This window comes from Betta splendens, chromosome 14 (genome assembly GCF_900634795.4).
Source record: "Betta splendens chromosome 14, fBetSpl5.4, whole genome shotgun sequence".
Taxonomy (NCBI): Eukaryota; Metazoa; Chordata; class Actinopteri; order Anabantiformes; family Osphronemidae; genus Betta; species Betta splendens.
The window spans coordinates 7957623-8023357 of NC_040894.2; the positions used below are offsets into that span (position 1 = coordinate 7957623).

A 65735-nucleotide genomic window follows, 5' to 3' on the forward strand; every position below is an offset into this window, starting at 1 on the left:
ACCCACAGCATTTTGCTTATTGCAGTGAAACCTTTAGCTGCAGGAATGAAATGGAATTACCAACATGTGGATTGTGTAACCATCATTGGTCTTGAAGTAATTTGTCACTATAACAGATCATTTTTACATCTTTAGCCTCTATTTAGTCACTAAGGAGCAACATGACTGATTTCAACTCAAATACTTTTAAATACTTGTTCTAAGTAGTCACTTAACAGTTTGATGAGTCTGCTGAGGTGAATGCGTTTACACTGACTGAACAGCCTCTTGCACAATAGGATTTATGAAACCATAAATGAGTGTACTTGTATGAAGTACTAATCACCATCGCTTGGAAATTACTCACCGCTCAGTAACGGCCAAGATAAACTCATGTTGGGGCAAACTGGCCCCAGATCAGGCTGCAACAGCGTGACACGCAGCGGCCTCCAGTTGAGACACACTCGAGCCTGGATGAAGCAGGAAAAACACTGGTGGGGATTTTCTGTGAGGCCGAATCTGATACTGCGGGTACGTCAGCAAGACGAGCTCCGCTCAGTGGAGCCGAGGTCCAACGCACTGGAAAATAGTATGTCTGTGTCACATCGCTGCCATTTGGCACCGTCTCCTCATTATCATCAAATATACCGCTGGAAATGAGCAGAAAAGCTCCACAGACGCCGAGACCGAAGACCAGGTGTTGGAAACGGCAGCTTCATGCGACTCGAACGGGACGAGGTGTAAATACCGCAAAGGAGTCAACGGCTGGATACGAGAGGGGAGCGGTCCTCGCTGATGCTTTCCACCTGGGCTGGATGCGCATTCCACGTCAGACACAAACAATTGAGATCGTATGAAAGACTGGAGAGCGCGGAATCGAAAAGGGGGCGAAAGTTTCAAAGCGGGAGAAATACAGCTTCCACGTGTGTGTGAGTCATATGAAACTACACATAGAATACAGCTGTTTAATTTTGTTTTTATTTGTATATTTAATCTTTTATTTTCTACAAGGTCAATTTCCAGGCCTTTCCCTGCGTTTCCCTGCCGTCCACCTCCTTCCATCCTAACTGGGAAGACGTGCTGTTATTATGGCGAGAGCTGCTGCTGATTTGACTTAATGGAGGGACGCTCTGTGACGGGGATGCGTTCGCTGCGCCTGGGAACGACCAGCGCTCTAAGGACCGGGCCGGGCCTCGGCTCCGCCCGGCTCCACGCCGACCGCCTGCTCCATGGTTTTCCTGCGAAGCGCCTTGTACTTCGCCCGCATGTCCCTCAGCAGCGCCACAGCCTGGTTGTACTCCTGCTCGTTGGCACGCGGGCAGCGTATGACGCTACCTGAGGAGGAGAGACAGTGTTGAGGCCACTCTCCACCGTCTGTCATCAGCCTCAGTCACGTACTCAAGGCGACTTCTCTCTTGGCCGTGCTCCTTCTGATTTCCCTCATGGCGTCATGTGACCTCTCGGCCGGCTGCTTTCTTGGTTTCAGAGGCGGAAGGTCCTTAATCTGTCATGTTGAAAAACACAAATGACGAATGTGATGGAACGCGCTTTTCTTCAGCTTGCACAATTCATGCTTAATTTATTTACTGTAACGGACCCTTCGCTCCTTTTCTCTGTACGGAGTCTGGATGCTATCAAGATTTGGTCTCGAATCTCTGTAAACATTCAGATTTTTCAGCGTGTGTTCCAGCATCCGAACAGCTGTTTGAATTCCTGTTGAATGGAAGAAAAACATTCCCCTTCACTATGGGACCATTGTAAAGCCCAGCTCTTTGGGGCTTGGGGGAAAATGTAGAAAAACAAACAGCTACACATGAAAGTCCAGTCCTCACTCCTCACCAACGGCTTCCATCGCGTCAGGATTCAGCTTCACGTCCGACATCATTTTACAGGAGCTGAATCTTTCGCTGTTGACTGCAGTCCGTTCTTCATCGCACTCAGCAACATCTGCGACCTGAACATGAGGTCAAATTATTAGCGTGCTTCTTACCAAGTGACTAAAACAACATCTCAGACAGACCTGAGTCACAAAGAAGCGCTCCGTCTGCTCTTTTGAACCCTTCCTCTCTGCAGCCTGGACCTCCATCCGCGGCTTCAGTGACGCATGTGCGACATTATCTTCCACCTGCAAAACACAGAATGTGAAGGAGGAGTTTAGTTGGTGGTCAGTAAATGAAAACGATGGAGAGTCAGAGCTCATTTAACCTTCCACTGGGGATGTGACGGCGTCTTCAGTGGGAGCTTCACAGCATCTGGCTTCTTGCGCTGAATGGATATTCCCAGTCTCTTCTGGAGGTAGTGGGACAGTAATGGGGGGTCTCCTGAGCTCAAACAAGGCCAACAAGCAGATATCAGCATCCAACATTGAGACATAGTGTGTGAACTCCGTCCTTTATGGGGGAACGATACCACTTCTGTTGACGGTTAGAGGGTTGGAGTGAATGTCGATTTCACGGAGCTTTGGGAAAAGGGCAGCAGCCATCAGGGCTCCTTCCTCCGCGATCTGACGATGACAAGAGGCTGATGAGGCAGGAGGTCTTTGAGAGAAACCTTGTTTCTACATACGGCACAGCAGCAGACGCACCTTGTTTTCAGCTAAATTAAGGAACTGCAGCTCTGGTAGCGGCAAAGTGGCCCCGAAAACCAGGTGCTCCTCGCAGTTGTCCTCCTGTAAAAAGAGAGTTGTTACTGTATGAGTGCAGCTTGTAATGTAAGTGTGAGCCTGTACAGTAAATAGTTCTTCACCTCTGGGGTCCGCGTGATGCTTTCTGTGGTGATGGGCCTTGGTTCAGTGTGAGCTGGAGGCAGGGGATGAAGCCAGTATTTTTCAGAATATACAGAGATGTTGGTATGTTATTCACATTTTCCATCCAACATATTATGGGTGTTCACCAGTTTCCTTAGTTTGCTCATCTACAGAACTCGGTGCTGAACGATCCGTCAGCTGCAAATAGGGAACTTCTGAAATGTGGTTCCCCTGTAGGTTTAGGTACTTCAGCCTGGAATTGACAGGTAATAATTAGCAGCTTTTACACATACTGTACATTTCTATGAGTCAATGCTGCAACTCTAAATCTGTAGATCAACGTCTGTGATTCCACTCACTACCTCTTAAGGTTTGCGAGACTGCTGAAGACGCCGGAGGTCAGTTTGTTGTCGTCGAGAATCAGGACTTCAAGGGCTGCAAACTGTTTATTTTCTTGAGTTGGTCTAAATAAGACAAAGTTCAACAGCAACTAATGTCACATAGTAAAGACTGGCTGCAGTTTATAATAAGACTCAGTGTTAGAATAAAGAACTATACATGGAGGTGTCCAGTATTATACAGTGCTGCAGAGCAGGTGTACTAATATCTTTGTGCTCACTTTGCACCCCCTTGTGGTCAATGTGAAAAATGTCTCAAACGTGCTTTCACTGTGTCCTGTCTTTGAAACGAACTGTACAGATCCACAACACGTGAACAATCTGTGATTTAAATTCAGCAGCTAAAAGCCAAAATCAGCAGCTTCTTCCATTAACCACAGGGTGCTGTATTTACATTGGAGAGTTGTCACGGCTGGACGAGCCCAGATCAGGAGGGAGCTGATGGAGCTGATTTCCACTCAGATGAAGGACTTTCAGACGTGTGAGGCGACCGACAGAAACGATGTCATCGACTGACAGATAGTTGTAGGACAAGTTCAAAACCTGTAAGAAATTGAATATGTTTAACTAAAAATAACCACAACAATGACAAAAAAGAAAGAATAGATGTTACCAAGCATCTGTTAGTGTAATTAGGAATATTACTGATGCTTTTCTTTATTACTACCAATTGATAGCAATTCAAATACGCAATAATATACAATACCTCAAGACGTGGGAAACTAGTAGCATCAAAAGCCATGTTCCGAATCCCATTTACAGACAAATTGATTTCTCTTAATGACATAAAACAGCAGAAAGAACCTGAAGAGAAACAAATGATCCCCTGTAAGACGCACAACCTTATATTACAGGTTAATGTGACGTAAAGGAGCAATCACCTAAAGAGAGGGCGTTAATGGAAGCATCGACGTAGGCCACATTGTCAAACGTCCTCAGGTCTTCTAGTTTGACCTGTGCAAAACAAAAGAATTATATGTTTATAGCTTTTGCTGAGAGACGATGCACATGTTTGGCTCCAAAAGGACAAGTGGTTCTTACAGAGGTCAGGTTCTGCTCACTCACGTCCACAGAGCAGAGCTCCGACGGTCCGTCAACACAGTGTAAGCGCAGCTGCGGAGGAAACCACTACAGCATCAAAACGGCATCAGCTGTTGTGTGCGTCTATAGAGACGTGTCAGCGCCTCACCAGCAGGGCTCCGTCTAACGTAGTTCCAGCTGCGTCGGTGACTCTGCTGTTTTTATACGCCGCTTTAATTCTGCTTGTCTTGTATTCCTGCTCCTGAGCTTCCCTGAAGGCAACCAGCCAATGACCAACCCCTACAAGGAAAAGAAACAGTATCGAAGTTTAGAAAATTTTTAAAACTGCAATGTTTATTTATTATTACCTATTAAAACATGTGTGATTGTTTTTTTCTTTTATTTTATATTATTTTAATCATTCTCTCAATATTCTCAATATAATATACTCACCTACCTTCTCTGTTTCGGCTGAGTAGCGTCCGTGCTGGGAAACATTTAGTAGCGCAGCTCTGTCCGTCATCAAACTTCCAGGATGCAGCAGACATCATCGTGTTTTAATTTATCAGGGCACGGAGTTTGTGCTAAATACACACAGGGAACTGGCTGCTCTGCCTGTTACAACTCATTTGATACGGCGCTACACTGTGGCGCTTTGTATCCTAGCAACAGCTCCTAAGAGAAGTTGTTCTGCCTGTCCAGCAGGGGCGGTAGAGGGTGAAGCTCGGCGGAAGAGGCAGGTGAGCAAATCTGCCCAAAGATTAAATTCATAGACAAGATGCTTCACCACTTAACGTGGTGTGTTATGGGACATAAACGCTTAGTAAAGCTGTTATGCAGCAGGTTTCATATATGAATCGTAAATTGTATCCAGGTAAATCAAAACAGCTAGCAGCTAGGTAGTGCCTAATTAGAATTAACCTATAAGCGCATGCGTAATGCAGGCGTTTTGGCAGTTAGTGTAGTGCCAGGTCGATTTTGATGACGCCTCCTACTATATGACTGCTAGCTACCTTGTCTGTTGTGTTTTTGCAAACTAATGAGAATACGCATGATAGAGTCAATGGCGCTTCAAACGCGCTATTTAAACACAACGTCAAGATTAGCCAGGACGCGTCCACACGAACGCGGAAGTGACAGCGCGCGTTGCTCTCGCTTCAGCGTCGCCTTGTCTTCAGATGAACCCGTCTCGTCAGTGTCGTGAACATCAGAGGTCCCATGGCGTGAAATTAGACGATATAATGCAAAGATCAAGGGTGACGACCGTGAAGAGTGAAAAGTGAAGGTAAGGGCTTTGTTACGCAGCCACACGGGGACGTTAAAGCCTGCGCGCCCCCGCGTATTAGCTGCTGGAGAGTGAACTCCTGCGAGTCTGTGTCACACTATTACAATATTATAAGCCCAAAGATGAGACTTGTTCACTTACACCTGGGACGTTGTCTGTTCGCAGGAGCCCTCATCCACTATGGGGAACACACCATCAAAAAGTGGCAGCGGGGAGGAACCAGTGAAAACTGTTCTGTTTGAGAAGGAGCCAAGTGGGATAACGTACAGAATACCTGCTCTCATTTACCTGCGGCACAGTCGCACCTACCTGGCCTTCGCCGAGAAAAGATCCTCACCATGTGACCACGATGCCAAGATCCTTGTTATGAGAAGAGGAACGATGAAAGATGATGGATCTGTTCAGGTGCTCATTCATTGTCTAAGCCTTTAACCCCATTCACTTCTGACTACTGTATCGACGCCTGTGCTTATGCTTCTGGTGGTGTTTTCGCAGTGGTCGACCCGCGAGGAGCTGTCGACGGCCTGTCTGCCGAACCACCGCACCATGAACCCGTGCCCCGTGTTTGAGAAGAACAGCAAGGTGCTGTTCTTGTTCTTCATCTGCGTGTGGGGAAGCGCCAGCGAGCAGTGTCAGATCCTCACAGGCAAGAACAAGGCGCGTCTCTGCTGCGTCAGCAGCAGCGACGACGGGCGGACGTGGAGCCGAGCCAAAGACCTGACCGAGAGCGCGATCGGGGAAACCATCTATAGGTGGGCCACCTTCGCCGTGGGCCCCGGCCACGGCGTCCAGCTGGAGAACGGCCGGCTGATCATCCCGGCCTACGCCTATTACGTCCCCCACAGGTGCTGCTCCTTCCCCGTCCCCGGCACCGTGTACCCGCGGGCGCTGTCGCTCTACAGCGAGGACCTCGGCCACACCTGGCGCGTGGGCAAAATGCTCCGCAAGAAGTCGTGCGAGTGCGAGATGGCGGAGATCATAGACCACGAGGGCCGCAGCCACCTCTACTGCAACGCCCGCCGCGCCGGCGGCCACCGGTGCGAGGCCCTGAGCGAGAACAGCGGCGCGTGCTTCGACAAGCCGCGCACGGCGCCGGGGCTGGTGGAGCCGCGCTCCGGCTGCCAGGGCAGCGTCGTGGGCTTCCCCGCGCCCGAGTTCGTGCCCAACGACGACGCCGAGAGCAAGGCGTGCGGCACGTCGCTGCTGTCGCCCGACGCGCAGACCTGGCTGCTCTTCGTGCACCCGACCGACAAGTCCCGGCGGCGGGACATGGGCGTGTACCTGAACCGCTCGCCGCTGCACTCGTCGGGGTGGGACAGGCCGAAGATCATCCACGCCGGGCCCAGCGGCTACTCCGACGTGGCTTACAGCGAGGACAAGGACCAGTTCTCCTGCCTGATGGAGTGCGGCAAGGAAAGCGAACTGGAGCAGATTGCCTTCATGTCGTTCACCCTCAATGACGTCTTGCAGACGGGCAGCAGGAAGGAGAAGAAGATGCATTGAGGCGTGGGTGATTTCTTTCTACATTAAGCTCTAACATTCTCCTGCAAATGAAAAAAAAAAGAAGAAAAACAGCCACTAAATATGCTGTGCAGTAACATCTGTCTGTGTTTACTGTTGCTCTACACTCCGGAGATGATAATGCATGCATTAGTCGGGTGTTTCGATGTCTCCCTGTTTACATGGAAAAAGTACTTTAGGTCTTAATAGTGTTATATGCAAGCAGCTGTAGAAGGACGGGAAGCTTCGGGGCGGAGGACTTAACGCATGACGCAGACACAGGCCTGACTCTACGTGTTGCATGTTGGACCAGCGCCTCACGCCCATTTCCACCTTTTTATTAGTCGGTCCGTGTTTTCTGAGCAGCGGGGAGAATTTGCCTACCTCTCGTTATTTTCATACCAGGATCATAGCAGGCCTCCGCGAAGTTGAGTGTCGAGTTTTCCTCCGTGCTCAGTCTCTCCTTTATATTTAGCCTATTCTGATTCACATATGCCTTTTACACGCAGCCCGTCACCGCACAGTAGGTGCTAGAAAGCTGGTAACAGAAGCAGCAAACGTCCATTCGTTTATTTTGCTGAAGGTTCAATAAGGAAGATGCCGTTCCTCTGTGGATTCACGTTTTCTGCTCTCTGATCTCTTCCTCTGCATCACTTGTGCCTCCGGCCCTGATCTGACTCCTTGAACCTCTTCACTCATTGACATGTGTCTGTCTGTCCTACACTTCTAAACACACACAGCCTCCTCCTCATCACCACCACATCCTTCATGTTATTCAAGGACCCCTCATCCACTGTATGAACACTCTGTCCTGCTTTGTCTTTATATGTTCAATGTTTGACATTGATGAAGTCTAGAGGCCAAAACATCTTTGTGTTCTAATCAATGCATCTTTGCTCTCTCCTTATTGAACCAATCACAGAAGAGACCAGCCTGCATTGCATATTTCCAGCTGATCGGTTATCACCTAACTTTTAAATGTTTTTATATTATGTTTCAGTATTATGTCATTCATTGAGCCATTCGTCATGAGTGAGGACAGTAATGGCGGGTTTGACACGGTGGCTGGCTGTTGGTTATCAAGCATTTAGCAGAAGATGAAAACCTACTATTTATAAAGCCACTAGGAATTTGCACACACAAAACTGAGTGACTTTAAATTTCCACTTTGCCTATTGTCGTTGGGCAAAATGCCTCCAAGTGGATCTACACTAGTGTTACTGTATTTTTGTTGTTGAGAGTCATAAAAAACTGCATGAAAAATGTATTTTAATAGAAAATAAAAGTAACCTGTGATGACGTAACTGCCTTCCTTTTCTGTAAATACATACTTAAGATGATAAGCTGCTTCTTGCTTGAATTCTTGGAAACCCAGGTGCTTTTTTATTAAATATCAGCAGTCCCATAAAAACGCCAAGGCAGCAGCATCTTAGTTCACTTCTCATTCCTGCTGCAGATTTAGGTATTTCATAGTTGTGATAAATAGATGAATACATACTTTATTAAAGCCGCTGGGACCTGGAGTCGTACAGATCAGGATTTGGCAACACTATTAGCAGATAAACAATACGTCTTATCCCAGTTTCATGTGCCACCTCTGCAGAAAGAGACTTTAAATTGATTCAGGTTCTTATTGAAGCTCTACAAATCTCTCTGAATTACGTCTGTGGGGTCCTGGTATCTTCTGTACCCAGCAGCAGGGACATGCTGCCTCACCATTAACGCAATCACGACACTGATACAAAGGCAACCACTAGGCAAGGTATGAAGTGTACTTTATTAGATGAGGGGCTTGTAAATCTCAGATGTGCTCGTCATCCGACTGTGGCGTCCCCACATTTCTGTTTTTCATCACCTTGTCCAGACTGTCTCTTCACAGGAAGGATGAATCACGTAGCGAAAACCTGTTTTCCTCTGACAGTGTCGGCAGTGAGACGTCCAACGTCTTTCAGTCCATATGACGGTCCTCATCAGGGGACGGCTTGCTGTCACACACACATACGTTTCGTGCACTGCGCTGCTCTTGTGACGTTGAGGAGGACGAGGACGGTGGCGTCCATGAGTCCAGTGAGATGCTGTCGGGGGTATTTTTTAAAAGCAGCGAACGTATTGCATGTGGTGGTACAGTAGCTCATACCCTTTTTTTAACTAAATTATATTAAAAAAATCATTTTCATCCACCTTGATTGTTAATGTATTCGCTGTAAAGCGGCCATTTCCATCACATACAGTACAGTCTTATGCAGCGGATCAATGACAAGTCAAACCTCAGAATATATCCAACATGCTAAAGTGCAAATTTGGTAGGTTGTCCTAAATGCTGGGACTTCAGGTATGCCAGTGTTGACCGGTCCAGATGTAAGTTCACATAACCAGTAACCTGTTCCAGTTAAGATTATCAAATATGTTGCTAATGTCAGTGTGTTTGTGCTGTTGTTTGCATGACACCTTGTTTTTTTATGTAACTGACTAAACCCAGAAAGAAGCTTAAAAAATAAGTTATGCGCTTTGCCCCTTTAGGTTAGATATGTTTGAGCAGCACGCGGTACATTCAGTATGAGTTGTCTCTTCTCTCTTTTGGTTCTCTTTGTTGCAAGACAGTAAAGTATAAGGTATGCAGGCAAATGTACATTTCCAAGGTTTGAAGTGTCTATGTACACAGGAGGCTCCACTCACTCGGACTGTACGGGGTCAGAAAGCGAAGCTAAGCCTCAGCTGCTTCTTCAGAAATCCCATCAGGTCCAAGTCAACGCCCCCTGCCCTCGCCCCCAAAAACCCCGTCCCAGTACAGCATCACCTCCACCAGCAGAACCACGCCCCACCTGGACGTTAGTGCCGTTACCACGTAACAAACCCACCCCCCTCGCGTTACAAAGTACCGAAATCAATACAAAACTAAAGGGAGAAGACGTAAAACACACAGTAAAAAAATGAACCGTGCATGTGTGCAAGAATCAAGGGAACAAACGATAGATAGATAGATAGATAGATAGATAGATAGATAGATAGATAGATAGATAGATAGATAGATAGATAGATAGATAGATAGATAGATAGATAGATAGATGATCGCTCTAGCTCGACTCGATTAGCTCTCTCGATCGTCGGTCGATGGTAGGTCGGTCGGTTAGGTAGGTTGTCTCGGTCGGTCGGTCGGTCGGTCGGTCGGTCGGATCGCGCGCTCGCGCGCGCGCGAGAGCGCTCCCGAGACGCCTAGCTTCTTTCCTTCCCCCGACGTACATTTGCTAAATCAAGTGACCTGTGGCGAGACCGGTCTCACCTTTGATTGACTCATCTACGTCCTACCGCTACTAGTTCACCACAGTGTGTCCAGATCTGTGTGTGTGTGACGCCCCCTTGCTTTTGCACATAGTCCATCAGTGTCAAACCTCTGATTTTGCAACAGCGATGCTCTTCTCGGGTTTTGGCGCCGCAGCATCTTTTGGACGGAGCACGGTGGGTAAAATGTCAGATGGACGTCTGCAGACCGCAGGCAGTCTGTGAATCACGAGCAGTCTGTGAGGCACGGACCCTGGCCCCAACCGGCGGATCGTTCGGAAGGGAAAGAAAAAAGGCTTACAACGGCACTGCAAATCTACATAAGCCATAAAAGCCATGCCACATTTACAACCTGTTAGGGCTATTCTCTCTTAAAGGGACATGCGCACAGTTTACGAACAGGAGGCGAAAAGACCGCTGAGAAAGCAGCAGGGCTGGGAAAGCTCCTCTCCAACTCACGCCCGCTATTGATTCATGAAATATTCAATCGGAACAACAACGCAGCGAAATTCAAAAGGCAGCGTAGCAGGTACTGTTTGCACTGTCATCGTCTGCAGTGCATGCCCGTGTTAAAGCATGTGATCTGACCCTTTTTTTTTACATACTCGTCTGGATTATGTTTTTTTTAACAATCAAATCATTGTAATGACTCTACAAATAATTCTCTGTTCCCAACCCTGTAAAGCAGTGATTGTGGCAGACCAGTCACATGCACACTAAGGGAAATATTAGGCTAGACACATGAGCACTAACCTTTGGCTCTGTGGCTGCTGGATACTAAACATCGTACAGAATCACAGGCAGCTGCAGAGTCCAGTGAAAGCACCGTCCACTCAGTAAAGTAACGTTTTAGCACAGAGGTGTTTCTCCACTTACATTTGATTGAAGAGTCAAAGCTGCTTTGACGTCTTACAACCTTCCAGCTCTGTCCTCAATCAGTCTGTGTCAGCAATATATGAAGTGTTTTGTTTTGTTGTACCATGATTTGAGACTCTTTTTTTTCCATACATGATATAATGTAGTGCGCAAAAATGGATAATGCGCACATACTGGAAGCATAATGTTGCTGAGGACATGCAAGTTGTTGAGTATACAGCAGGGCAAGAAGCGATGCCTCCCAGTGTCTTTGTGTTCTTCACCTCCGCGGAACGTCGTCCAAGACTTCAAGCGCGGGACTCTTTCTTGGAGTGAGGCTTGTTTCCCAGCAGGGCGTCCATCTCGGTGACGGTCTGAGGGGTCATTTGGGATAAAATCTGCAAGCAGGAGAGGATGAGGGCGATCTATTAAAACGATGCGCGACGTACAACTGTGTCAAACAACTGTGTCATGTAACAGTTATGAAAGACTTCGCACCCGGAGGGCGCCGAGATTCTCCAGTAACTGGTCCGTATTAGAAACTCCCAGAAGCACTGAGCTGACTCCCTCACTGCGAAGACACCAGGCTGTAACAAAAGAGAAGGAGAGTCTGGAATATGGGTAGTCTGGAATATGGGTAGTCTGGAATATGGGTAGTCTGGAATATGGGTAGTCTGGAAAAGGGGTAGTCTGGAATATGGGTAGTCTGGAATATGGGTAGTCTGGAAAAGGGGTAGTCTGGAATATGGGTCGTCTGTAAAAGACTAACCCGCAAAACCAACACCCAGTGTTTTACCTATGGCCAACTGTGCAGCGGTGCAGCCCAGCCGGTCTGCCAGTAGATGGAGCTCCTTGATTTTAGCAAGCTGCCGGCGACCCTCCTCGCTGTTCACGCGCTCCTTCAGCCACTGGTACCCCTGCGGCCCAACGGAGAAAAGCATCGATGAGGCAAGATGCAGTACTTCTGAGCTGATCAGAGGGAGAATTACACCGGGGCTGATTTACAGCGGGACAAATCCCACAGGAGGCCGGGTCCTATTAGACTGACCTTCATTGATGCTCGGGAGCACTCTGGTACACCGTCGCTGTACTTCCCCGTGATTAATCCACAGGCGAGCGGAGACCAGGTCATTGCTCCAACACCTGAGTAAAAGAACAACAAATCAGCCTTCAATTTAAAAACCACGGGGCCGAAGGGGCGGAGGGGGGTGAGCGAGGACCGTGGGCGACCGACCGATCTTGTGGTAGAGCTCGGGAAGCTGCACCTCCACTTTGTCCCTCTGGAAGTAGTGATACTCGGCCTGCTCACACACGGGCGGGATCAGGTTGAACTGGCGCGCCACGGAGTAGGCCTCCTGGTGCCAAAACAGACAACATTTCATGCTTAGCCATCAGAACCGGAGCCCAGGGGTCAAAGCAGAGGATGCGGGACCAGCAACTACCATGATTTCCATGGCACTCCAGCGCGACGTCCCCCAGTACATGGCCATTCCCTGGTTTATTACGAAGGTCATGGCGCGTACGATCTCTGCAAAGCACAGCATGGAAGGTCGTCACGCGCCTGTAACTACAACAGGAATATCCACAAACGCTGAGGTCTGACCTTCCATCGGGCTGTTGACGTCGTTTCTGTTGGCGAAAACGATGTCGACGTAATCGAGCTGGAGTCTCGATAACGACCCTCTTAAACCTGTCGCCGACAGAAGTCGATGAGTGTAGCGTGCAGTCAGACAGAATATAAATGAACGCGTCCCAGCTTATTGGCTGTGTTCTACGCTACCTTCAATGATGTGCTTTCTGGAGAGCCCTCTCTCAGTCTCTGCTCTGTGGAGATATTAAAATACACATTCATAAATTATTGATGCTGTATTAAAATAGTCTTATAATCACTTATGGTTATACTTACTGGCCTCCCCAGTAGATTTTTGTAGTAATGACAAAACTTGAACGCCTGGACAAAAAAAAAGTTCCAGTGTTAATGATTTTCTGTCCCTTTAGATGGAGTCTAGTTAAGTAATGTTTATTCTCAAAGACAAGCTAAATTTACAGTAACATTAGACTATTATTCATTAATGTATAAACCCTATTTCCCACTCAACTGAGGGTTTGGTTGTTGAGCAGCTCAGCCACCAAATATTTCAAACTGGGAGTTTATTTTCACGCAGTATCATTTTTATCCTTTTATAGTGTTATCTAAAAAGTAGGAGTTTCCCCTGAGATGGTTTAACAGAGCGTCTGCTCCAGCAGCAATAAAAACATGTGGAAATGCAAACAATGATCAGGCATTCATCATTAACTAGTAGATAAGACGGTCGCACAGTGTTTTCTGGTGATCATTTAGCTTTTTGTTTGTTTTTTCATTAATGCGTGATGTATAAATCAGCATCACCTCCATCCTTTCTTCTTGATAATGTTCCCGAGAGTGATTTCCGCTCTGTGGAGAAACACATTTTATCACAACGTCATCCAAACATACAGGACTGAATCTGAGGATGTGAGGCTCGTCTGGGCTTTCTGATTAAAAACCCACTCAGCGAGGACGAACGCAATACATTTCACTGGTGACTGGAGGTGAAAGCGGAGTCTGACCTTCCCGAAGCGTAAACCTCCGCCGTGTCAAACAGGTTCACGCCATTCTCATAAGCTATGGTCATCAGGTTCTCAGCCATCTGAGGGAGAAGACGTTCAGAGTGAGAGAGGGAGACGATGGATTAATTCCAATTACCAGAGGCCGACTGTGAAGGGCAGCATGCGAGGAGGATGACGACAGAAGAACGGGGACTGTGTGCCGCAATCACTGCAGCGTCCGGGAGAATTAGGCTTCGTTAAGTGAAGGAGCGAAGGCGTCTGGAAATCGGATTCTCGTACAAAAAGAGACAATTAAGCTCTCACCTCGTCAGAGATCTGAGATCCAAACGTCACCCAGGTGCCTGAACGAGAGGGAGAGACAAAGATGTCTGTTTTGCTTGAGGATGAAAACCAATCTCTCGTCCTCGCCTTTAAACCAACTCACCTAACCCGAGGCAGGAAACCCGCAGGCCCGACTTCCCCAGGTTCCTGCAGAAAAATGAAGGAAGTGAGAAGAATCCTAAATGATTTACAAGGTGTGCTCATTTAGGTTATGCACATTATTGCATAGGTGAGTTCCCACTGGGGCGCGGGAGCAAAATAAAATGAAACCTAAACAACTCTGAACTAAAACCTCTTTCAGTCTAAAAAGCCCCCCCCCAGCCTGCTCTACCATGGAGTCCTTGGCTTCTCCATATAATTAGTTGTATTTTGTAAGGTTTAAGCCTTAATTTAGTGCCTCGAGATGACTTTGTGCTATATAAATAAGCTGAATTGAACAGAAATGAAACTTATTTCACGGTGTTCCTGCGGCTGAATACTTGCTCGTCTTACAGTTAAAATCTTTCTCGCCTGTGATTAAATTACTGGCTGTGTTCAATTATTTCTGAACAATTGACCTTTCATCCAGCCTTATGTTAACAGGGCAGTGTATTACACGGGGTCAGGGGAACAGCCGGAGGGAGCGGCGAGATTTCAGGCAAAAGCTTCTTTCTTTTACGATAAACGGGCCGAAGAGGAGTCCATTACCCGACGTGCCACATCCGCTCATCCGCTCATCCAGGCAGCTGAACGCTGCAGTCGGGACGAGCACGGCGGATTCCTGGCTGCAGGAGCGTGCACAGCTGAAAACGACGTGGGCTTGGTGCTCGCTCAGCTCCTCCTCGCGCGCTCTCCGCCATTCTAATTAGCCGGGGAGCCAGCTGGAGAGGCAGCGGAGCCGCAGCGCGAAGCTCGGCGGCCGTTTCATCTCCAGCGCCTCCTCCCCGTCTCCGCTCGTCTCGCGCGCCCGCGTCCGCCACAAATAGCCAAACGCAGCAAGACAGACTGTCAGAGCGTTTAGACTCAGCCGAACGACTCCCGCTTTTATTTTCCCCGGTCTATTTTTAAAGCCTGACCTTAAACTATTTTTGGCTCCCTGCGCGTGCAAGCGTTTGTGTCCCTCCGCGTGTTTGTGCGGCGGCGGCGGCGGCGTCGCGCGTGGGTGTGAAATGCCTATTGGCTCGTGTCATTCCTTTATGCGCCCGTCAAAATAGCGCACAGGTGGAAGGTCAGGAATGTGTTGGTGGGGTTTGATGCAGCTGATCCCTCGTATGGAAATCTGGCGCTCATTCGCCGTTTGTCAACCAGTGACAGCTCCGCCTGTTCTCCAACACTGACAGGCTCTTTGAACGCTGGGTGTAAATATAAATGAGGCACATGGGAGAAAACAGGCTTCACAGACTTCCTCTAAAGGTTTATTCTCTCAAAACATTTTGTTTTTCGTGTTTGTTCTGCTTGTTGGCGTTTTTTTTTTTTGTGGATATCTTACTTTTAACTTAAAAGAATTTTTTAACTTAAAAGCTTTTTTGACAAGGTTGGACAAAATAATCCCTGCCAGTAAAAAACTGCTTTAGTCAGCTCCAACACACAATGAGTAGAACAGATACTAATTATTAATAACTCATTACAACTGGGTCAGTTTAGTTCATATTAAGATATTAATATGTATGTTGTACTAGAAGCTCACACATCAGCAACGTCTCATTTTTCTCCTTTGCGTGGCGAATGCACAGCATGAGTCAGCATCAGCAGCACGTAAAGCCCCCACGAGTGTAAAACAAACGCGTGCTGGGCGACGCTGATTCAACAGCATCCCTCAAACACGGCAGCGGAGTGCGGGAGGCTGACAGGCCGTCGCGTCTGCTCGACACCCAAATGAGCGCATCGCGACAGGAGCAGCTGAGAGGCCCGCGCGTCTTTGTGTGTGAATTCTGTGATTATTACTATTATGACACGCGCGTTCCGTCTTCTTCGGTCCGCGCGCAGCGGGGGGCGATGTCGCCGTCGCCCCCTCCCAGTCCTGCAGTGCTGCAGTCTGCGAAATTACTACCAGTGAGTGTGGAGAGACACATGCTACCACCCCCCCCCACCCCCCGCTATCTCTCTCCCACACGCTCGCTTACATACTGTACTGCACACACACGCGCGCGCGCGCGCTCGGACCGCATATTTAACCCAACATGGAGTCGACGGACGCCGCGCGACGAAGGAACGAGCCGCTCGGCGAGTGTCAGCGGCGCCGGTCGATGCTCCGCCGTGAATATTCACGCTCGATGGGAGTCACAGTCAAACGGGCACAGATCTACACGCGCGTGAATGCACACGCGGACAACGGACACGAGGACACAGATGCTTCCCTTTAGACGCCATGCGCCGGCCGTCCCGCGCGCGCCTGTGTATTTTGTCCCCACTCTCCATAAATCATGAACTTCAAACAAGGTGATTATAGGGACTTGACTTGGGTTCATACATTATAAATAGAGGAGAGAAAGGCAGCACACAGGTGCTCTGTCATGGTGTAGTCAGCATTCTGACCTGTGCTGACATTTACAGTTACTTCCCACCCGAGACTGGAGGTAGACACTTTATACAGATGGCTTAGGTGCAAATGATGGATTTTTATTCTGTGCGCTTGTCATAAAATGCCACACGCACGCTGAGCAGGCGCTTCTCCGGGGGGGGAAGCGCACCTAGACATGAATAACGCTCACGTCAGTCCGCCTTTTTGTGTGCTTCTATGCGCACTTTCTGGGCACAAACTGTGATCACAGCGGCGGACTGTCTGTTCTGGTTTAATAAAGCTGCGCGCGCTGTTTCTAAAGGGCCAGTTCGCCCCGTTCCCCCTCGTGGTGAAATCTCTACGTCGCCCGAAACAGTTGAAGGAGGTAAATAGGGGTTTTTCTCGCATCACTGATAATCAGCACCAGCAGATCTGTTCATGAAAAGCCAGAAATGAATTTGACTAAAAAGCAAAGTCGTGGCCATATTATCATAAACAGATTCCTTCTCTCACCAGCCACTATTAAGAAATTAGGCTAAACAATGTACTTCTCATGTAATGCAATGTTTTAATTCAGCTTTATTAAAAGCATTTAGGAAAGTAGGGCTGTCCTAATTATGAAACGCACACGCTTTGAGACGAGCAAGTGGAAAAAGAAGCGACACAAAGGCAAACTCGCTCGCACGCGCTCCGTGGCTGCGTTGCACTTTATTGGTGGTGGTGAGTTCAGGGAGGACGCGAGCCAAGCAGCACCGATCGACACTGACTTCTTATTCATCGCCACATGTTCTAAAGGAGTTTATTAATGAAATTCCCAGTTTGAAAAGGTCGCCGCTCGGAGCGGCCGAATGCCGGCCTGTTTTCCGCCTGTTGGGAGAGGGATGAGAGGAGCTTCAGAAGGATTTGGCAGCTCTTGGTCCACTGCCTCATAAATATGGACGGTGACAACTCAATGGATTTAAAATGACTAAATGCAGTTGCCAAGGCGTTGCCGTGCAGTTCGCCGCGTGTCTCTTTGTGACAGTTTGCTGCTTCGCCAAACCGTCGAGTGAAACAACAGTTTACAATTTAAAATCGGCCCAAAAGCAGAGTAGGAAACCTGAGATAACGCGAAGCTGGACGGACTCGTCTTGTTACAACCAGCCTCGTCTCCGCTCCTACACAAAGACGTGTGATGATGACTTTGCCTCTGCCAGAAGACAATATCAATCAGGCTTTGACTCTGACTAGACAGAGTATTCACAGTACGTGAGGTGGATTTTCTGGCCCCGATTATGCTGCACACGGCTCAGAATGAACCTGTTAATTGCTGCTGCCTCTGCATCCGTCCACAGTGAGACTCATCAAATAACAATGACTCCACAGCTACTTCGCTGGGTGAAAAGATGAAGTCATCTCATTCACACACTTTTCTGTGTACACGTCCCTCCAGTCAGACAAGGCACAGCTGCACAAATAGATGATATGAGCTGTTGTTGACGACAATAATTTGGCAACGTGTTAATATATATTAGTAGGTAGCAGATGGAGTTCGCAGCCAGAATTCTGCAGCTGAGCAGCCAAGTACAGATAGTTAGTTTGGAGACATCGGTTTTAAGCCAGGCTGAAATCATTGAGTGAAGAGTCAGTGTGACTTTGTCTAAAAGTGATGTCGCTAATCTGTTCAGTCGACTGGAAAGTCAAGGAAAATCCAGTGAGAGGAGAGTTGAAGGTCAAGGTTGTTGTTGCCTCGCTGCCTTGTTCTCCTCTCTGCCACACAAGCCATTTGTTTCCAGCGTTTACGAATCAGGAGAGCAGTATGAGGCCAATTTACCTAATTATCACTTCATTTTTGTGATGACTGCATTCATTGAAATGCTAATTCCTACTGTTGGGGATTATGAGTTAAAAGGACCTCTGCATGTTTCATGTAAACGCGAACAGTCTGCTGGTAAACGGCCGCGTCAGTTAAAGCAAACCGGCTCGGCCCGAACTGATCCTGGATCAGGGAGGTCATGCTGGCTTTTAATCTGAACATGTGAGTGTCCTGTAGTAGGACTGAATGACCACAATCAGCCTGTTCACATGTTCTGAGAGCACAGCCAAATGTCAGGATGCTTCAAATGCATCTCCAGCCCAAACATGCAACACAATAGCACTCAGCATTGTTATAATTACCACAGCATTTTACTTCATGTACCACCAATCACAGCGGGTCTATGTTTCATCTCTGCACCATTTATATTGTAGTTCCTCATCCACCACTCTCATATCAGGCGATCAAATATAAAGAGACTGTAGCCGCTGCATCCTAATACGTTTGGAGGCTGCTCAGTCCATAAAACCAAGGTAATAACATGTAAAATTATCATGTTTGATTCTTATAAAACCCGTTTCCAGAGTTTGTGCTCAGCTGATCGATCCGTCTCCTCGCTCTGATGATCAGCAGACAAACACGCAATGGTGGCGAAGGACAAAAAAGACAAAGACAAAGGAAAGTAAACTCAAAAATAGTGCCCACAATAATTCATTACAATCTAATGATTGTGTTGCTGTAACACTTATCACCTCATACATGTGTTTCTTTTCGTGCATAACTATAAATATCAGCCACATATTAAGTAAAGAATGCATTTATTTAGCAAATAAACCTATTTGCTATAATGTGGATTCAATCTTTATCAACTATGGGCTTGATCGACTGCATAGACCCAAAATCCTGCCAACGGTTGGGTTTCCCCAAGGACCACGGACAAATTTAGAAACAGCCAGCATGGTGTTACTGTGTGGTCCTGAGTGAGAGACAGACTGTCGCTCCTGCGGTTCTGCCGCCTTTGGAACCTATTACAAACATTTTCTCCAACCATATCTTGACAATATCAGACACCCTGCGTGTCGCGCCGTGGAATATGCGCACGCCCCTCCCCTCTCTCACTCACGTCGCCAGCTGTCGTGAACTGACACGGTGTCCCCTGTGGCCCAGAGCCTGCAGGGCTCCGTGAGAAATGGCCGACAGCGGCAGATAAATCTATGCTGGAAACGCACCTGGCCTCCTTACCGGGCTGCGCTTGGTGAGGAGAGGGCCTAGTTGCCATGGCGACGACCGGCTTTGCTGGGTGAGCCGACTTCTAGACTCACCCATCCACAGGTCGCAGGAACAAACCCCTGCTGTTTTCAACCCATTCAAGTGCTTCTAGCGATTTCTGTATGAAGTCTGAATGTTTTGCAGGTCTGCTAATTAAAAAATTAAAAATAAAAATGGATTAGTCCAGATCCGTAGAAATGTTTAGGCAGTCATATTTTTACAGTCTTTCCATAGTGATCTATAAGTGACCTATAAATGATTTGCACTAGAGGCACAAAGCAGCTACAGCTACTAAATGTCCTTGTTTACCGTTTACCCAGTTGGCACGTTGCTCATCCTTCCACCACGTTAACAAAGACGCGTACGTTTTTGAGCTTAAAGCTATATAGTGCAACTTCAGCGAAGGTCTAGCATGAGCCTGGAAATCGATCGGCACCCCAACCCCCCCCCCCCCCCCCCCCCCCCCCCCCAACGCGCTGCGGTCTGCCACGCTCTGCCCAGCACTTAATTACAGGACAAGACAAAGCTTCAAAACCTACTAATGGAGCGCAAATATGTGCACTCCTCTGATTGATGAAAGGTGCATCGCTCCACGTTTGGCATAGAGCTTAAGCACCACGGAGACACACATATCGCCGGGGGGAGAGAGGGTTCTTTAAAAAATAGCCACAAATGGAGAAATCTTGCTTAGAGATACAGAGAGCCAAGCAGAGGGAGCTGGGGCATCGGATGCAACAGGTGGTTTGAATGAAGCCAATGAATCCTGATTAGACAGTGGGGGGGGGCACGAGACAGCGGTGCTGTTTGGGAACCTAGACATAAAAAAACGAAAGGCAACGCCTGGGGTGTTGCCCCTGGCAACCGGAGCAGCCCATATGTTTTATACAATTATTATTGTGCTGTTGCGCTCCCTATTAGAGACCACAATGAGCGGAGCCACCACTCAGGAGTGTGGAAGCGACTGTCAAAGGAGAAAAAAGGTCAGCTGAGATATCCAGGTTTCATCTGGGGCCTTGTTCCCTTTTTAAGCATCCTATTAAATGAAAAGGAAATTGAATCAAGAGATTGGTAGCATAGCCTGATTAACAGGAAAACGGGTCATTTCCACTCCCCTCATAGTTCTTGGATTTTACAGGGAAACAGCTGCTGCTCCCGAATATTATAGATGGCACAATGTTGAGCACAAGCTGTGTGTTTTTCTATGCGTCGCCATTAAAGTGTGCGTTATTTCCCACTGTTCTCAGATGCTCCCTGCGAGCGGAGGCCGCGCGAACAGCTGTCCTTGTCAAGCTGAAGCTCTAATCCATCAAGGTGAAGTGAATCTGAGCCGGTGCCAAACACTAAGAGGGGAAAAACACAAATGACATTCTTCTCTAGTTGTTTATCCGCTCAGATTTTTTTTCTTTTTCCAATTATGACTCAGGCCTGGCGTGTTCTCTGTGTATAAGCTGCTCTGCCGCATCGGTGTTTAATGAAACCGAAATGCTTTTAAAGCCTCCACCCAATGCTGGGTGTCCAGGGGTGATGGGGGGGGGGGGGGGGGGGGGGGGGGGGGGGGGGGGGGGGGGGGGGGGGGGGGGGGGGTGTAGTGGAGGCAGAGCCACGCGAGGAGCAGGAGGCCGGGCAGGAATCTACATAAAGCATGACAGCGGCCGCTCTGCTGGGATGACATTAGGGCTGTTTGGTATGGATTATATAAGCGCTTTGCATCCATCAGGGGAAAACGTCATGTATTTTATGGTGTCGGTAAAACCCCCGCTGCATGTGCACTCGCTGAGGCGCTTTCATCTTTGCTAATGGCCGCGTGGGCAGTGGATCACAGTGACAGCCGGAGCTCACCTCAAACTTTAGCCTGAGGCCGGTTGAGAAGCCCAGGCCCATGACCCCCCCCCCCCCTCGGACCGGTGGCCCCTCTGGTTGTCACCCACCGCCCGTAACGAGCACGGGGGCCGTGTCATACGTCTCAGCCCCTGACGCGCCGTCGTTATGGGGGAATCAATATTACTCGTGTCTCCCGTGAGTTGTTATCATGTTTCGGCTCACTGGCCGTAACCCGGGGGTCAGCGGGCCGTGGTGATAAGACCCACGTGGGACTCGTCTCCTGACCGGACCGGACCGCACTCACCTGTACTTCATGCTGGTGTGGCGCCCGATGGCCTCCTTCATGTGCGCGTGGCCCTGGGGCGTCTGCCGGGCCCCGGGGCCCTCTCTGGTCTTGACCGAGCCTTGGGTGATGTAGTTGCCATTACTCCCTTGTCCGCTCCCTCCTCCTCCGCCGCCGCCGCCGCCTCCTCCTCCTCCGCTCCCGCCGCCGCCTCCCCCGCCGCCGCCGCCGCCGCCTCCCCCGACCCCGCCGCTGCTTCCGCCGGGCGGCGGAGCGGTGCGAAGGCCACAGAGCCGGTCCTCGCTGCGACTCTTGAGGTTGTGCTCAGTGCAGGCGAAGGACACCTGCATCCTGACCCGGGGCTCCGGTGTCTCTTATTTTGAAAGTTAGGCCGGAAGGTCACAACTCAAGAGGGAGTCACACTCACAGTAATGTCTGCAAACTGCTGGTGCCGCTTGACTCTATGTCCCGTTGTGCCGGTGTGGCATGAAGCGATGCTCATACAAAAGGCTCAGACAGGGCAGGGCAGAGATTCTGGCTGAGAGTTGGAGGGAGCGGGCGCGAGTCCAGCCTCTAACATGACACACGCAGAGTTGCCGTCTGCTCCGTCTCCTGTCTGGTGATGCAAACCTGGCAAAAGGGCTCGTAGGGTTTTCACAGGCACAAGATGCATCGGGGCTGCCCTCCAACAGATCGTCAGGAAGCCTGCGGGCTCACAGCGGCGCTCGGACGGGGTTGGGGATGCGGCGGGTTCTCGGGAAGCCCCAGAAAGCTCCGCGCAGACGCAGCCTGCCTCCTTCAGCCCTTCCCCGCATACATGCACGGGCGCCTATGGCTTATGTCGGCTGGTAAAGCGCACGCCAGCTCGCCGCCGCCTCTTCAGCTGAGGTGAGTTGTGTCGATCTTGAGCTGAGGAGCTCCGGCGTGTGCCGCAGCAATGACACAATCACAGGTCCGGGCATCCTCGCACCCCGCGTCGAAACGTGGCATGTTCTTTTTTCCTTTTTTTTTTTTTTTTTTTTTGTCGCAAGGTGGGTCCAGAAAAGCAAAAACCGGGCACGTTCGCTCGAATTTACATCGGTGCCGAGCAGGTGCGCGTAGACTTATTAGGATGCGTATTCACGGAGGCAAACCCCGCCGATGGTTCAGCGCCCAGCTGCCTCACGCAGCATCAAACAGATGTAAGAGAGAGAGAGAGAGAGAGAGAGAGAGAGAGAGAGAGGGGGGAAAACAGAAGCAACAACAAATTCGGGGGCTAACGCGCAGCCGGGTTCCGTTACCGTCAGCGGATGGAGTCGTTCACATACCGGCAGCGGCGACAGCTGTGCAGCTCCGCTGTCGTTCGACGTTGAAATCTCACGGTGCGCCGATTTGAAAAAACGCCGGCATTCCGGCCCGAAAATCAGCTGCCGCAGACGTTCAGCGGCGGCGCGCGCCCCCCCGGTTCTCCGTGCGCAGCCCTCTCATCCCGGCGGCTCGCTGTCCGACTTTTTTGGCTTTCAACGTTGTGTTTTTTCAGGGGCTGCAATAATGTTCACGACACACAAGCAATGTGGGGGTTTGCGGGATGCTCTCTCTCTCTCTCTCTCTCTCTCTCTCTCTCTCTCTCTCTCTCTCTCTCTCGCTCGCTCGCTCGCGCTCTCTCTCTCTCTCGGGTGTGATCTCTACATTTTTTCATCAGACCAGCGTGCACACATTTCATCACATCGTCATATTATGTTTCCTGGAGCTTACACCGCTGTTTGATGCCGTTGTGGCATAATTAAATCTGCACCATTTTAATATCAGAAGTGAAAACGCCTCAGATTTGAGAGATTTGATCGGTTTTCCACCCGTGTTTTCCGCGTGGATTAAAACTCTCCCCATCTTGAGCTGCTGTGTGTCTACATGGCCAATTACCCAAATGATAGAAAACACTGTGTCACCGTTATCATCTGAGAGCACAGCGCGCATAACGTAGCACAGCTCAGCGTATCATATCATAGTGCATCACATCACATCACGTCAGAGCAGAGCTGATGTGTCGTGTGGTGACCAGGCAATGATAATAGCCCCTTCAAGGCTCTGCTGAGAGTCCAACGCACGCTGCCAGGTCCTGGGAGAAGTCTGTCAATCCCCAAAGATCCAGTACCTGCTCTTCACAGCAGGATCACCTGCAAAGTACTTCACTACAGCTCCTTCTCACGTCTAATGAAATGTTGCCTTAGTGCAATCTGCAGTCGCAGGATGATCCCGGAGCAGATTGTATGGCGTCCGGCTCTTTTTTTTTTAAACCCCACACCGAGAGGGGACGTTTCCAGCTGTGTAGGCAGAAAGAAAACGCCAGTGCCACCCGGTGTGACATCTGAAGAGACGGGGGCGGTTTAACGATCCCCAGGCCCGGCGGGGCTCGCGGAGCACGGAGAGTTGGATGTGGCAGCCGCGGCCGGGCAGATTTCCATGAGTCATCACAATGTTGGAACCGGCCTGACTAAAACCTCATCCGCACGCGGTCCTGATTCTGAACCTTCGCTCCGAATGATGTCGACTCGGGAAACGCTGACACCAGAGAACGTCACGTCGCTGTGACGGAGCAGCAGCTGCGCGCACGCACAGACACGCACACACACACACACACACACACACACACACACACACACACACACACACACACACACACACACACACACACACACACACACACCTGAGCGTGCATGCTGCTGCTTTAGGTGTGTGTCTCCTACAACCCCTGTGTGGGAGGTGGTGCCTTATAATATCTCAGTATCTGTAGAGACGCTAACAGGTGGTTTGTTTGCACCAAAGCATCAACACAGGATGCTGATACTGGCTTGTGTCCGGTGAAAGGATTCAGGTTGTTTTAAACGGAGCTGTCAGTCATTGAATGCTTTTACCTGAACTGTCAAGTAATATATTAAAATATAGCCTTTAAGCTTAGTTTTATTAAATGACGAGATCACGCAGCCAGCCTCCAATCTGCCAGTATCTCTCTCGCTTTCTTCAATTTGCTCTGCACTCATGGAGATTAGTGTGTGTGTGTGTGTGTGTGTGTGTGTGTGTGTGTGTGTGTTTGTGTGTGTGTGTGTGTGTGTGTGTTTGTGTGTGTGTGTGTGTGTGTGTGTGTTTGTGTGTGTGTGTGTGCGTGTGTGTGTGTGTGTGTGTGTTTAGTTTCCACCAAAAAAGCCCCAAAGTTGCTGTTGCGTCTCCAGTCAGGAGGGAGTTCCAGTGTTGCTGCCATTAAAGGGGACGATCGACTGGCAACATATGAGACGCGTCCCACTAATAGATGCAGCAACAGATAGTAAACACGGCTTCACGGACGTGATAGCGGGGTGTAAATTCTTTATGTTTTATAGTTTGGAGTCATTGTGCCAGAGGACTGACTCATCTTCTCACCACGGTGACGCTGCCCCCTAGAGGCAGCTCCGCCGCTGCTGGTGTAATGCTGTGAAATGCCATATTGTGCCACGAGAGAAGTGATATTTATATAGTAGTCGTGTTTGTTGTTTAATTAGGCCGTCACACACAAACACCAGCGTCGATACACATCTCCATTACGCGGTGACCTACGTCCTCCGTCCCAAAAATAGCTCAACGCACACAGACGCATACGAGCAGTGTTCCAGCTAACAGTCTGTCCCCTGCTGTCAAATCATGCATCATTAAGCCTCCACTTCTGCCCCACTGATGTTGGCCCCATCAGGCCTTTAGGAGCTCACAAACACACAGCGGCTGATGAACGAGTCTCACGTTAAGTCCGCGCTGTGCCTGGCATTAACATTAGCCGTCCTGAGCAGCCAATGGCGGGGGTTCTTTTTTCCTTCCCAGCCTCATTTATTCAACACTTCTGCGCTTTGAAATTTCATCAAACGCCTGATGTTTCTTTTTAGGTCACTGGTGAATTAAAAAAAAAGAAAGCGTATTCCTTTTCTTCGCCCCTGAATGATTTCTCTGCTCCCTGCCTTCGCTTGCAGCACGCACAAGTCCTTGTTTACACCTGTACATAATGAACATCAGTAGCTGCGTTCGCCTGCAGACGACTCTCCGTCCGAGCGGCCCCCTGCTGCTTTCTCGCCGCCCCCCCTCACTCACCTGTACGTCATGGCCGAGCGCCCCGCCTCGCACTCGGCCAGCGACAGGCCGCACTCCCGCAGGTAGAGCTCCAGGCGGCGCCGCTCCACCAGCCTGTGGGCCGCCTCCAGGATCTGCGAGGCCAAGGCCTCCGACCCGCCCCTCTGCTCCGGGGCCCGGCTGCTCCGCTGCTGCGCCGCCGCCGCCGCCTTGGCCGCGATGCTCCCCGAGGACGAGGACGCCTTGGGCTTCTTGCTGATGCCATACAGGTCCTCCACCGAGTATTTGCCCCCTTTGCCTCCGCCGCTGGCGCCGCGGCTGGCGAACATCGCCGCCTCCAATTAACGACGGGCGTCCGCGGCTCCGGTTCCTCCCGTGCACCTACTTTAATGCACGGGCGGCTCTCGACTTCGGAGCAGAACGACGAGACGGTGCTATTTTGATAGAGATTCCGGAAGACTTGAAGCATGAGACATCAAAACCGCCGAGAACAGGCGTTGAATCACCTGTGAAATATCAAAAGGTCCTGATTGCTCCTTTGAGGAGTCTGGATCCAAAATAAAACAAAGCCAGTCCTGGCGTGTCAGCAGCCGCACCCAGTTCCACGCGATGACTCCTGCTGATGTGAGGTGCTGCTTTGACTTAAATTGAACAGGAAAGCAATCACGTCTTTGCTCGCTTTTATCTCCCAAAGCAGGGACAGTGGAGGATTTATGCTGAAGCCCCAGCGGCTTACATTTGCTCAGATTAGGAGAGCGCCTGGATGGAGTATCTGTATCTGTGACCGCCCTATAATCTGAACCAGTGGCGGCTGGGAGCGCTCGACCTTTCCTTCAGACGCTGAGCACTGTTTTTTTTTTTTTTTTGTTTTTTTTAGCCACACGAACAGTTGCACAGTTGATCTGCACAGACACTGTCATCATAGCTAACACTCGCACTGACTTCCAACTAAAAACAAAAGAGAGAGTGGCATCTTCCAGAGAGTCTGGCACCGGCTCCGGCACAGAGCTGGGTGATATTGTCGAGGGTCTGGGCTGAAGCCGAGCCAAACCCACTCCCAGTGCCTGCTTTTCACACAAACTATGAAAAAGCTGGGAATGTGTGAACGCTTTCTTTCCACTGGAGGGGGAAGGAAAATGTCCTACGGCCGAATAAAAGATCATCAGAAGTAAAGGAAGGGAGACAGAGATGTATGGAAACACAGGAGGCTGCAGTTTGGAAAAACGCTGACGGACGCTCATTTACTGGAGCCCCGGTGTCTGACAGCATCCGTCAGCTGCACAACTGACGTTTGTTTTTAAGATACACACAGTAGCATTGAAGATGGATAGACAGAATCACTCAAATTATAGAAAGTGCAGCAATTAAAATAAAATAAATGGTCCAAATGCGTTTCCTGTATGGATGCGTGGGTGGTGATCTTCCAGCTGAGGGGGGTCGGCTCTAGTCCCTCGTCTTCCTGCCTTCGCTGGCTTTTAGAAGCACAGATCATCTGGGATTAAGCTGCTATAATCGCTCTTTCGATTGACCGCGGTCACACAGGCAGCTGATGGAGGTCAGTCCTGATCTTCGCTAGAAATTGTGTTTTCTAGGCCAGAGGGCTTGCGTGATGAGGGTCTCCTGCAGCTCCGTAGTGGGGGGTTTATTGTTATTTTTTTTAAAAAAAGACAGGAACAAATGAATGTTTGCATTCGTGTGAGTGCTGCTGGTCTGCACATTGTATAACTGTCGGATATCTGGGTTGGAACAGCGGAGTTTGTTTTTAGAAAGCTGTTGCGTAACTGTGCAAAGATAGATTTAGACAGTCTGACAATATAGTAACTAAGGAATGTGGAGCAAAAACCATGACGGACTCACGCTATTTTTGCCATCTTGTACATGGTGCACGGTGGCGAGCTCAGCTGTCAGGGAGGGGAGTGGGTTTGCTGCAGATGGAGGCAAATCTGAGGCAGAACAATGGTGCGGGTCCTGTCACGGTGGCAAATCCTGCACGCGCTGAAGTACTGGAGGATTCACCTGACAACGCGTGTCTATGGGGCGACGTACAGTGCAGGCAATGCAAACCAGCAGCAGGCTGACGTTGGTTCTGACCACTCGCTCCGTCTCCGCTCGCTGAAACTCCTGCTAACAACACCATCTGATTTTCCTCTCGTCGGCCTTGTGATAATTACGGCCGCGGGAGAAATAAGTCGTAATGTGCCGATTAAATCATTACATTTACATTGACGTCAAACAGGCACGTTTGTGACATTGTTTGTCACAGTGACATTATATAATGCTTACTGCTTTTGAGTCCTTAGATGGTGTTAAAAATAAAACCAGTGAGGCTTAGATTTGGTTTGTTTGTTGTTTTCAGTCTCTTATTGTTGCTGCTATTTTGTACATTTGTTGTTTGTATAGGTGATATTTACACATTAAAGACTTTAAAAAATGATTAAACTTTCAGTGCCAACAAATCCAAATTAATTGAATTAATTAACTGCAGACACCCTGTACAGGTGTCTCTAATAATGTCTCCATTATTATTCATAATATAATGAATGTTATATTTATGCGAGCAGACTTGTTTCATAATCACTGTCAAACAAAAAGTCTTCACAGTTTTGTCCTCACTGCTTGAACAGTTGCTCAGCTGCGGGTGCGAACCATGACTCTGCTTTTCCTCCAGGCTGCAACGCCCTCCCTTCGCCGCTAGGGGGCGACAAAGTAGCGCGGATGAACGCGGGCTCCACAAAGTCAGCGTGTATCAATCAGGAGAAGCTACGTGTGACCTCAGGCTGAGCACGAGCGACCTTAGCGCTTAAACGCTGCTCAACGCTCCACGCTCAACAAAGTCTACGCCAAATGATGAGGGATGACTTACAGCAGATGAAGCCGGTCCTTCCTCACATTCAGTCCTTTTACCCCGACACGTGGAGGCGGTGGCTCGTCACCTGCGGAGGTCGGCCAGTTGTTTACTTTTGTTTATGGAGCAACGCGCGTGTCTGATACGTCGAAGGATCCGCGCTGCGTCACACCTGAGGCTTCTTCTGATCACGTGTGGACGGGAAATTAACCAGAGTGAGAACGAGGAGGACGCACACTAGAGGGAGCCCCGACTGCAGCCAACAGTGATCGCTCAGCTGATTTTGTGTGTTGTGTGTTTTGTATGTCTGGCGTTAACGTGTACAGAGAGCGGCGAAGCCCACTGTTGATTCCACTCTGTTCACTGCGCGTCTGTAACCTGATTACATCCAGTACAGAACACTTTATACTCTGTAAACCCACTTGCATTGTGGCCAGATGCTGGTTCAATCGTAACCATATGCTCCTTCCTCAGGTTTCTATGTGGGCAAGGAGAACGAAAAATGCAGGGATCAACCGCCCCCCCCCCCCCCCCCCCACACACACACACACACCCACACACACACACACCCACACACACACACCCACACAGCTGGGCGCTCTGCAGATCGTCACACTCTGAGCCCGAAACGCAGAGTTTGCTCACGGGGTCACTGCTAAACGTGAGCGGGCATGTTTTTACAGCATAATCAACAGTTGTGACGAACTGTCGTTTATCCGCGGCAGGCAGAGGCGATGCGCGGAGGCTTCTGGGGCCTCTCAGCGTGTAAGAGGAGCTGCCTTCACCCAAAGGTGAAGACAAGCTCAGACTTCAGGTTCCAGGAGGAACTCACACACGTGTGTGTTTACCGCTTCATAACATACTATGAAAATGGCTCATTTAGACGAGTGGTTAGCAAAGTGTAATTGCGCTTCTGAAAAAAAAAAACATGCAGCAAAAGTAAACAGCTCTGACCACAACACAAACATAAGGAGCAGGTTTCCCTGCAATCAGGAGGCAACACTGAACACTGAGCATTTGTTTGTACTGGATGCACGTTTTTCAACCAGTGGGGATTTCTGCTGGTGGGTTCAGGGGTCAAGAGGAGTCTCTGGCAGCGGCCCAACGCATCAGTGGGCGAGATCACAAACGTTAGTCGCGCTCCTCGGAAACGGCTTCATCAGGACATTGGTCTGGTTTCCCCTGGGCTCCATCAACCAGCGGCCGCTGTAACAGCCCCGCGGACCCAACACTGACGCCCGCCCGGCGGATGAGCGCGCTGGGAAGGTCACGCGCCTTTCATTTCCTCTCACACGAGACAACGGGCTCATCTCAGAGGAGCGGGAGACAAAAGGGGGCGCCGCGGGGGAGACGGAGGGCTGCTGTGTGTTTACTGAAAGCTGAGACGCCGCTCCCTCCTCCTCAAGGTGTGCGTGTTCATATCTGCAGTCATGACCCGCTCCGAGAAAGGAGGCAGGATGGAGGAGAAGGTGAGGCAGTGTTTTGGGGATTTACTGTGAATACTTGGCTTTATGGATTATTATACACACGATACACAACGCAGCAGGCCGGATACAAACATATACAGTAAGTGTAGCTGTGGCCAAATGTATTACTAATTTTAAAATAAATTGACATTACACAAAATAAATGAATTCTGAAGGTGACAGCCTGGATGTAGATAATATGATAATATTTGAAGACTCTGCTTCAGCAAATATAAACAAATAATAGCAGTGGGGAGACAGCAGGGACCCGTCATCTGAAGGTTTACATTGATTAACTAGATTAGGTCTGTGATTGCTTAATTCCACGTCAAACTGTACTGCAGCATGAATGTATAATTAAATTCTCACAACATCTATTTGACCAGGTGGGCTCAGCTAAGACGAGGCTCGTATTTACAGGAATGGGGCCCTGGCGCCCGCAAAGTCAACAGACACGCTGTAGAACAGCGGGGAGCGGCAACTCTCCGAGCGATCAGCGTTTAGAGCGCGACAGAGTGCGCGCGCCCGCGCTCGGCGGCGCCCGCGTGCGCGCGCCTCCCGTCGCTCACCGCAATCACACGGAAAAATAATCTTCGCCGGCTGCTCCGCGGATTTGCAGAGAAATTCGGAGGGGGCCCTTTTGATCAAATGGTCGGCGAGTCATCTCTGTGTGTTCGTGTGTGCGTGTGTGTGTGTGTGTTGAATCTAACTTTCTATCTGCCAACTCTGCTGCTCCGGAGTAAAATAAAAGCAATCCTGCAGATAAAGAAGGAGAAATCTACTCTGACTGTGGTTTCCAAAGAGGAGGAGAACAGCTCAGCCTTTGATGTTTAAGGAGCATTCCACCTATTTTACTGAAGCAGCTCTGTCCACGTTTTCACAGGCAAAAGCACGTGACTTTGAATGATCTGTGAAAAGTGGCCCTCGTGATAATCGCTCACATACGAGAACGATGGCGCAAGGCCTTCGCTGCAATTCACTCCGATGGTGGTCGCGCAGGATTCGTTGTGCAAAGTTCACGTTGCTGAACACAACCCCCCTCAAATTCCACTGTGAGGGTCTGAGTGTGTGCTACGTCTCCAGATAACCTCGATGACACCGTTCAGATAAGTGTGATGATGTCACTCAGGTTATCTGGGAGATTGGAGCTCGTCAGCAGGCCCGGCATCTAGAAACGAGGAAGGGAGGGTCCGCTGAACACATCCCTGGGTTATATTATAGGAATCGTGCCATACGGCATATTTGGGGCTTGACTCGTGTTTGAGGCCTGTAATTCTGGATATTTTAACCTCAGCTGGTTCCAATTTGACCCTTTAAGTTTTGTTTTAAATCAGAGCCAACTGTGCCTCCTAAACAACGCCCTTCTGATTCCAACTCCCCTATTTTCTGGTCCACGCGGCCTTCCCTGCCCCATGTACCTGTCACACCGGTTAACCCCATCCACCACGACCACTCACCCACCGCTCTCCACCCTCGAGTGCACACAGGAATGCAGAAGGAATGACACCATCCACCGACTGGAAAACCCGGTCCGAGCTGTGCTCGGCTGCAGCCTTAATGAAGGATCATTCACAGAGACAAGGCTGGGGCCAGATTGTGCACAGTGCGGCGGGGTCAGAGGTCACCGGAGCACTTAGAGGTAGAAAACCAGAGATGAATGCCTCTCTGTCTGATTCAGACGCTGAATGGCCGCGCCGTAGAGCAACACACACAATAACACACGGGCAGTGAGAAACACAGTTAGTCATCGTTAGTTAGTTCCACTTGCGCCGTTCAGTACTTTTTTTTTACGCAACAAGAGGAATGAGTCAGGAACACCGGAGATAATCAAAGAACATTAATCAATGAACCTCAAGACTCGGAGCTCTGGCAGCTTCGGTGGGTTATAGTAGCTCTGGAGATAGGACAGAGGAGAGAGGGAGGAAAAAAAAAAGATGTGTGTGAGTAAGAGTTTAAGCGTATGCTGTGCTATAAGCTGTTTTCAGCCCGAGGCGCTGGAGAAGAAAAGAACATCTCTTCATGATTAAAAGGGCTGAGGACCAGGAAGGGAAACATAGGAGAGGACAAGCTTCGGGCCCTCCGGGGTAAAGGCTCTCTGGAGAGACAAAAAGCAGGAGGAAAGGCTGCGAGACGGCAAAGAGTGAGCGAGAGAGAGAGAGAGAGAGAGAGAGAGAGAGAGAGAGAGTTCTCGCCTCTGCAGAATCCTGCTTCTCTCTCATTATTAAAAAATGGAGACAGCGGCACAGAGGAGAGGCGTGCTTTCAACAGGAGCCACAAAGAGAAATACCCAGTTAGAAGTTTTACTTACACATTCGTGTGATGCTTGACAGCGGAGGGAGGGGATTATCCTCCAGCCAGGCTGAAAAACAGCACATCCAACAAGCGTTTACTTTGTGCGCATCTTCGGGCACTGGAATAAAAGTCAATTAGAAAGTAAACGCTTGAGCAGGTTGAGAAACACCACTGTGCTCTGGCAATAATACAGTTCATAGAGGACTGAAAGTCTACAAAGAGATACTAATAATGAAACGAGTCGTTGGTTGTAAACACTGTTGCATGTCTTTATTGTGAATACTCAGTACAGATCAGCCTACACACAGGACAGCATTCAAACATAATAGTGGTTATTTCAAACATGGTTTTATTGAGATCTTCAATATGAAGACCACTGTTTTCACAACCCTCCCATGACGTCCAGGCTTGCGCGCGCTGACCCCAGTAGCTTAGACCAACAAACGCATGTCAGCAAACGGAACGGATGCTTTCAGCGATGGCACGGTCACGCGTGAATTTTGCATTAATCAAATTGAATTATTGTTATTGTTATTTATTAGTTTGTTTTATTTCTTTTGTCATTTAAACTAAAAAAATAATGTAGAAAAATGCAACAAAACATTCAAAGAACTCTATTAACAAGAACATATTAGGAAATGTGTCGCTTTTTGCTGACTTTTTGAAAAAAAATACTACAACGCATAAAGACTATGGCACAAAGGGCAAACTATTTAGTAAAATAAACAAACTGTGTTTTGGTTCTTATGTTTAAGCAGTTATTAAGCTACGTTATTCAGATTATTCAGAAAAGTTGTCAAAATGTGGAGTGACGTAAAGACTTGGAGCTCCAGCTGTTTCTTCTTGGAACAAACAGTCCAGTTTGTTGCTAGAAGCTCGTAGTCTTTCAGTGATTCATGAGAAAATCGAGCATGCGATGATACAAATAATACACTCGATTGGAAACGTGAGAGGGGCTGAGACACTGCTCGCAACAAGCTCCGCGTCGTCCGACGTGCTCAATGTTCAAGGAAACACAGCTGTGCAGCTCTGGGGCGAACGCTATACAATAAACACATGATAATGGAGAATTATACACCGAGCTTCAAAATGTCAAAGTCGACCCTTTAAGGTACATTTAAATGAGACAAAATAGAATCACCCACGAGAGGGTTTTGTTTTATAAAATTGGCATTTAAGTCCACAAAGACGGCTGAATGGCACTGGAAGATTGAAAGAGGAGAATAGAGGAGAAGATAATTAAAAATGCGTCAGATATATCAAGCAAAACATGTTGGAGGCCAGACTGCCTCCTCGGTAAATGTCTACAAAGAAAACCACTTCTACAGTGTGAGCTGGTCTCTGAGTCCACTTGGTCCTCGTTCCCTGATTATAAAAAAGGAACGGAGCTGCCGGCAGAAACATGGGCAGTGGTTACTGACGAGCACAACCCCCCCCCCCAAAAAAAGAAAAAAAAGTGCTGACACGTCTCTGTCTCCTCGCACTTTGCTGATGTGTTGAGATGAGAGTGAGGCTGAGGAAAATGAGAACGGTCTGATTAGGATGTACAGCGCTCTCCAAAGTCTGCATTACACATCGCACCTGAGTAAAGAGGGAGTAATGATGATGAAATCAGATGGAAAAAGCCGAAAGATCCAAAGGTTGACATGTTCGGTTCATTTAGAAATGCAGCCCAGACTCATTAATACGTCCCGGCATGAAAGCAGTTCGTCCTCATAATTACACAGTCATATGAAAACCCACTGCTTGAACTGGCACTGACATTTCCTTTAGTCTCCTTTGGTGAACTTGCGTCTCACTGGCACAACGACCCTTCAACTGACAGTTTTGAGCGCAGAGACTTTGTAAACTCTGCGTCGCCCCTTCGCTCGGATAGAAAAACATCAATCATAAAACTGTAAAAATGGGCCAGAGCCGCGGAGCGTCTGCTTCATCCCCTCCGCGCTGTGGCTGACAGGGACTTCGCCGGCGTCTGGATGACGCTCCCGTCCTCGTGTGGACGTCGTCTCTAGTCTTTAAATCTCCATTTTTTTAATTATTTATTTTTTGTCACAGTCGTGAATATTTTCTGGCATGGCTCTTAGAAAGTGGGACGCGGGAGCGGCTCCAGCGGGCGCCGCGTGCCGCTGCTCGGGTCCGGGTCGGGAGGCAGGTGAGCTAGAAGGTCACAGTTGCCGTGCCCTTGTTCCGAAAGGTCATCGTCTGGATGCTGGACAGGATTTTCCTCTGATGCCCAGCCAAAGTTACTCCCATGTGCAGCAGATCCCTAAATGAGGATGAAAAAAACATCTATTAGACATGAGAAATGTAAAATATATATATAATGGAGGATGATGGATATATTTGCACCGTCTAAGCTGTACATTTAAAAAGTATTTCATGCTTGAAGCTTCCAAAGACTCTTGCAGCTGTTCCTACTAAAGCACAGCCAGCTCCCTGACCCTGACCAGGAGGTGCGACTTGAAATGTAAGAACGCCCCTCCACAGATAAGCGTCCCATTCAGATGATAAAACGGGGAGAAGGGACTGACTGTGTGCTGATCTGAGCCAGCTGGTCCACCGAGCTGAAGCCGGCCTGCAGGAAGCTGTCTTCGTAGCGCTCCATCTTGATGGCCCTCAGCCAGTCCCCCACGGACGCGCATGACGACAGGGCCAGAGGTGCCCGCTGGTCCAGCAGGGGGTAGGACGGCCTGGAGGGCAGCGAGGCAAAACAAAGGGGCGCTCAGTCAACGCGACACTCGCGCCGTCAGCAGAACAACAGCGACGCGCCGCTAAGTGTCCTGCAGCCACATTCCTAATCGCCGAGCAGAGGTATAATCTGACGCTGAGTGACTGACAGGGACAAATAACGGAATTTGTCAGGGGCGGAGCCTCCTCCGCTCCGCGCATCCGGCCGACAGGCGGAATGTGGAGGGAGGGAAATGGGCACAGCGAGTGGCTGACAGGTCACAGCAGGTACACGCGACTCAGCAGTGGGAGGGTGTCCCGTGGCTGTCAGACGCCTATGCAGGCATCAAGACAGAGACGGACCCGCGTCCTATTTCCCCCCCCGTTCCGTCCCCGGAGCTTCATCAAAAGCCAGTGCATTTCTACTGTCGCCGCATTCTCACCCCGCTCCCTCCTGGGCCACTATTTTCAGCGACGCCGGGTTGCGGATCAGCTTGTCCAGGGCGCTGACCAGGTCGGCGAAGCGCGGCCGCGCCGAGCGGTCCTTCTGCCAGCAGTCCAGCATCAGCTGGTGCAGGTGGGTGGGGCAGTCGGGGGGCGGGGGCAGCCGGTAGTCCTGCTCGATGGCGTTGATTACCTGAGGAGATCAAACCAGAGCATTAGTGAACTGTATTTGTGTGAATAATAAGATGCTTGGAGGAAGGACAGATCAGGTACTTGTGTAATAAAGTATTAATAACTGGTAATTAATAATGAAATGGTTGTTTGACTTACATCCTGGTTGCTCATGTCCCAGTACGGTCGCTCTCCAAAAGACATGACCTCCCACATGACGATGCCGTAGCTCCACACGTCTGAGGCGGAGGTGAACTTCCTGAAGGCTATCGCCTCCGGTGCTGTCCAGCGGATTGGGATCTTCCCTCCCTGCACACAAACACCGACCCGTCACCGCTCGCATAACAATGTACTTTTACTGAGGTGAGATGAAGCTATTTGCATAACATTTATTCACAATTCAACATGTGTCTGAGTCCTGCGGATTGAAAAACAAATCTATTAGTCGAATCCCTGTTCTCACGTCACACTGAGACGCTGGAGCCTCAAAGTGCTGTTTTCGGTGATTAGCATTCAAACGCAGACGTATAAATACTAGTGCTGCAGGCAGACGCGCCGGAGATGAATATAATCACAGGCTTCGGGTGAAGAGCGCCGTGGTCTCACCAGAGAGCTGGTGTAGGTCGGGTCGGAGGAGTTCTCCTGCAGGAAGCGCGACAAGCCGAAGTCGGACACCTTGCACACCAGGTTGCTGTTAATCAGGATGTTGCGCGCGGCCAGGTCCCGGTGCACGTAGCTCATCTCCGCCAGGTACTTCATGCCGGAGGCGATGCCGCGCAGCATGCCCACCAGCTGGATGGGTGTGAACTGGCTGTCGTTCAGCTGCGGAGGAGATCAACACTTCAGCCGGAGAGTCGGGGGAGCGGCGGCGGCGGCGGCGCGTTCGCCCCACTCACCCGCAGGAACGAGTCCAGGGCTCCGTTCTCCATGAACTCGGTGAGGATCATGACCGGGCAGCTGGCGGTGATGATCCCCTCCAGGTGGATGATGTTCGGGTGCTGGAACTGGCCCATGATGGACGCCTCGGACAGGAAGTCGCGCCTCTGCTTCTCGGTGTAGCCTCCCTTCAGGGTCTTTATGGCCACGTAGTTTTCTTTTTTGCCCGGAACCCGCAGACGTCCGCGACAGACCTCGCCAAACTCTCCTGCAGCACACAGACACATAGACACTCATTAGAGCCGCTTTCCTTGGCGCATTAGGAGGATGACTGACTCCAGCAAACACAACGCTGGCTTGGAGCTAGCGGTGCCCTTTGGTTTGAATGAGGGCTGCTTAAGCTGTGAACATTTTTATCAGTTAATTGATTTATTTACGTGGCAATATTGAATTTCTCTGATAAGAAAGAATACAGACAATAATTTTAAATGTCACAGAATCTATTTAACTCACTAATTTGATCCATGGTTAATAAAGGTATCCGGAAAGAGGACAAGGCTAAAAAAATGAATGAATGAATTAAAAAAAAACGCCTGTGGTCCCACAGTCACAGCTGACAAATACAAGCCTGATACGTTTATGAATGACGGGAAAAGCTTAAGACAAGCTCTCACCAGCGCCGATAACCTCCTCAATCTTGACAAAGGAAACGTCGATTTCCTTTGCAAATTCTCGCACCGCCTCATTGGGGTCCTCATAGGTGAAGGGGTCGATATAAACCTTGACCCCTGCGGGCGAAAGACAAAGAGCCGTGAGAAAGGAAGGGGCAAAGTACGGCCACATAAAAATTATTTTCTGTAAAGGAGCCGTGATGCAGGCTGATCTCAGCGTCACTGATCTCAGCGTCACTGATCTCAGCGTCACTGATCTCAGCGTCGCTGATCTCCTACCTTGGCCGACCAGGTACTGGCTGTTTTTGTCGCTCAGCTCCGGGTCCTTTATTCGGCTGTGTCTGCTGCAGGTAGAAAGAGATGGGGATGAATAAAGTCAGATTAGGGCAGCGGCGCCGTTATCGCAGGGATCAGTGCTTTTCTTTATGTTTTGCCAAGCGTTGCTGTCGCTTTATCCACGAGATATGAATCAACAACCTTACAATGCGATAGAACGCTCAGATGCAATAACAATAACAGGACGCCTCATTGACCAAAGTACAAACTTAGAAACACTCACACACTCTTATTTACTTAAAGTCTAGTACTGTATTGATTACCTTATATCCTACTTACAGTCCAGCCACAGACTACAACCACACAGTGTAGCTGACAGAGATGCAGCGTCTCAAAGGACTTGCTCTGTTCCAAAAACTCCACCATCATTTCATCATATTTTGACACAAACGCTCTGCCTGGTGCAAAGGATGTGGTGTTTGCCCTAAACAACCCTCAGCGATCTGACACGACGCGCGGCGGCTTGCGGTGACGACCGATACCTGAGCCGACCCCTTTGGTTCTGCTCCCTGACACGAGCTGCTCCATTAAAATTCTGCCGGTGCAAACTCATCCTTGCAAGACTGTAACAAGCCTGTAGCTACTGGATCCTTGCCTTCCTCCATTTCTCTCTTGCTCGCTCGCTCGCTCTCTCTCTCTCACCTCATAAGCCTAAAATAGCAATAACGCACCACCCTTGGTTAGTGGCAGATCTGGGCCTCAGCCACTGGTTGTGTGTGTGTGTGTGTGTGTGTGTGTGTGTGTGTGTGTGTGTGTGTGTGTGTGTGTGTCACAAGGTCACAGCTATTGTTCTCCTGTCCTGTGGAAACAGGGCTGGGACGCCTGCATCCTGTCTTTCCCTGCCCTCTACCTCCATCTCCATCTCTCTCACACATGGATGGTTTCTCCCTCTGATGGCATCCAACACTATTTACTCAAACAATGAGGCCGGGGGAAAATGTTCTAATGAGCAGGATAACTTTTAGCTGTGCAAGCAAAACAGATCACGAGCATTTGCTTTGTGTCTGAACTGCCTCACTATGTAAAAAAAATGGTGTGGGTAACAGAGTGCACATCTACTGTCGATAAGCGCCGACGTATCTAAACAAAAGAACAAAGTGGTGCACAGCTGTAAAATAAGGGTCACGCTTGTTTTGGATTTCTGATTTCCCTTCCCATTTTTTTTATTCCTTGTCTTTCTGTGTGGTTGCTACGCCGACAAATCTTTTCCCTTTGTCTCTTTCCCGTTCCCCAGTTCTCACCGTATGCAGTAGGCAGCCACCAAGACAAAAGTGACAAGGAGCAGCATCCCAACAGCGATAAGGATGCCAGGTATCAAGAACTGCGAGGCGGCGTCGCGTCCTGAGAGAGGAGGCAAACAAAGGAGGCGGAGAAGAAAGGAAACCAGACAGAAAAACATTCAGACTCATTCACAGACAGAAATCATCACAGGGGGGTTTACACTTGATTGAAAGAAGCACGAGAGGCAAACGGGACTGTCAGGAATGTTTAATATTAAAAGAAGCTCAATACAAGGACACTCGTTTAATAGAAGGACAGCAAATTCCTAACACTACGTCGTGCAGGAAAAGGGTTGGACGCAGTTTATTCTCACCATCGGGCAGTGTGTGGAACATGTTCACTCGACTGAAGCTGCCGTAGCCGGCCATGGTGCGCACCCGGACCTGCACCTCGTACTGAGTGGCCCTGCGCAGGTCCGTCAGCACGGCCTGGTTCCTGTTGCTCTCCGTGTAGTGGCACTGATCCTCGCTGCGGCGCTCCTGCCAAACGGGAACAGAGTTACGCTGGAACGGAGGACAGCGTTAGAAGAACAAACCCGCAAGGATGTTCAATGGCCTCCGAATCAAAGAATGTGAATAAGACAATAGCTTTCAACCACACACATCTGATTTAATATTTTGGATCTACAGCCAAATGTCAAAATAAACACCAGCGTGCACCGTTTCCACTATAAACTGTAATCACGCGACTGTAAACCGGTGGAGCCGCTTTAATACCTGCCTTGTGAAATTCACTTTAATGTTGGGGCCAAAAATCAAGAGAGAACCGGAAACAGTGCGGGAACGCTGCTGGAAGAATGAGCGCGGCTCGAAGTCTGCCAGTAAAAGTCCCCGGAGCTTCATCAACCACGTGCCCGTCTCCTGTTTTTTCTACGCCTCACCTTCTCACAGTAGCGCAGCTGGTACTGCAGGATGTTGTAGTGGGTCTGCGTCGGGACGGGCCAGTGCAGAGTCAGACTGCTCTCTGTGGAGTCTCTCTGCTGGATAACGGGCACCAGCAGCGGCACTGCGCACACGGGAGAATGATCAACCCCTCATCATATTGGGACTAATCACACCCGTTCTCCTCTCACTCCCCGCCCTCCTACCGTCGTGGCTGGTGGTGATGTTGACGCTGTCGCTGGCCGGGTCCTTGCCGCTGAGGTGGGACACCCCGTTGAGGGCCTGGATGGTGAAGGTGTAGGTGGTGTGAGGCAGGAGGCCCCACACCTCCACCCTGCGGCCCAGCAGGCCGTGCTGCGCCGGCCGGTAGCTCAGCAGGTCTCCGCAGGGGAGGCAGGGCGCCTTGGGAGACCTGCACACGGAGCAGCCGATGGCGTAGCTCAGGTCCGTCCTCCCGCCGTTCTCCAGGGGCTCGTTCCACTCCAGAACCAGCGTGGTGTCGTTGATCAGGGGGTTGACCCTGCGTGGCGCTGAGGGCGGCTCTGCGGCGATGACAAAGAACCCGAGTTCCCTTTAAATATGGACCTTTTCTTGCCTGACAGCAGTTTCCAGAACTTTTTTGCCTGTTGCAGCAGAATAATTATAATACCACAACGGCGCGAGTGGAATTTCCATTTGTTTCCAGCGATTAAGTAAAATCAGAAAGCAGTAGTAGACATCCCCCCAAATGTCACAATATTCAATCAAAAATGAGATTTTTCATTTTCCATATCACTGAGTGCAACACATCTCCATTAAATCAAATTAGAATCTCTTCTGTGTCACTTCCCTGCTGCTTTACCTTTCAGTGACCCACACGGACTCTGTTTGTGTTTGTCCTTTTTCTTTTTTTACACGAAGCCACGAAGCAGAACAATGCTCCTGCGGCGGCTCGGCGTCACGGCCGCAGCGCATGTGTCGCAAAATGCAACAATTACGTCTGTCTAAAGCTGGATGATAATGATCCCCGTCTAAAAACTGTAAGGAGATAGCGGTTGCCTCAAGCCAAGCATAACTAAACAGCAATAGCACTCAGACACTGCAAATGACTTTCTGTTCCTGCCAAGGAGATAGAGCTCCCTCCGCGAGCCTGCAGCTAACTTAAAGTAAGTGTTAATAGTCTCCTCATTGGAAAACCCAAGTGGGAAAACATCACAGAAGATTTGGGTGCATATAAATTCCGATTTCAATATTTGGAAATGGGCATTTTTACATTTTACGGCTTAACAATCAGAGTCCACTTTGTTGAGCATCGCCGAGGCTGTCGCACAAGTGAAACACGTCCGGCTGCATCGTGACAGCTTAGTACTTTTACATACATACTAAAAGTACAAGTAATGTGCAAAATCACACAGGCAAAAACATACTGTGCCTCAGGAGCGGCCAAATTAAGCGATTAATAATTAAGATAAAGCCTTTGTAATTATAGTTATCAGGAACAGCAGGAGGAACGAATGTCACTGCTAGTTGCCATTGAAAACACACCTGCCGAGAACAGAAACCGTCAGCAGCTCGAGGTTTCGCATTGTTTCGCATCCTATTTACCGCCAGTTTAAAAGTGCACCTAATTACAAAGCCGCTCCCGTTCGCACGGCCCACATGCGGCTGAATTGACATTCCTGAATCTGCATAGAGGTGTCACTTGAGAGCATCAATGCCTGCTTCACTTTAGAGGAGGAAAGCCCCCAGCCCCCCAACGGCCTGTCACAAAAGCCACGCATGTCAATGCCCAGCGCGGGGCACAAAGGACCCGGGGCAGATTAGAGAAGCCTGGGCTGGATGACACCAGAGAAACAAGCCCGAACGGTCAAAACAAACCAGAGGGGGTGAGAACACGTAACGCGCTGCTGAACGCGTGCAGGACCGCTACTCACGGGTGCACGGGGCGTCGGCCGGGTCCGACTCAGCGCGCAGGTACAGGGGGCGGCAGGCGCACACCGGCGCCCCCCTGCTGGTGGTGTAGCTGTAGGACGGGCAGGCGGTGCACTGGCCCTCCGTGCCCGACTTGAAGTGATTCTCAGGGCAGGCTGGGGACGAAAAAAGATGAATTATCACACTTCACACCGACTACCCAGAATGCTTCAGTGCCAGACAGTGACCAAGTGATGAGGCCTGTGTGAGGACCTGTTGAATCACATTAACACTGCAGAGACTAAAACACGAATAAAGGTACTTTTTAGGTTAGGATTAAAAAAAGGAAGATGGCGGATTAAGCAGCCGAGTGGAGAACGTGTCCAACCCGACCGGTAGCAGCAGCCACAGCATCTAATGCACTAAAGAGGAATTTAAATTTTCTGTGTAAGCCTCCACGCAGCAGTATTTATAGCCTGTTAGAGCTTTACTTCAAAGATCAAATATTCTAATAGAGCTCATCCTCAAAGCTAAATTATCTTGACAGCATTGATACGTTTTTTTTGTTTGTTTTTTTTAATCAGAGGAATGCGCTTGACCCAGAAAACATATGCATTGTCTACAGGAGATAATGGCATTACAGCTACATTAATTTAATTTTAAACCTAGACGTCAAATTCATTTTTGTGGAATGACCGGCCTCGGAGCGAGTGTTCAGTCGCGCTGTAGAGGCAATTTCCCCTTTATGGTCTGGTGAGAGTGTTTTTCTCACAGCTCTCGTCGGTGACAGAACGCCGCAAAATGCCAGCCCCGCTACTCCACGAGCAAAATGTCGGAAATTATTTTTTTCTCATGAAAAATCATTATACCTCCCACAGAGATCAGGCCGAGCCATCCCTTCAAACGCCGACAGATGCGAGCGCACATTCCCTCTAGAAAATGTTGCCTTTCTTTGTTTTTGAGGCTCAACATTAATCCGTGATGGAGTGAAGCAGTGTGTGTGTGTGTGTGTGTGTGTGTGTGTGTGTGTGTGTGTGTGTGTGTGTGTGTGTGTGTGTGTGTGTGTGTGTGGGAGTGTTTGAGCTCAAGCCTTGTTAATTGGCTAATTAGACTGTGCGGCTGCAGAGCTCCTGAGAGAATCGCGCTGCCTCTTCCCTCTTTTCTTGTCTGCCTGCGTGGCTTTGATGTTCTCAGAGCGATACGCTCTTTACCCCGCGACGCCCCCCCCCCCCCCCCCCTCGTCACCTCTCTATCTCTGCGGAACCATGGGGCGTCGCGGCGGTGGGCCGGTGACCCCGCTCCTCCTTTCTGAGCTAAGTGCTGCTCCTGCTGACCTCTCCGTCCCCTGCGTGTCACAGCAGTTCTCCAGCCTCATTAACTTCCCCGTCCTGTTGCTTCCCCCCCACCTCCACCACCCCCTTCTCGGCGCTCTCCACCCTCGATTTACAATTGTTTTCTTGTTTAGTCTGCCCGAGCTGCTGCCTATGCGGGTACGGCCTTGCTTTGCTGGTCTACGCAGCCTTCTGGTTACCTGTGCAGCGCGTGTGCCCCTCCGTGGGCTCGAACCCCGGCACGCAGGCGCACGAGGTCGTCGGCTGGCCGACCCACTGGCCGTCCTCTCCGCAGAAGAGCTTGGGCGGCCGAGGCCGGGGCCCCTGCTGGGAGGCGTGCTCCACGCACACTCCCTGCGCCTCTTGAACCAGAGTGCGGGGAACTGTCTCTGGGAAGGAGGAAAGGGCGCTGACCAGGGGAGGACACTTTTTGAAGAACACCCTGACGGAGAGCAGAGCCATGCAGGCGCCCTGAGCCTGAAAGGCCAAGTAGAAGCCCCTCTTGGATAAAGGGCCCAGTCTTAAGGTCTTCACATTGAATTTCCGCTCCCCTCCCTTCCTTAGGAGAAAATCTGCAGCCACTGTGTCCACCTAGGACAGGAAGAAAGAGAAAGGATCTTATGTAATGGCCACATTCCAGAGGCATTCACTAGTAAGACGCAACTGGTTGTACATGTTTTACACAGTTTTTTGCTTATTTACAATCAAGACATTGAGACACATGCTTTATATTACTGGACGTTTTCCAAAGCGGTGATTTGAGATTGTTTTACAACCTTCCTGGCAGCCATTGTTTTCCATTTGTTATAGTGTACTTTGAACCTCAACTTGCAAGGACTTGCTGGGCAGAGAGGTGATTCATCACAGTAAACATTTCATCACTTTTATTTTTCTGTCAAAGTTACATTATTAAGTGGTAATGAAGTCCAGGAGTGGGGCGTATTTCGAAACCTCTCTGCGGTGGTGTGTTCAAGGACGCAACCAGAGCCGTGTGTTCAGAAAATGAAAACCAGAAAATAAACAATGAGCAAAAACATGAAGGTTGTGAAACGGGCTGAAAGCAGCGACAAGGAGAGGTTTCAAAAGCAGATGGTGATGACGCTGACATTTCTTGGAGCTAAAATAAAAGAATCATTATATGTTGTAAAAAGTAAAGGCTCTTTAGTCTCTACAAGTTGAGTCTCTACGGTGTAAAACATCTTTTTAGTTGATCTCCTGAATTGTGTTTCTTCCATTCACTAAGAAACACTATCAGGCTGTAACACAAGCTTTCAGAATAACCTACACATCATCATCAGGGTTACCTTGGACTGAGATTATTATTTATAGCTGAATGGTGAATCACACTGTCAACAGAGGAGCGTAGAAATAGTCAATAATGTAGTTTTTTGTGTAAAATGATATTTCATGATTTTAAGGTTTATTCTGAATTGATGTTCAGTAAAAAAAAAATCAATCAAATCCAAAGCCTCCCAGTAGGAAACGATAAATGACATTTACTTTTCAATAAACGAACTTAGCACTAAATCAAATCTTCAATATTCTCTTCACTCCTGTGATTAATGAAAAAAAAGCTGCTGTGGGGCCAGATGTTGGCGTATGACCAGATGTGATACTGCACTATTAGGTCGAGCAGTAATAGCGGTTTCTGTTCTGAATCTGCGGGTGCAGTTCTACGGTACCTTGGTGTACGGGTTCTCCATCCAGGGCGGGTGGGAGTCCGTGGCCTCGTTGGAGTCGGCCTGGTAGTAGTAGAGGTTGAAGGTCTCCTTGCAGCTGCGGTGGTGGGTGCTGCGGGACGAGCACTCCATCATGGTGAAGCGCAGCTCCACGTAAACCTGAGACGCGCCCCTGCGCTGGATGAAGCCGCTGCGCAGCCAGTGGCTGGATGCGCTGTCGGTCTGACAGATCTGATAGGTCCTCACGCTGTTGTTCTCCTCATCCAAACCGCTCACTTCCTCCCACTGGGAGCAAAGAGGAGAACAAAGCGCTGTCAAGTCGCTGACCCAGAAAACTTCATTTGATTTTTCCTCCAGACTTACTCGAGCTCTTACATAATTGGTTACATTAAAAGTCGTATTCATCACAATAAGGCTGCGACCCTGCGTTGGCTCTCTGCTGAGCTACACCTGTGGGCCTGCGGGACAGATCTGGCCTGCTCTGGATTTCGATCACATCCAAGTTTGAGTGTGAGCCGTTAAATCATTCCTCCTGCTGAGCCGGGGCCGGTTAGTGGGAATACAAGTCTCACTTGTCAAACATGGAACACTACTGCACAACATCTGAGACAGACACAGCCGTCGCCCCTTAAACACACTTTTAGCCTAAAACGCAGCAATACTGCGGGAATATCGCACATATGTATGAAGAGAGAAGCCTCCACTGATATCTACATTTGTTTGGGTTCGGGAGCCAAAGCGCTTTAATGTTTGACTTCTGAGTCAACAGCAAACATGTTCACCACCACTATGTTCCCGAGAGCGAGAAACAAGCAAGAAATTTACCTACTCGGGGCAGAATTTAGCAGATTTGCTGAACTTGAGGCTCAGAAATCCAGTTATATAAATATGTAAATCTTTAAAAATCCATTTGCAGCTGATGTGGAGAGTGAGGCAGACTACGGGTCTGAATGAATTACGGAGCAGCAGAGCACCGAGAGCCAGGTTGGAGTCTCTTGAAGGGAGAATTCCCCTTCTAATCCAACAAAATAAACAGCATTGAGCATGTTGCTGTGAACAACACGTTTCCTCCGATGACGGTGAATAGAAACCTCCACAGGGCTAATCTGAACTTAACCACAACTGTTTGGAGAATTAGCTTAAATGGGTTTTACAAGCAGCCAGAGAGCTTGACATCGCATGTGGTTCCACACTATAGATAGACTTAATTAATTAGTGATAGAGTTGAATAAATAAATGACTCCTGCAGCAAACAAACACTTCAACAGTTGCATTTGACTTACTGCCTACATCATTTTTAAAAACACGCTCAACTATAAAGCCTTCAAAGACACCGTACAAAAATACATTATTAATATACTGTAAATGAATAAAATCATATGCCAAAGTGGTTCGTGAGGCATCAAGTATTTAGGAACTGGAGAAGCTACTGAGCAGAACAATAACATTCCAACAAGTCCAAGTGCAACTTCTCACCAAGGTTACAAGTCGACCATGTTGACGACAGCCTTTGCTTTTGTTTACATGGCTCATGAATAAAACATTCTGTCTAGTGAAATATATTTGCTGGAGGTTTTGTATCAATATTCGGTCCTATCATGAAGATTAATTAATTAATTATTGATGCTTTTGAGTTACTTGAGCTGTGATGTTGGCACAGATGTGTTCTGTGGGTTTTGCAAGGCTTTATTGCTAAAAATAAAGCTTATAGTAACGGCGTCTGTCATCCGTTGGGCCGGCGGCGGCGGCGCTCCGCCTCCGGCTGTCATCGCCGGCGAAATCACTGCACTCGTTAGTGTGTTAGTGTTACACAAAACAATCCATCCATGATTCTGACAAAGCGAGGCCTTTCATGAACGGTCTCGCTTCAAATGACGGCGAGTGTTTAAACTATTTCAAGGCCGGCGGTTTATTTTGCTTTTGCCGCTTAATCAAAAGCACAGACACGTTTGTTGAGCGTTTCTGTCCGGTCCCACAAACCTCCCCGTCCGCATCACTGTGATCATTTTTCTTTTGAGGCATCAGCAAATTGAGCAGTTTTGGTCAGTGATGCTGCTGGCAGAAAGAAAAAACCCTAGCAACCACTCCTCAGCTGATCAAATTACAAATATGTCTTTTTCTGGCTGCACTATTCAGAATTGTGGGCAGCCAGTGACTCCAACTCCAAGGCTGACAGCATGTATCAAAGCATCTGCTTTCAATGCACTTTGAATCCAACATTCGCTCTGGCGTTTCCTTTAATCTGTCAGTTACCTGCCACAGAAGGAACCCTTTTATAGACAAAGTAACAAAGGAACAGCTGGAAGCCAAAAATCCCCAGCCACCACGAGGCCTGCGTCAGGAATACAGATAACGGGGAAGCTGGGGTTACACACCTCGGGTCGGGCACGAGAGAAGATGGTCCATTTCAGATCAGACGTCTCCGTCTTCGTGTTCATCAGGACCTCTGTGGAAAACAAAAAAAGATCAAAAACACATCATCAGTCACGGCAGGACAGAAGATGACGACTATAAATTTAATTTAAATTGAAAGAAACACACAAGTGATTTTAAAAAGTCACGGAGAGAAGACGTGGAGTCACGAGCTCTGCTACGTATTAGCTGCTGTTTACACTGGGATTACGGAAGAAGATGGAGTTTCACCAGTCAATTGCGTTTACAGGAACATTCCCCCTTCCCTAAAATTGGCTTTCCTCTCATGTTTGTTTGTATTCCCCCGTGTCCCCTCGCTTCCCAGCAACACGCCATGCCTGTGGTCACACTGAGCCTGGTGCAGAGAGTTCCCTTTTGTCCGGGGAGAGCGGGGACAAGCAGTGGATGCGAGGCCATCGACCAGACGAGCACAGACGCGGCCACGTAGGAAGATTTAAGCCCCTCCAGTCACGATCTGTGATTACAATAGGACTGATTTCTTTTTTTGTAATCTTTCGAGAGGCAAGCTGCCAAACCACATACAATCTGAGCAGTTCTGCTATGATTCACTATCCCAATAACACCCTGGACCTAAACTGGATGTAACTTGGAGGACAGTTAGGGGCGAGAACATCTTTCTCCCCCTCCGAGCAGATGGTCTCTGTCGGATTGTGACTCGTATTTGTCCTGATGGGACGAGGTTTCTGTCACAGGACGGCTTCGTGTTTCCTGCAGTGGGTCGAGCTCTGTTTTGCCAATAAACAGGATTTAATGCGTCTCTCCTGTGCGCCATGATCTAGGAGAGCACTTGCATGAAAAGGGATGCTGGAGGAAACGGGGGTTAGAGTCTGACTTTAATATTGGGGTTATTAAGATGCTTTGTTGAATTAGGCTCCCAATATAAGGTCTGACAGTAAACCCAGGCTCCCATAACCCCACTAATTCAGGCTGCAGACCAACACTTGATCTGAGCCTGCATTTCCTAGGTTTTATTATTTGCCTAATTTTGAAAGTTTCTTTTTCCACCACATTTAAAAATTTTAATAATAATAATAAACAAACTACTTGAGCGCATCACCTTGAGCTGATTAGATGTTTCCACACAGGTTTCTGACACTGTCAGAGATTAAGTGACTAATCAACACACTACAAACACAAAAAAATCATTATTTTCTGACCCCCATCTCACAAAATTACCTATTATCAGTACGACATGCGCGACCCAAATTCATCACGAATGACCTCACGTTGTATTTCTGGGGACTGAATTCCTTTTATTGGCTGTTTAATGATGATCCCTGGAAGGTTGGAGCCGAGGTTGTGCACAGGATGTGAGGCTACACGCAGCACCGTGATGCCACGCGGGCGCTCAGGGGCTCCTTGTGCGCTATGAATGCATTGTGCGCAGCAAACTGTTCAACACCAACTCTTAGTAGTATTTCACCAAAATAACTGTGACGCCTACAGGTACTAATCTCTGTGATCCTGTGCAGAAGTGAGAGGCGATCGCATTTACCACTTACCAGCCCACACACACACACACACACACACACACACACACACACACACACACACACACACACACACACACACACACACACACACACACACACACACACACACACACACACACAGAACGTTTCACAGATAACAGATATCCAACAATCACAGATATCCAACAACAGGCGACACTGCTGAACAACCCTGATGGGTATTTAATAACCGATTAAAGAGAAGATACTGTGGAACGTGGTTTAATCAGGACAGACTGTGGACAGCAGAAACATGTAGCGTACAGTAAACCAGCTGCTAAATATTGAAACAGGAGGACGAATTATTCTTTATTTATTTTGGTGGCCGGTGAATGGAAGCGTCAGCATGTGCCAAAGGTCGGCCATCGGCTTTAATCAGCAACTGTGAGTGCTCAGTTCCCGTCTTTTCTAATTTCAACGTCCGTCCGCGCTCGCCCGTGAAGAAACACAAACACGCTCCTTATCCTCCTCCACCTCAAAACTACAGAAGCCCGGCAGCTTCACAACAGCGATCCGAGGCGATAAGGAGATGGAGGGGAAAGTCTGCAGAGAGCAGAGAAATAAAAAAAAAAAAAGAGGAGAGAGGCGGATCAGGAGGATAATTGGGTGGCAAAGTTCAGGCCGCAGCTTTCTCCGTATTAAACCTACCCTTAGTTCACACTGGCATAATTTAAAAATACACCTTCCTTTACTCCTGAGACCGGCCGTTCTCCACCTTTCATGTGCACACCTGCCTCTGTTTCATATGGTGATTTAAGTAAAAAACACAACCCCCCGCCCACCCTGGGCCGAGTAATCACTGTTTATCGCTGCTCTATCATTAAGGTTTATGAGACAGGATGCATGAGCGTGAGTGTTTCTATTATGTACATGCACGGCCTTGCCTTTCACTGGAGTAGATTTAGACTAAAGCCCAGTTGGAGGAAGCCGGCGTTTCCCCTGCATTCTTTGGACAGTGGCGACCACCCACTGCCAGAAAATTGCTCAGTGTGCTAGAAAAATGCAGAAACAATGAAACTTCGTCATCTGGACATATTTAACAAGCAAAACAAACAACTGTACAATAATTACAGTACAATTGTCCACATCGGGAGACACTTGAGAAGTCTAAACCGATGCAGGCACCGGCGAGATGACTCCGACCGAGCCTTGGAAATGCAATTATGTTTTAAATTGGTTTACAGAGACAGGTTTGAAATTGGCAGCATGTAAGAAGTAACTTTGTATGGTCTTGTAGGTATAATTTTATTTTCATCCTGTCAGAAAGACACAGCAGAGGGAAAGGTATTAAGTTTTCTGTCTGAAAAGCAGATAACAATGGCGGGTGTCATATGCAGTTCTCCTTTGAAATGTTAAACCTGACCCTGTATTTTTTGACAAAAGACGACTATACGGCAAATATTACACCCTCCTTTTCCATACAGCTCTCGTCAGGTTTTAGATAACTGACCCTCAAATTCAAGAGCAGAATCCATTTCATCTCGATCCCTTTCTCTCTTTTTATTTTTTTCCCACAGAACGCCACTTTTGTGTTAATTTCTCCACTCCATGCCCTCTCCCTCCCTATTTTCCACTTTCTCTGTGGCTGGGTAGCGTGATAGGAAAATTACAGGCCTAAGAACATTTGCCTTGCTTCGGCTACAATTAGCCATCATTTTAATGAAAGAAGCAGCGTTTACCCCCATACACCTAGAGGAATGGAGAGACATGGGGGAAGAACAGAGATAATGAAAAAGACGACGTTAAGATGGAGGAGAGCTGGGAAACGTGGGATTTAGTGTGAAAAATATTACAGTACTTCTCATTAGTTTATCTGCTCTGAGTGTGTATGTAAGATAACATGAAGCCGTCACAGGCTGAGAACATATTATATCTCAGGGGACTTTCGATATGTACGAGATAAGTTAGTTTGGAGCTTCTTTCATTCATAATCTGACGGTTCGTCCTGTGATGAGGATTAAAGCAAAACCAGATGTTCACTGAATTCTGTCACGTTTCCTTTAGAGCTTAAGCTTCATATTGAAATAGTTGGCATGACTCCAATGTGAGAAGAGGTTAGCTGAACAACTGTCCACTAATGCTTAGTTAAACTAACCAGCTTCAGGTCATACGGTCACATTTATAGAACAGTACAGATGTTTCCTCTAACTTCTCCAACCACTGGCAGGAAAGTGAAACTGTCTCCCAGTTTTAACGAAAGCAGATGTTTCCAAGTGGTGCCAATATTCACACATGGTTAACTGCTGATATTAATGAGGCTGTCCGTATTAACATTAGTTTGATGGATTACAGCCGATAAAACGTGGTTAAGTGTGTTTTGCTTCTTGGCACATTCCAATAAAGGACTTTGCAGAAGATCTGCAAGTGTTGTTTTTAGTGAGGCCGCGTGTGCACGTGAACATGGATGTTTAAAAAGCTAGGCACAGTGCGTGTGTGTGTGTGTGTGTGTGTGCGCGTGCATGCACACATTGTGTGTTTCTGACAGAGTTGTGTCTACTGGGGTTAGACCTCAGCTTCCTGCTGTTTCTGTCCCCTTCCCGTCTCCTGCCCCGGTGCAGGCCGGTCGCCAACATGCACATCATTCACATGCACCGGCAGCCGAACGGGAAACCGCTGAAATGCTCGTCTACTGCATAACAAAGGCCTCCTGTGACACGTGTGGGTGAGCTCGGCTACTTTAAGTATTTGCGATGGAGCGGCGAGATGAAAGGAGCAAAGGTGGGATGAAGAAAAGGTGTTAATGTTCGACACTTCTTTTCTCTCCCGTCTGCAGGGACGCATATGAATAAGTGTTGTGGACGGCCTCTGTCCCAGAGCAGGATGTGACCCAGTTAGGGAGAGAGCTTCATAGTTTAGAGCGACGCTGCCACAGAGGATCCAGCGGACCGACCCAAAGCACGGCGGATTAAGAGCAGGTCTCTGATACCTGACCTCGGAATGTTTGGGCTTAAGTTTACGTGGCCATGAGAGATTCACTGGACAGACTCATTACATGGATCATAGCTGAGGAAGTGTTTCCCCCAGTAGGCAGTTCTCAGGTTTCACTCTGGAGAGCATGAGTAAGAAGCCAAGTGATTGCCCTTCCTTTAATAATGAGTGTTAGTATTTCTAGTTGTTACATGCTTTGATCTCTGGGAAAATCGCCTTTTTAACTCTCATTGTTTCCCCTTGTAAATCTGAGCGCTTCTCCTTGGTGTCGGCTGACGCATCTTTTTAATGAACAGTGGTCAAGTGAAAGGAAAACTGTCACACAGCACAAAGAGAATCTTTACTTCAATCACAAAAGCTAGAAAACTTTGGACCTTTGTATGAAAAGGGGTCGAGGTTAAGAGGATATGAGACTTGCTTCTGCCTCTCTTCATGTCGTCGCCTACGAGTAATGAGTTCTGACCTGCAGTGTCAACTGCAGAGCAGCATCCGTGCATCCTGGACTCAAATAGATTTTTTCCTTCTCTGCCCGAGACCAGCAGAACCCACGTATCCGTGAACTCAGAAATACTTCCAAAGAGACGGCTCTTGACCGAGAGTGAACATTATCTAGTGAAAGGTGGCTTTTATGACTGTCTGGCGGTGCATTAGAGTGATACAATAAAAGGTGTTGGCTGCGCATACTGACTAGGAGCCAACTAACAACGGACTGACACAGAATATTAACATTTGACTCATTATAAAAACATCACCTCTTTTTCCTGCTTTTCCTCTCAGACACATTAAAGAGCATCAGACGTTTAACACGTGTCGCTCACACAGGGCCATCAATTAACTTGCTTTGCCTTTCATCACATTCCTACTGTTCTGGAATATTGATCCAAAACTTGGTGCATTCACCTCCTGCTACTCCTAATTATGGGCACTGTTTTCTCAAGCCCGACTCCAAAATAACCCGATTCCACGAACAAGTGAAAGGCTCCTTGAGAACACTGTTGCAGGCTGCACCAGCTCCCTGGTGGCTCCCAGACACAGAATCCTATAAGGGAGGGAATGAACAATTCAAAAGGCGCTTTGTTTAAAGAATCATTCATTTGGGAAGGATGTGCAGCATTTTTCACATACTCCACAAACTACCACCTTTAAAATGGAAAATATACAAACATAATGAGGTGAATCCTAAATTAGCCAGTAGTTGTAGTTGTGTAACTACTAGGTTTCACATAAACTATCACATTTATCATTTGCACTTTAACTAGAAGTCTAATTTATCAAAGCGAGCAGTCAGGGATGGAACTTGTTTCTCTTGAACATCAGATAATGTTTTTATTCATCAAATGTAAAAAAAAAAAAAAAGCAATACTTGCCATATTCATTTCTTATGGCACCAAGTAACTTTTTCAAAATGTCAAAACAACTGAAATCTAAACCAAAGGATCCCTCATTTATTATTCAGCTTGACAAAATAAAAAATCAGATCCTCACATTTGAGACGCTGGAACGAGATGATGTTTCAGGCGTTTCTAATTTTGGGGCGAATAAAATCAATAACTTCTGCTATGAAAAACAAACTTCAAGATGCTCACAGTTGCTCCTTTTCTCTCTTTGTTATTTGCTATTTCTTAACCTTTATTTCCCTGTGTCAGATCACAATTACCAGAAAGCCACATGCTTCAACTAAACCAAACAAATCTAAAAATACAAAGAAATTTAAAGTTTCCCAACCACTGGTCCACCTTCATAGGGTCTGTTGCTACGTCTGTATATTGATTAGTGTAGCTAGACTCATTAGTCATTAACCTGTACAAAGGGACACTAAAGAATTAAGACATTATTTATTGGATGCAAACAAAGACGGTCCTGTCTTTGGAAGTATTATATTTTATGCTTGAAATGCAGAAAAGCCTCACGACTTAAAGACCAGAGCCTCATTAAACAGTGTAAAACAGTACACTTCTGTGCCACATACCTTCAATAAAACGTTTCACTCTGTTTGATCCGGTCACACACGACAACCTGGAGCCTTTTAAAAAGACAAGAGTCAACTAAAACTGGAGGTCAAACTAGTTATTTTAATTTGAAAATAAGCCTTTGGTCACCGATTTATCATTAGTGTGTTGTACTAGAAGACATCAGACTCGTGCTTTGGATGCTTTGATCCAATTGTGCAGTAAACTCACACTAACAAATATCACACATATTTCGTAAAATGAAAATAGTATCTATGATCTTGAAAGGACTCCTTACTCGTAGCTACGATAGAAGGATGTTATTACGTGTGTGTTGTTTTACCCCAGCAGCAAGATCAGCATCAACCAAATGCAAACACTGATGTGATCAACACCTGGAAGCTACTTTATCATTGCACAGTGGTGGATGCAGCTCTCCACAAATCAAGGAGCCTAAAGTTAAACTTATCTCAGTAATAGGAGCCTTAAAGGCAGATGATTGTTCATACCGCAAGTGAGTTATGTGCAATCAGTGCAAGACGGGAAAGTTGTGCGCTTGCTTCCAAGTCCTTCCTCTGTCTTTACAGAGGATATTTATTCTGTTGTCAGGGAGGCCGGAGGTGGGGCTCAGTCCTTCACTCAGGCTCCTACGGTGCTGAACCTGGGATGATCTTCTTAACCAGCAGGAAACACTCCCACCCTCCTGTTAGCCCTGACTTTCTATGACTTAACCAGAATATTTGGCCATGAAATAAATACTGATTAATTCTCAGGAAATAATATAACTCCAATAATTTTACAATAGCTACAATTTTGTGTTATACAACAGTATAGTAGTAGCAAAATGAAGCAGATTTTGGTGAAGCATGTCAACAACTTACACCAGGTGACCCATCATCTTTGAAATCTAGCATGATGAAAAATCCACATTGCTGCTTCCACCGCTGTGATTTATCTAATGAACTGAGCCCAAAAACGTCTACTGCTGTACATAAAACAGAGTTTCTATCAAAGCCTTTACTAGAGCAGAATCTACAATTCATTTGGTCATAGGGAAATCTTGGCGCGCGCACACACACACACACACACACACACACACACACACACACACACACACACACACACACACACACACACACACACACACACACACACACACACACACACACACACACACACACACACACACACACACACACACACACACACACACGGCTTTGCAGTGACTAATCTGCTGTGGGAGGTGGACAGCTTGAAGCTAACAGTGCAGACTCCAGCTAAATAAACCATCTAAGGATTGACACATCTAAGTCGGGATACAAGAGAACAGACTCCGTTCGAGAATTTTCTCTTTAACTCTGACACGTCAGACTTTTTTTCCCTTCCTTTTTCCAAACATAACCAACAACAAACACACCAAAAGATAATTCTTTTTATCAGTCGCTCAAACCTGGCGCTCGTGTGTCTGTGCGGCACTGACCAACGTACGTCGGAGAGAAAAAGGCTCGTCTTCGACCGTGAAGCCATTTGTTAGAGCACAAAGAGACTATTTGGCTTCTCCTGGAAGCCATATTATCTTTTCAGCAGGGGGTGCATTCAGTAGTTTACAAACCCGCAAAAATGGACGGGATTTAAAAATACAATGACTGGACAGGGTTAAACATAGCCAGCATCACTGCCCATTAAAAGCAGTACTAATATATAAGTGGATACAGGGGAGTAGGATGCTCCGCTGGCAGGAAAGAGGTGTTTCATTCTGCTCTGACTGCATTATGGAGCGTGGCTCCTGGTTGGAGCTCAGCGCCGATAGGCTGAATATGAGACCTGTCACGACGTGCCTCCTGCAGCAAAGCAAAGGCAGAGTCTCAAAGGCAGCGTCTGGAAGGCGGGTCCTGGGAGACGCACGTGCACACGCAGGTGTCAAACCCGGAGGATCGCGCTTTAGCCCCGAAACCAGCACGCCCAGCGAAAGATGTAGGTCAGCCGGCGTGAGCAGGGGGGGGTGTTGGTTGGAACATCCCAGACTCAAACCGAATCCAACTCCACCGGCGGCGCACGCTTCCAGCGCACATGTTTTCTCGCATCAAGGTTGCTTTATTTAATCAGCCCGCGTTCAGCCGGCCTCGCGCCCCCGCCCCCTTCAAGATTTGATTCTATTTCCACATCCAGTGACAAAAAAGCAAAGACGAAACAACACATCACAAGACAACAATGGCATGTGGAAATGCTTCACAAAAGACTTTGCGTTCGACACAAGGCTCACTACGCCTCAAATAACAGCCGTGATTAGTCTGGCAGATAAATGGGAACGATGGACCTGAGATAAGCAGCTCCTTCTCTATTGTTGTCTCCTAATTAAAGGCCTTTTTAATCCCTTTATTCTAATCACATATTCAGCCTATCGCTCATATCTCCAATAGCGTCTGGCCCCAGGTGTGTAGCATCATTATGCAGCGGGCGGACGTGCGCATACTCGCACCTTCCTCGCCCTCTCTGCACTTGCTCTTTCTTATTTCGTTGACTCATGCCGCTCTCCCAATCTCCCCTTGACTCACTTCAAAGAACCCCCCCCCCCCTCTAAAAGTGCCATTCTCCTTGGTGCTTATAGCTGATAGGCTGTGGCCTCATTCCCTCTCCACTGCAGCCTGTCCCCATTGTGCCCCACTCTCGGAGAGCGGCGTGTGGGTGGAGGACAGACGGTCTCTCCAAAAGTGAATGTCTGACGCCGATGCATGGGCCGGGGGTGCATCCTCTCGCAGAGCCCAACCACCATCCACCTGCCGTTCCCGTCTGCCGTACGCATCCTCCTCCGAGTGGGGGTGAGAGACAGGGCTGAGAGTACTTGTGACACTCGGATGCCTGTTTAACTCTTGAGGAAGCTAATCATCAGGCTGAGGTGCTGAGAATGATGGGCTCCAGCCTTTCAGAGAGGGGGGAGGTTGCTTTAAATGCAAATCCCTTTCTTATAAAAATCGGTTCCGTTTAAAAGGATTTCTGGGAACCAATCCACATTTCCACGGCAGGGGAGACAGTCAGCAAGAGAAACAGCATAGCAGCAGTCAAACATCAAGGAGACAGAGGACGTGGAAAGAGTAGCAAAAGAAAAGGCTACATGTCTGTGAAACAGGGGATTGAGGCTCGAGTGAGGCCTCGTAGATAAAAACATCCTTTCTGTGTTCGAGACTTAGGGAGTTTTAGTTTAGATTGTTAAGCATTATGCTATTCATCATACTAATATGCTATAAACCAATCCGGGGTGAACGAGTAAACAGAAGACAGGCTGTGTACAAAATGTGAGCACATCCACCCTTTCGGGAGTCTCAGAGCTGATCCCAGTTCTGCCTTTCACCTACAAGTGATCTACTTCCCTGCAGAAAACATAAATACGAGCCCAGGCTGCTTCCACTTCCACAATAACAGACTTTCGGGTCTCGTTTAGCTAGTTATGAGCAACTGGTGCAGGACACAGATGTGCGAGGCCCAGCTGCTTCCACCCCACCACCATCAGTCAACACCACGGCACCATAATCTCGTGATCGCGGCAACTCTGGCAACAATACATCAGCTTTCATGAAGGATTACAGATCGCTGGAGTGTTTTTTTCATAATATGCTTTAAATCGCGTAGCTCTAATGGAAATGGGAAATTTATGAATCTCATTACTCCCACTTTGCTCCTGGTCCGTCTACTTGTAGCCGCGTGAGCTCATTGTTCCGCACGGTGGCTGCATGGAAGCTGTCAAACAAAAAGATGTTAATGTCACTCCTTTCGTGTGGGGGTTGCTGTGGTTTGCGAGGGAGTAGCACGGAGCAGCTTGTGGAGTTTTGCAGGGCGCAGGACGACGCTGGTCTTTCCATTAGCAGAAGCTAAAATGCGCCGTCAGTGTGCAACGTCCAAGCCGTCCAAGGCTGCAGTGTACTATAGTGCAACCCATAACACTCCCCGCTGCCATCGGAGAGGAAGATGGATGCGCGGAGATCGAAGGACAAGATTCCCTGCCAAAAATAAACACTTTTGGGGAAGATGCACTGCGAAGTTCAAAAGACAATCGCACATCATGTTGAGAATCCCAGCTATTTCTCCACCACGACTGACCTGCGGTCAAGTTACACGGACGCGTGTAACCAGAGCCTCGCGGTGCATTCCAGACATGGTGTTTTTCTGGGCATTTTTTTGTGCAGAGATATGAGCGGAAAAGCTGGAGTGGGAGAAAGAGTCGAGGAGAGGAAACACAAAACACAAAGCGCAATTAGACAATAAGGACAAGTTAATTAAAAACTACTTATGTGACTTTTTTCCCCTTGTGCTTCTGTTGCACCAGGGGGACGGAAGCGATGAGGAGACTGTAACCTTCCCCTAATTAATACATGAACACACTTAAATGCCACATTTCCATGTTTCCATGTCATTTTATTTTTACTTGTGATTCGATGGATGCTGCTCTACTGTAAGTTCTCCATCTCAATGTGTCACCTTCTCCCATCCAAATGAAGCATTAACACCAACTGTTGTTTATTCAAAATAATTAATGAAGTCATTATCAGTGATTGGACGAAAAAGTGAATTAATTAGCATCTTCATTAGCAGTTTGTCTGAAAATGTGTTTAAAATAATAATAAATCTGGACTGTATGACAGTTACACCTCTGGTAATCACACAGGTGATCCAGTAGTGGAACAGCCTTATGACACGAGACAGAAAGCATGTCAAATGTCAGAATGTGTCCCTGTATCCTTGGTGTCTGGCAAAATGTTTTAAAATCTCACCGACGACAGCACAAATGTCATTAAGGCTGTGGATCTGAACTGTCTCCATCGTTAGAGAGACAGAACCTGTAAGTGCAAGCATCAGGAGGCAGGGAGGAAAACACAGTGAGTACTTTATGGGTTGAGTGTGTGCAGGAGGACAGGGAGCCTTAATAGCTGACATTCATAAAGTTAGAATATGTTGTTAAATCATAGCAGGCGACATTAGTGCGAATTATTAATACTAGATAAAAAAGCTTTTCAATTTCAGGCCACTGTTCTATTTTCCTGTACAGGATATATTTTATATGCAGAACACGTTTGTGTGTTTGTTTCTGTGAATCCTTGTTGCTAATTTCTACCCAAAGCTTGTTATTAATTTCCACCCAAAGTAATTATCTGATCAAGAGGTCTGTGTTTTAATCTTCATGGCAGACAGACGGGAGAGAGACGCACGCGCCGAACGAGCAAGTGGTGTGTGTAAGTGCATCATTTATCGTTTGGTTGGGAAAAAGGAGGGGAGATTTGGCAGCTGTGAGCTTCATCTGCCCTCCCATCAGATCATTACAGAATTCCCTACTAGACTGAGAACAAGGAGGAGGACGATCCACAGTGTGCTGACAGAATAGCGGGCCATTACCCCCCAAACACACACACACACACACACACACACACACACACACACACACACACACACACACACACACACACACACACACACACACACACAGAACCCTGACATCTTGCTCCCACTTGGTGAGACGCAGATGTGCTGGCGCCGGTCGACGAGGCTCTACGACCCCTCAGCTACATTCTGCTTCTCCATAACGTGTCTGCTGGGCACCTGTTCGGAACGAATCTTGTAAACACCAGTGGGGGAAAAAAAACACACTGCCAAGCCAATTGAGACTATTTTAAGGGATTTTCTAAAGGGGACGCATTTAGCGATGCTGCCAGGAAAAACCAACTGGCCACTGCTTCCCACACACAGATCTGTGGGCTGAAGGAGTTCACTTTCTCCTTTTGGATGTGCGACAGCTGCGAAACCTGCAGCCGCAGCTGGACGAGGACCGACCCCCGGGTTCCAGAAAGCGTGGGCTCGAGTTAAGTGTCCGGGAAAATCCCACTCTCCCCAGGATCCAAAGTCAACAGCGTTCCTCCCGCAACAATTCCGACTCTCGGTAGCTGCGGTAACTTAACGACAGGAGAACACCCTGAAGAAAACCATGGGTGATGTCACGTTCCCTGCACCCGTGTGTTTGTGCAGGGTGGAAGAGAGGCCGCCTCCGAAGAAGAAAAGCAGCGGATACACGGCGTCCAGCCTCGAACCAGAGGCTGATGACAGAGCTGCGTTCCGGCCACTGAGATTGTGAAATCATGCAAGTTCATTGTGTTCCTGTTTACAACAGCTATTGATCGGAATGACTTTGGTGGTCACTGTTTTTTTTTTGTTGTGTTTTGTTTTTTTTCAAATGGCAAAGATTTTGCACTTTCAAAACACCCGTTGCACAAAAAAATGCACTAAGCTGCATGTTCATACTGCACGTGTGACCACTGTGGGGAACACGCAGCGAAAACATGCTGCCAAAAGGAAGGAACGTTAAAGATAGCAGCTGTGTTTAAGCTACAAACAGAAGAAGCCGATGGAGACGGACTGGTCCTTTACACAAACACAACCACAGGCAAATAAAGACCATTTCAGGGCCCCAGCAGCATTTACACACCATTCTTTGATCCTCACGACCACAGCCTTATGACGTCAGTACACAATTTTCTGGGGTTTGACTAAAAAAGTGTGTCTGTAGCATTTTCTATTGTAAAATTTAATTATTTTCTACTGCTAAACTTCCCAACTAAAGTCAAAACAGAGACAGAGGCGCCGAGATGTGAAATAAACACTACGCACTGAAATAGTGTCTTCCACCCCTGCAGGAAGTGAATTATCCAGACATGTTGATGCTGAAGACGGAGACACACACTCACTTGTAAAAGCAGAAAAAGTTGCCATCATCATTTGCTTTTAAGACTGTGACAGATAACTTCCGCCTTGTTTACTCCTCCTGGGCTTTCATTTGCACACGGTGTCAAACCAGTGGCAGATACTAATGTAAATGAATGACCCAGATTACATATTTGATACAAAGTGGTAGCTGCTGTTGTTCCTCTGGCTGAAAGCTTCTAAAAGGCGCCATTGATTTGAAGGTAAGCTGGTTAAGTGTCCCCCTGGAAACAGCTTAGGAACCTTTTGATGACTTGAAAGTGAAAACTCACACTGACTGGGTCTCAGAGACGGGCAGCCTTCGAAGGGTTAAACCAATATTTACTGGTATTCCTTTGGCAACATTGTGGGAAACTCATTAGAAATAAATTAAATAATCTGCTGCCTGAAGCATTTTCTGAACATCTGAACATCTTCTCACTGACGTGCCCACCATATTGGGATCATACAGCATTTTTAATTTGGGGGGCTGCAGTCATATCCTGCCGTGATACTTGATGATTCTCTCTTGGCTCCTGCGCTGTACTGTACGATGCATCCTACATTATTACATGCAAAGGGAGCTACGGACAACAAGCACAGGCAGCAGACAAGCGGGACTCACCTTCCTCTGCAGACGCCAGGAAAGCCCAGTGCAGAAAGACGCAGCCCAGCAGGACGCTGCTCCAGGACGCCAGCTCCATGGCTGTTATATGGAACGGGAAGAAATAACCGGACTCGCGTTCTGCCTTGAATTAATCAAGCGGCACGTGCAGCTCGGCTCTGGACCCCACTGACCGCAGACCAGTGCGCGTTCAAAGCGGTCATCAGCTCAGAGAGCCTCCAACACGCTGCAGGAGGAGAATCACTTACGCCGAGCGCGGTTGTGAGTGGTTAATGTGAAGCGGGCGGACGCGCCTCATTACACGGCGAGTGCGGTTGCGACAGGCTGGAAAACTTCCCCCTCGCTGTCCAACTTTGTGTTGTGGGGAAAGTGTGGGCGGAACGCGGCGGCGCGGCTGCGGCTCCTCTCCCGCCTCAGAAACGTCTTCTCGGGGACGCAGACGCGAAGCCTCGGCTCCACAGAGGCGCTTCGTGGGTCTCTTCCCCGGGTCTTCTCTGCCCCCCCCCACACCGCTCCGGCGCGACGCGCGAGCGGGCTGAATCCGCATCCAGGTCACCTCACCGCGCGCCCGTCACACGCAAACGCACGCCGCATGACCGCGCGCCTCCCGGCCACGTTCACGTGCGCTCCGCCACGGGGTGTTTTCCAGACTGTTTGGATGTGGCGCGACAGGTCTAGTCTGGCCTCGTCACACAGACTAAATCCGCAGAAGCTGAGGGAAAATGTCCGCCTTGCTCTCCGGAGATGCGCGAGGACCCGGGCGCACGGCGCCAGTTAGAAGTTATGGGCTGAAGTGGATGGTTGAGTCGCCTCCGTCCGCTGAGCTGGTCACCGACCACTTCACAACCGCATCAGACCCCGCGACGAACGGCATCAACAAGCACCGCCCACCCCCCCGTTTCCATAACAGCGGAGTGAAGAAAACGCGATAAGATACGCGATTTCCGAGAAGCGCCTACAAAATAAAACCCACCAAGAGACTAAAAGCCCTACAAAAACACTGTAAAAGTAAAACACAAGATGGACCCTAAGGTATTTAAAATGACCCAAAATGAAAAATTGATATTGCATGGAACATATATATTCATCAACAATTAAATTAATATAACATACTTAGCGTTACATGTGTAACATGTAACACATACATACACATAATACAGCCCCGCCTGCATGGTCTCTCTTCTAACAAAAGGCTTCATGTTGTTTCCCATTAGCATATTTCAGCCCATGTGCTTGTTCATGGCGAGCAGCAGATGTAATATGTCCTAACCCAAGCAGTGCCAGGCCATTTATCACAGCCTTGTAGCTGTCTACACGCGCTCCAGTGGGACACACCTGTGTCTTTGCGCTTTCATTAATAGCACTGCAGGCAAAGCCACGTACACTGTGCCCGGTTCTCTTGGCTTTGATTGTTTGTTTTCAAGCCAGATGGGTTTTAACATGGAAATGTCCTATTTCTTTCCAAGAGGCACGTCAAAGGCAGGGTCGATCGATGCTTTTATTTTGACAACAACCTCGCGCAGCTTCCGGTGTCATTGCGATTATTCTCTGTCACGAAACGAAAATTACAATCAAGCCGGTCATCAAGTCAGTGTTCTATACAAACGCTGACACGCTGTTTGAGTTTACTGTCCTGTAATTGAAACGTGCAGATGGCTTGAGTTGAGTGTGTTAGTGTTGGTTGAATGTACAGGCATTTGGAATGTGAGCTCATTCCTCATACTGACCATAATCAAATGCAGCTTTTACAAAATGTGACTGAAGGTCTGTAACATTTAACAGCTTCACATTTGGGACGAATCACTGGCAGGGAGCTGCACCACTGAAGGGTTAGAGCCGTCATGGACCGAGCTGATAACTTGTCTTCTACATAAAGAGTGATCTCCATCTGAGGTTCGAGGAAGATGTTTTGGATCTTATGAATAAAAATACTTCATAACAATATTAAAGAACAGTATGTCTCATGCATCTATGTCCTTTCGCTGTTCGTTTTTGAAACTTGTATGTTTTCTAAATTGTGCTTTTCTTGCTGGAACTAATCCTTTCTGAAGACAGTAAATTTTAATGAGGGCCATAACATTGCAGATTCATTACATCAGTGTTGCAGCACAGCCTATTTTCTTATTTAATTAATGGACGTTTTTTTCTCGAGGGGAGCTGAATGGAATCACTTTCTGAAGAAGATCTGGAGAAGACAGCAGCATAAATAAGAGGAAATGCAAATTTTAGGTCTAAATGACAAAATGTAAATAAGACATTAGCAATTCGAGCTCACTAACAAGGCCAGAGCAGTGTTTAAATTTGCCAAGGCGAGAGCGCTGTTTCTCCTTCTGTGGGTTCAACTTGTTAGGTTTCTTTTTCTGTAATGCAGAATAGGTAGGTCACACTCATATCCACCACAAACACATCCTGGAATAAGCAACATGATGATGAACAATATTATATTATGAATCAAAGGAGGTGCTGCTCTCACCTTGTTTCTGTATCAAATGTCTTTTGTTTATTCTTTTGCTCACATTGCTGTTACATAAGGAATTCAACACGCATAAGGACAACGCTTAGGGGGGATCAACTGACCAAAGCTGTCGTGTTTGCTGTTTACAGTACATAAAAGTCTCCTCCATAAGCTTTAATATGGCTTTCAAACCCAGCACTGACAAGCAGCACTGGGAATTTCAACAGAAAGTTATTGAGAAACAAACAAAATGACTAAAAATCCTTTGGAGGTCCGGTTCTTTTTACTGCTCTCTTAATGCAGAAAACTCAACAATGGAGAGAAACACACCTATTTGTCAGCTCTTTTGTTCACATTGTGTGTGTGTGTTCTTGAGGGGCTGTATCATCAGACACTTGAGATGCTCATTTTTCATTATAAAACATGTGGAAAAACCTGTAAGAAGACACACCTTGCGTTGGTCTGGCTGGTCCGGGTGGGCCTCCCTAGCAGAGGAACTAGACATGAAAGCAGCGGAAGGCGATGCCCATGTGTTTTTAACATACTACATCAGTAATGGACCTATTGCATGTCATAGGTTCCAGCCATGAGCGGCTTAAATGATTATTCACAGTGAAAAGGAAAAGCATGGCCTCATTGTCTTGGCCCAGATTACATTTGTACACTCCATCTTAACATTGCTGTCATTCGGTTACATTGCTGTCAAATCTGCATTAAAATTGATTTCAGTGCTTTATTGCTTCTGATTCACATATACAGTAATTGCAGTATAGCAACTTCTTCTGGCAGGGTTGACAGTAGTTAAAGCGTTTGTCTTGCTCTATTATCTCCCAGTATTTTTCAGGCAGCTTAAAGTAGCATCTTTCCTGCACCACACCTCGTGAAGCCGACCTGTGCTTCAGTGAATCATCTGACTGTCGTGCAGCTCATTAGATACGTATGTGGACAAGAAGGAACACCAAAGCGGCCGCAATGATGACATCTGGGTCTGTATAAACACAAGAGTACAGAACTTCAGTTGTCACCCACAAACAGTCTGATAGCTGCCATCTGGGGCCCCCATGGATGAGTGAGCGACAAAGGTGGGGGGGGGCAAAGAATCTGGGAGTAGGCCATGCAACGGGCTGAAATTAATAATTAAACCAACATGGAAATGATCCAGGCTGCAGGTGTCGCACGGTGATGCAGGTAGTAACAAGTGAGGCTGACAACCTCATGTTCGAAGCTAAAGTGTTTGCTGGAGGAATTTAAATGTCTTGTTAAAATCTATGACTAACACAACCTGTCAGAGTTTTTGAAACTCCTAGACAAAAACCAAGGCGGCTGCATTATCATCCTTGATTATCTTGGTGCACAGTGCAACACTCACACCCAGCTCATAAATACATGCAATGGTCCGAGAGGGAAGCTGTGATTGTACTGGACCCACTCAAGTACCTCTACACTCAACATCTGGAATGTGTAATGGACTTAAAGGACCGTTTCCGTGTTGGCTGATGCTTGGATGACGTGATAACATGGCACTGACGCGTGTGATGTGTGTTGGGCTGCAGCCTCAGCTTTGAGCTTCTCAAATCACGTCTCCTTCTACTCTGCTTCCTTATTTATCTGAGTTTGGACCGAAATTCGACTCAATCGCTGGCTTGGTTTAATTATTCCATTCGTGAGCGCTACTCCTCATTTTAAAACAACTGGCAGGAAACCAGAACACTTGCTGTGGATTGTGCGTGCATCTGCGACACACAGGGTTTTCAGATTATCAAAAGATGAATCACTTTAATAATTAAGAAGAGTTTATCCAGTGAGTCAGTCACTTAATCAGAGGGGAAATTTCAAGATCTAATTTTGAGGAAACCACATTACTTTGGCAATTTTCCCCCAATAACCCTGCATCTGTTTCGCATCAGGATCCAACTGTGCATTCTCCCACCAGCTTGTGAGTGAGTGCGTACAGAGCAGGCACACGTGTTAATGGCTGACAGAAACATGTGGATGGGAGCAACCTGACTGCAAGAGCTTGACAGTTCCACATCAAAATCCTGCTTTTGACCTTTGGATCTCCTCGTTCGCCTGTGTCGCCCTTCATATCACTCAGCCCAGAGCAGAGCTGAACCTATTAATTGCGGGGAGGAATAACCTCACATGATCCTGAACACTGTGAAAATTAAGAAATGATTGAATATTACTCATTGTAAATCGCTTCACTTACATTACACAGCTGCCATTTTCCTTTACACGGCTCTAAGGAGGATAATCCACAGTCTGAGCTCGGTGTTAGTGGTGCCGTGAAAACTTCAATGATTTAATTATAGGACACACAACACATTTAAATTGGCAAACTAACCCTAAACAAATCAGTCAGAATCAAAGGTTGCTTTACCTGTGCAGAAAACCAAACTCACACTTCATAGGAATATGCGAGGAAATATGGATGTTGTGCGTCTGCTTCACATGTTGTGTTTTTGAGAGCTGGATCTAGTTTGTTTTAATTTGAATCAGCAGCAGATGATACAAATACACTATAAGCTGGAGGCAAGCACTGGGAGACTGGGCTCATCATACACGCACACACACACACACACACACACACACAC

At 48.0% G+C, this 65735-nt stretch overlaps 4 protein-coding genes across 6 annotated transcripts; 1 reads left to right on the forward strand and 3 right to left on the reverse strand.

Moving 5' to 3' along the window:
• Positions 1–935: 935 nt before the first annotated feature.
• Positions 936–5121, reverse strand: xrra1 (X-ray radiation resistance associated 1). Of its 2 annotated transcripts, none has more exons than XM_029174053.3 (17): positions 4597–5121; positions 4313–4443; positions 4165–4236; positions 4005–4077; positions 3830–3927; positions 3518–3666; positions 3088–3189; positions 2872–2978; positions 2725–2777; positions 2564–2647; positions 2389–2482; positions 2185–2300; positions 2000–2104; positions 1819–1933; positions 1577–1692; positions 1378–1483; positions 936–1314 (listed from the first exon to the last, which is right to left on the reverse strand). In XM_029174053.3, the coding sequence occupies exons 1-17, from the start codon at positions 4664–4666 to the stop codon at positions 1154–1156; spliced, it is 1752 nt and encodes a 583-aa protein (XP_029029886.1). In that variant the 5' UTR covers positions 4667–5121; the 3' UTR covers positions 936–1153. The 2 variants fall into 2 exon arrangements, with proteins under 2 accessions (XP_029029886.1, XP_029029885.1); XM_029174052.3 differs by having other exon boundaries at positions 4601–4737.
• A 158-nt stretch (positions 5122–5279) lies between these two features.
• LOC114869653 (sialidase-3-like) lies at positions 5280–8232 on the forward strand. The gene is made up of 3 exons (XM_029174054.3): positions 5280–5428; positions 5594–5833; positions 5924–8232. Exons 2-3 carry the CDS (start codon positions 5609–5611, stop codon positions 6929–6931), a joined length of 1233 nt encoding a protein of 410 aa, XP_029029887.1. The 5' UTR covers positions 5280–5428; positions 5594–5608; the 3' UTR covers positions 6932–8232.
• Positions 8233–10168: 1936 nt separating this feature from the next.
• LOC114869013 (voltage-gated potassium channel subunit beta-3) lies at positions 10169–26586 on the reverse strand. Of its 2 annotated transcripts, none has more exons than XM_029172787.3 (14): positions 25709–26586; positions 14076–14119; positions 13955–13992; positions 13652–13731; positions 13452–13496; positions 12969–13013; positions 12843–12886; positions 12666–12752; positions 12505–12590; positions 12297–12417; positions 12111–12205; positions 11859–11979; positions 11561–11649; positions 10169–11460 (listed from the first exon to the last, which is right to left on the reverse strand). In XM_029172787.3, exons 1-14 carry the CDS (start codon positions 26014–26016, stop codon positions 11371–11373), a joined length of 1293 nt encoding a protein of 430 aa, XP_029028620.1. In that variant the 5' UTR covers positions 26017–26586; the 3' UTR covers positions 10169–11370. The 2 variants fall into 2 exon arrangements, with proteins under 2 accessions (XP_029028620.1, XP_029028619.1); XM_029172786.3 differs by lacking the exon at positions 25709–26586 and adding an exon at positions 21641–23208.
• Positions 26587–32538: 5952 nt separating this feature from the next.
• ephb4a (eph receptor B4a) lies at positions 32539–61579 on the reverse strand. Its single transcript, XM_029172785.3, has 17 exons — positions 60687–61579; positions 46893–46963; positions 44521–44802; positions 43039–43429; positions 41531–41683; positions 39824–40159; positions 39617–39741; positions 39050–39215; positions 38697–38796; positions 37399–37463; positions 37123–37236; positions 36469–36716; positions 36179–36394; positions 35732–35881; positions 35401–35594; positions 34822–34980; positions 32539–34556 (listed from the first exon to the last, which is right to left on the reverse strand). The coding sequence occupies exons 1-17, from the start codon at positions 60763–60765 to the stop codon at positions 34448–34450; spliced, it is 2958 nt and encodes a 985-aa protein (XP_029028618.1). The 5' UTR covers positions 60766–61579; the 3' UTR covers positions 32539–34447.
• Between the last annotated feature and the right edge of the window lie 4156 nt (positions 61580–65735).

What these genes read in the sequence shown, in the direction of transcription:
- LOC114869653 (XM_029174054.3), top strand. Translation starts at nt 5,609, where the DNA reads ATGGGGAACACACCATCAAAAAGTGGCAGCGGGGAGGAACCAGTGAAA. An exon ending in AAGATGATGGATCTGTTCAG is followed by an intron (nt 5,834 to 5,923) that starts GTGCTCATTCAT and finishes GTGTTTTCGCAG; the next exon opens with TGGTCGACCCGCGAGGAGCT.
- xrra1 (XM_029174052.3), bottom strand. Translation starts at nt 4,694, where the DNA reads ATGATGTCTGCTGCATCCTGGAAGTTTGATGACGGACAGAGCTGCGCT. An exon ending in TCTAACCGTCAACAGAAGTG is followed by an intron (nt 2,301 to 2,388) that starts GTATCGTTCCCC and finishes GTTTGAGCTCAG; the next exon opens with GAGACCCCCCATTACTGTCC. An exon ending in ACAGAGAAAAGGAGCGAAGG is followed by an intron (nt 1,484 to 1,576) that starts GTCCGTTACAGT and finishes TCAACATGACAG; the next exon opens with ATTAAGGACCTTCCGCCTCT.
- LOC114869013 (XM_029172786.3), bottom strand. Translation starts at nt 21,969, where the DNA reads ATGCAGGTGTCCTTCGCCTGCACTGAGCACAACCTCAAGAGTCGCAGC. An exon ending in CAGAAAGCACATCATTGAAG is followed by an intron (nt 12,753 to 12,842) that starts GTAGCGTAGAAC and finishes TGTCGGCGACAG; the next exon opens with GTTTAAGAGGGTCGTTATCG. An exon ending in CGCTGCACAGTTGGCCATAG is followed by an intron (nt 11,650 to 11,858) that starts GTAAAACACTGG and finishes CTTTTGTTACAG; the next exon opens with CCTGGTGTCTTCGCAGTGAG.
- ephb4a (XM_029172785.3), bottom strand. Translation starts at nt 60,765, where the DNA reads ATGGAGCTGGCGTCCTGGAGCAGCGTCCTGCTGGGCTGCGTCTTTCTG. An exon ending in GTTCCACACACTGCCCGATG is followed by an intron (nt 38,797 to 39,049) that starts GTGAGAATAAAC and finishes CTCCTCTCTCAG; the next exon opens with GACGCGACGCCGCCTCGCAG. An exon ending in CGACCTACACCAGCTCTCTG is followed by an intron (nt 35,882 to 36,178) that starts GTGAGACCACGG and finishes GTTTGTGTGCAG; the next exon opens with GGAGGGAAGATCCCAATCCG.